Raw genomic sequence first — 72089 nt, 5'->3', positions numbered from 1 at the left:
TTCCACAGCCATATCGCAACAACCAGCACCATCAATACACATACAATAGCATGAGCAGGCAAAGGTGAGCCAGACATCACATGAGGCACAGGGAGTGCAATAGACATGCACACACCCCACCACACTTACATGCATGTGTACACCTCCACCAAGTGTCGCAGTGATGAGATCGGCATCCATGTCACATCTGGCAATCAGTCTTCTACATATCAGTCTCACATGCATCCATGTTGCATGACAGTTGCACACTTGTCAGATACACATACATGCACATGTGCACAGTGCAGATACATGCAGCTGGAACCAACATCCATGTGTGACACCACAACCTTGACAACTGACGTATACAGTCATTGAAACATGTGTGCTCACACATCTGCATTTGGCCTGCATGCTTACCCACAAATACACCATCCAAGTGTCTCACACATGAAAGGACTCGCATGTGTCAGCCTCACGGCCCTGTACATATACATCCATACATGGCCCCTCAAAACCACATGTGTAACCTGCACACTACTGGCACACCACCACACGCACAGCTTCCAATCAGTATGCATGTACACTTACTGCTCGACTACAGATGGGTGTGCCTCTTAAGGACCTGGATGTGGAGCGCTGGGCATACGCGTTCCAGGACCCTCATTTGGTCTTCCAACAGGTGGCCCCGGCGCCCCTTAGCATCCGCTGCCTTCAAGAGGCGCCGGGCCTTGTTGAGGGTCCTGGACCTGAAGTCCTCCCAGCGCTTCTTGACATGATGGAATTCGCGGACTGCCACCCCCTCCGCGTTGATGGCAGTCACGATGTCTGTCCAGATCCTGGTCCGTCCTTCCTTGTCGGCGTGCGATCTTCTGAAGAGGGCATCATACTGCCCCAGGACTTGCTCCACCAGGACACCTACTTCAGTGGCAGTGAAGCTGGTGGCCCTCTGCCTCTCTGGCTGGGGGTTGCCAGTGCCGCCAGATGGTGTAGTGCTGGACATGGCAACCCCAGAGGCAGGAGTGGGTGGGCAACTGGGTCCTGGGGCTGGGCTATGGAGCAATGGAATCCCAGTCGGGAGTCTTCGGTTCCAGCAGGGGTGGTCGCAGCAACAGCACCCCTGGCTGACATGCAGGCAGCAAATGGCACGGCATGTGGGCAGCAGGGAATCAGGCAGCAGCAGATGGCAGGTGGGAGCGTGCTCGGGGATCTGGGGGGCAGTAATTCGGCCTTCTGGGCAGGAGCGTGCTCTTCCGTGTGTGAACGCGTGGCCAGCTTGATACGGAGTGATTTGGCATGTGAAAATCTTGCACATCAGCGTGTAATTCGAGGAAAGGCCCTTAGCGCGTAAGCGCGTCAGCGCACATACGCGATTTCATTGAACCAAAGGCCCTTAGCGCTTAAGCGCGTCTGTGACGTAGCGCGCGCGGATGTTTCCCTCATAGCACGTGATGACAGAGCACACGTGGAAAAGCTGCACGTCTGAGTGTCAGCGCATGTAATTGGAGGAAAGCACGCGTACACGCGTAAGTGACGTGTACGTGTGGGCCGGTTTAAAAGGTACGTGTAGGATGCCATTTCCTTGTACGTGCTTTTTGTGGAGAGCGAGTGGGTGGATTCTGTACTTCTTGTCGGTTCACACGCGATTACTTCACAGCGTTTCAAGTTCGTACTCCCTGTTACCTCTGACAGCTTTCATTTTTCTACTTTTTTTGGGCCTGTTTCCTCAAACAGTGTTCACTTCTCCTTTTGTCCTGTCTCCTCAGACAGCGTACAATTCTTCTTTTGGCGGGGGTGTTGCCAACGCGCACACGCGCATATTTTTCACGTTCTTTTTCCAGGCAGACGGTGAGTTCCACACGTACTTAGCAACTGTGCTTGCCCCGTGTGTTGCGTACCCCTTCAGAGGTCATTGTAGGCTGCGTGTATCAAGCGTACGCTTATTTTTGTGTTTCTGGGTGTCACAGCGTAGTGCGGGTTCATTTTTCCACACACGTGGTCTACGAGGGGTTGCGTGCATGTTTATTTTTGTTTTTGGGCTGCCAGTGCGTTGTGTGACCCGTCATCTTCCCCCAGGGGTCACAGACAGCCTCGTTAGAGCCTAGGGTACGAATTCCATCTAGTACCCTACCCCTTTCACCTGCAATTGTCCAGGACAATAGTTTACTGCTCCTCCCATACGCGCAACAACATCAGTGCCATGGTTGGGAGGCGACCAAGCGGTAAGGGAGGCAAAGGTGGCCGACCTTCAAAAGGTGGACGTGGTGGGCGCGGTAGGGGACGTGGCCGGGATTTGCAGGGTGCCCGTATACCCCCATGTGTGGAGGACCAATCAGGGACACCCATGACCCCCCCCATGTTTGAGGGAAACGTGGCTGAGACCATCCCAGCTCAGCCCTTGTTGGACCAGCCCATTGTGGCACCTGACCTGGTGCAGGATGACTCCCTGGCTGACTTCCAGGTCAGCAAGTCTAAGCCACGTGTGGTGGTGCAAGTTGTCACCAAGCCACATGGATCTGGGGCAGCTATGTCATCTGCTGCCCCAAGTATGCAGGGTGCTGAGGCTGCAGGGGCAGCTGCAGCTCCATCCGCCCCAGCTCTGACTCTCCCAGCCAGGACAGTGTCAGTCCTGGTCCATCATACTGATGTTCCCCCTGCCAACATCACACTTCAGACAATGCCTGCACCAAGTCCCATGGTCAATGTGCATTCACACACTCCACCAAACCAGTCCACCAGTGATTCTGCCCCTACTGACCAGAGTGGCACTAGCCACTCTGGCTCCGCTCCACCTTCTAAAAAGAGGAAGAAGGGTGCTCTGGCACGACAGGCTGAGACCCCAGGCTCGGCTACACACTCCGGTATCTCAAGGAAGCCTTGCTTCAATGATTCAGAACTTGATGCACTTGTGAGCTATGTGTTGCAAAATAGCCACGAAATGGTGGTGACTGCAGGGTCCAAGACCACACTTGGTCAACGTAAGGCACAATGGCAGACCATCGCCAACCACATAAGTGCCCTTGGATTTGTGAGGCGCTCAGCTGATGATTGCTACAAGCGGTGGAACGACCTGAAACGCAGAGCAAAGAACAAGCTGGCTTCAACTCGTGCCGCTACTCTGGTGACTGGCGGTGGGTCTCCACAAGAGGACAACGAACTCACTGAACATGAGTCTGTTGCTGGGACCTTCGTCACAGAGGAACAGATCCGAGGTGTGGGAGAACTACCCTATTATGACACATTGTCCGGTGAGTGCCCATGCGTGTGTGTGTAATGCATGTGTATGTTGTTTGGGTGACGGGTTCTGATTGAGTGGTAGGTGAGGGTGTGTGTGACTGAGTAGTATGGGTCACCCATGTGCTTCATCCAAAACATTCTGCGGCCATGAATTTGGGTGTGACACTATCCCTTCTGCCCACAGTAATAATTTAGCGCAACATTACGGCAGTTGCCCTTGAGGTGGCATCATGCAACAACATTGTTTGTATTTTTCAGTGTTCTTTCAGGCTGATTGTTTCAATTCTCCCACTTTTGCAACACATTCCTCAGCCCTATTGTGACATATGTGACATGCTTCTGTCATTGAAGAACCCCACATTGGCCTACATGTGTCACCTTGGTAGTTGAATGATTTGACCATTCAGGCTGAATTAGTATTGTCCTGATCACATGATGTTTTTGGGCCTGTTTGAATGTGGAACATGCTAGTTGTTTCCTGTCATGTTGAAGTGCACAACCATTGATGTGTACATGGCCCTGCAATCACTGTATTTTTGTACACTGGATGTGTTGCAGTGTGTGGCACATGGTGTATCTTTTCACACTATGTGGCATTTTTCATCTCTTCATGTCCATCTCACATGGATGGATGACAGTACTCATTCACTGACATATGGAGGTACTTGTGGAATGTACCATGGCTATGGTACATGCCATCTGTGTGATGGCGTGTGTCATTTATGTGTATAGGACATGCCACTCATAGGCCAATGTGTGATGGCAGTGCTACCCAGCATGCTGCAAATGTATTGCTCTTCCATCTTGGTGTCATCAGTGTCTGACTTTTGCCTCCCCTTCCAACTCTATGACAGTGCATGCATGGGAGGGTTATAGTCATGTGGGACATGTGTAAATCATGTACTGGTTCTGTAGCTTGTCAGGCCTATTTGTGTGCTATGGTGCTAATGCCTGTTTCCATTTTTTGTCTTTCATGTTTTTGCAGGTGATGACGCACTTGATGCTGTTGAGGTTGAGGAGATGGTGCAGACCCAGGAGGAACCTGAGGCACAACCGACCACCAGTGGGGGACGTGGTGTGGTGGTGGGTAAGAACCCACTCTTGCTGTAGACGATTCTGTCCAGGGGTGTCTCTGGGTGCACCTCCCCATACCTCTATCTAGATGTTGATTCGGATGATGAGACCTATGTGGCATCGCAGGTAAGTGTTTCTGGAAGGGGTTCTGTTCTGTCCAACCCATCTGCACCAGGGGTAGAACCCTCTATGGGGATGTCAGTGTTGGTTAGTCAGTCTTTGGCAGTTACGGGTTCAGGGTCACATTCCACAACATCTGATCCTGTTCCTGGGCCAGCAGATCAGAGGGGGAATGCAGTCCTGCAGCCTCAGGCAGTGCCGGCACAGCAAGGCGCAGATTGCCTTGCCCCAAACAGGTGTGGTGCCCGCCGACGTGGTGGCCGTACGCCACCAGGCAATACCGCATGGGAACAATCCATGTATGGTATGGCAACCCAACAGGCAGCATCAGTTGAGATGATGGCTCAAGCAATGGAGAGGGTGGCCACTTCCATTGTCCCCCTGAAAGGCAGATGGAGCAACTACAGCAGGCAATAGACTCCATTCGCCAATCACACAGGGAGGACATGTTGGCGTCCAACAGGGACAGACGGGCGGCACTGGAGACTCTACGCCAATCGATATCAATAGAGTCCCACGGCCACAGGGAAGCCCTGAGGGTAGAACTCCATCACCTCAGGGAGACTCTTGTTGACCTTGAGTCTTCCACTAACTTGAGGGCAGAACAGCAGCTGGAGCGGCTCACACATTCACTCTCAGCTGAGATGCAGGCAACTCGGGAGGAGATCCGGGCATCATGTCAGGTGCTGCATGGGGATCTCCGCACTATAATCCTCCAGAACGAGACCTTCCACACCCGCATGCTTGCTGCCATGGAGGACCATACCAGGGCTTTGCGTTGGCTGCCTCCCATAGCACCACCACCTCCTGTGGCAGCAGCAGAGGGTAATGAGAGAGACAGCAGCAGTTCTCCCACATTGCATAGCCGTGCAGGCCATGATCCCATGATCCCATGGAGGTGTTTTTTTTCCCCAACATCTACACAGGCGGCTGTTGGTGCGCACTCTGTCCTCGGACCTCCTGGGTGGCCTCCCCCCTGGCCCCCACATGGCCATTTTTGATTTTTGATTTTTTTATTTTTTTATTTTTTATTTTTTATTTTTTATTTTTTATTATTTTTTGACAGTGTGTTGCCTTGTGTGGCTCCCGTGGGCATCCACTGTATTCCGGCTGGGCACATGCAGGCTTGTCCTGAGTTTGGGTTCGATGCTTGGGTTCGTGAGATACACACCCCTTGCTTCCCGTTTCCATGGGCTTGCAAAAGGTGTGACCAAGTGACAGTGATGTACACAGTGATGTTCGGCTCCCATGAGCTGTGTGGGCAGTCTGTAGTCAATACTGTGTAGACATTCCTTGTGTATATTGTTGTTGTTTTGTACAATGCATGTTGGAATTATGTATGCTTCTGCTTCCATGTCTCCCTCTGAATTTGCAGGTTCATTGCTCATGTCTTCACAAGGCTGTCTACTTTGGAGATGGAGTTCATGTTGTATGCAGTACACAGACAAGTTTTGAAGCCTGCAAGACAACAGTTGGAAGGGGGAGATGTGGTGGCATATTCAGGTTGTAAGACTACGACTACTTTAACTTAGTACTGTCATGTTTTAGTTATGTTTGAGCTTGTGTAGCTGCATTGTATTGTTGGTAAGTGTTTGGTCATGTGTGTTGTTAGTTCAACATTACTGGGAGCATATTATGTGTGACCAGTTTCCATTAGGGACACTGTACTTTGTGACACTTGTGTCAGGTTTTCGGGATTGCTTTGTTTGCTCTCACATAGCATGACATGCCATGGTGTGTTGGGTGGTGGTGCTGGGGAGGGGTTGGGTGACATGGCACTGTTCTTTTGCAAGGGGGTAATGCATTTGGCAGCATATGTGTCTTTTGATGACACAGCATTGGTGGTGTTTCTGTAGGTAGGGATGCACACATTGTGACACTTCCAGGTGACCAATCTCAGGCTGGTATGGTTGTGACAGTTGACTGTACCTTATGTCATCATCATTGATTGTCAACTGGTATGTGGCAGGGCTGTGTGCACTCCACAGGGGTGTGATTCTAAGTGAGGTAATTAGCCACCAGCTGCTTTCGGGCTGCCTCACCCTGTGCCCTTTCCCCTCCCATGTGCAGCGGGCGTGCATGTGGTTGGGGATGTGGGGGCACCACCATGTCCACCGGCAGGCCCCGCCGTGTTTCAACGTTGTGCAGGACACATGCTGCCACAATGATCCTGCTCACTTCTGGGGGAGCGTATAACAGTTGCCCGCCAGAATGGTCAAGGGAGTGAAAGCGTGACTTTAGCACTCCGAATGTGCACTCCACTATGCCCCGGGTTGCAATATGGGCTGTGTTGTATATTACCTCGGGTGGCGTGGTGGGGTTCCGAATTGGCGTCATCATGTGGGTGCTCAGAGGGTAGGCACTGTCCCCTGGGGAGGTGGTGATGGGTATTATTAGTAGGTTTGTGACATTATTCAGTATCTGGCATCCATGCATGTGCTGTGGCATTTATACTCACCAAGCAGCCATGCCGCCCAGCTTCTAGGTCCCGGTTTAGGGTTGACATTCTGTAAATGAAACTGTCGTGGGTGGATCCTGGATAGTTGGCATATACTGGGGTGATGATTACCTTGGCATCACATACTACCTGCACGTTGATGGAATGCCAGTGCTTGCGGTTTCTATAGATGTGCTCTGATGCCCTGGGGGGACGTAAAGCCACATGGGTGCAATCAATGGCACCTAGGACTTTGGGGAATTGTGCCACCCGTAGAAATCCTGGACGGCGGCCTGCCTTTCTGCAGGTGTTCTGGGCAGGTATATGTGCCTGGGGACTGATGGGCGTGCAGTCATGATGGCCAAGACCTGGTGTAGGCAGCGTGACTGCGTGGCCTGTGACACCCCCTCCCCACTATGGCACTTGTCCGCTGAAATGATCCGGTGGCCAAAAAGTGCAGTACATTGAGGAACTTCTCCAGGGGGCTGAGTGCTTGGGAGCAGAGGGTGGGTGATGTGAGGTCATCCTCCCACTCACTGACCAGGTCGAGTATTATGTGAGGTGGAAACCTGTATTTCACATACACCTGGTCATCAGGCATGCCAAAAAGGCTGGTTCTGGGTGTGAAAATTCTGGGCCTGACTATCCTCCTCCTCCTCCTGCGGTATCCCATGACCACTGCTGCTAGGAACGGTATGTTCATCCTGGCGTCTGAGCTTGCTTGTTGTTTGCGCGCACTTTTATACTGCGCGGGTCCACATACGCCTGCTTCCTGCTGGCGTACGTGTTTCCGGATTAGCGCGTCTTTTTTGGCGCGTGCGTGTGGGCGTTCTGCGCATTTGCCTCCTGTACTTCCCCGCCCACCCCAGTAATACACGTACCCCGCTCGCCCAGGCCCAATCGCGTGTAAAACTTCCCGCGAGCCCCTGAAGTACACGTACCCCGCTCGCCCAGGCACAATCGCGTGTAAAACTTCCCGCGAGCCCCTGACGTACACGTACCCCGCTCGCCCAGGCACAATCATGTGTGAAACTTCCTGCGCACCCCCGAAATACACGCTATTTTTGACACAGCGGGTGTCTGTGTTTGTCGCGTACCCCTTTGCACGTCATTTGTCCTAGAGGGCCACAGTATGGGACATTCATCAGAGCTGTATATACAGGCTTTTTGTTAGCGCACATTTTTATAATGCACAGGGATGCTACCGCCTGCCTTCGTGTGGCGGACATGTGTTGATGTACATAGTTGACTTTTGGTTTGTGTCATGAGATCGCCATTTCACTGTTGGGGGGTGGGGGTGCAAGGGGACATGAGTGGGGGCCTGCTGGCAAGTGCCCATTAGTGCTGGGGGGTGGGTGTGCAAGGGGACATGAGTGGGGGCCTGCTGGCAGGTGCCCTGCACTGCTGGGGGGTGGGGGTGCAAGGGGACATGAGTGGGACATGAGTGGGGGCCTGCTGGCAGGTGCCCTGCACTGCTGGGGGGTGGGGGTGCAAGGGGACATGAGTGGGACATGAGTGGGGGCCTGCTGGCAGGTGCCCCTCAGTGCTGGGGGTGGGGGTGCAAGGGGACATGAGTGGGGGCCTGCTGGCAGGTGCCCTGCACAGCTGGGGGCTGGGGGTGCAAGGGGACATGAGTGGGACATGAGTGGGGGTCTGCTGGCAGGTGTCCTGCACTGCTGGGGGGTGGGGGTGCAAGGGGACATGAGTGGGGGCCTGCTGGCAGGTGCCCTGCACTGCTGGGGGGGTGGGGGTGCAAGAGGACATGAGTGGGACATGAGTGGGGGCCTGCTGGGGGGTGGGGGTGGTGGGGGTCATGCGTTGGTGATCAGTAGTGCAAGCTGACATGTGGCTTGCCTGGGGGGCATGCCCATGGTGGATGGGCTGCCTGCGGGACATGACCAGGGGTGCAGGGTAGTCCCCTGTGGTGTGGGCTGCCTGCAGGGGCCGTGGAGGGTGTAAAGGGAACACCTGGGAGGACCCACACTGCCAATTCACATGTAGGACTCCCCTGCACCCCAGATATACACGTACCCCACTCGCACAGGGCCTGTCACGTGTGAAACTTCCTGCGCACCCCCGAAATACACGTACCCCACTCGCACAGGGCCTTTCGCGTATGAAACTTCCTGCGAACCCCAGAAATACATGTACCCTGCTGGAATCGTATGTGAAACTTCCCGCGCACCCCAGATTTACACGTACCCAGGCCAATCGCGTGTGAAACTTCACGCGAACCCCAGGAATACATGCATCCCACTCGCACAGGGCTATCGCGTGTGAGACTTCCCGCGAACCCCAGATTTACACGTACCCAGGCCAATCGCATGTGCAACTTCACGCGAACCCCAGGAATACACGCACCCCACTCGCACAGGGCCTATCGCGTGTGAAACTTCCCGCGAACCCCAGATTTACACTCACCCCACTCGCCCAAGGCCAATCACGTGTGAAACTTCCCGCGCACCCCCGAAATACACGCACACGCTATTTTTGACACAGCAGGTGTTTGTCGCATACCCCTTTGCATGTCATTTGTCCTAGATGGCCACAGTATGGGCCACAGCTGTATATACGTGCTTTTTGTTAGCGCCCATTTTGGCGCACATTTTTTTCATGCGCAGGGACGCTACCGCCTGCCTTCGTGTGGCGGACGTGTTTAGGCCTGTGCGCGTCTTCGCCTGTGCGCTGGTTTGCCCTATTCGATTCCATGAATACGTGTTGTAGGCGAGCGTTTAGGCGTTCTGTGCACTTGCCTCCTGTACTTCCCCCGTGACGCCCACATTTTCACGAGTTGTTCCCCATTCCGTGTGTCACGCCCCGTGTTACACCTACTTTTGTTATGTGCGCCGCGCTATGTGCGCTTTCGCTGTGGCCATAGCGCACGCCATTAGATGACCTGTGCGCCAGCGTATGCCACGCAGATTTTCAGCGCACATCCCAGATTTTACTCACGCACAGACTTCCATGAATCGATGTGCACGGGTTTTGCTGTGATTTTTGCACTTGCACTGCGATACGCACGGTTTCGCATGCTTGCGCTGGAATTTTCAGCGGACATTAATTCCATGAATCGGCATCATAATTTGTAAAATCTATGTGTTTTGAAATGCTATTGTCCAGAAATAGTAATGGGAGAGCAGTTTATAAAGTGTATGGTCTACCCAACACGAATAATAGTGCTGCAGTGATCTGGTCATATAAGTGATAATGGCGCGTAAATTAATTATATAACTTTGTTACATCTTAAAGTAACATTGGTTAGGGGCATATTTTAATTTCCAGGGAAGTGCGAACCAGTACACAAGCATCCAAACAATAGTAGTAGTGTTGTGCCAAAATAAAATGAGTGTCCAAAAAGGGTATTACATAATATAAATATGTTACTGAAGCAAAGACAAGTGGTGAAAAACTATAAATAATACCACCCAGTAAAGCAAATGCACACAAAATAAGGCAAACTTGAAAAGATTTGGATGACATTCTCAAAAAATAAGCGATGTATCAGGCCCCTCCAAAATGGACATGTTGGAGAAAATGTGTTAAAAGGTGGAAAAGTTATTAAGCATACAAAAACAATGTTGTTTTCAACCTAGACCAATTTATTTTCCAATAGAGAAAAAGGGCGTTGATGGAATAATACCCATAGTGCGAAAACCACTGGACATATTTGCACCAAATATGAAAGAAATTAGGCACAAAGCATTGCCTTCAAAGCACGCATTGGTGTCCCCACTTTTGAAGAAGGCCCATCTTTACCCTTCCCTGGCAGAGAATTATTAGCCAATCTCTCTCCTACCAGTTCTCATGAAGTTGATGGAAGCCATTGTCACCCCCCAATTTTCAAAAATTACTTGAATCTCATTGCCTCCTGCACCTGTTTCAATCTGGATTTAGGCCTCTTATGGGCACGCAATCTGAGTTAATTTCCATTCTTGATGATTTTGCCCTGCTTCAGAACTGCAGTAAGGTCAGTGTTTTGATTCTCCTTGATCTCTCTATGGCCTTGATACCGTTGACCATGGGATCTTGCTGCAGAGACTGTAAGGTACAGGAGTTGCAGCCTATCTTCTTCTTTGGTTTTCATCGTTTTTGTCTGATTGTTTTCAGAGAGTGTTTCGTTCCCCTTTTAAATCTTCCCCGGTGGCGATTACATGTGGTGTTACCCAAGGCTCTAACCTCTCTCCCCTTCTGTTTAATTTATACCTGCATCCGTTAGCTGATCTCATTGCAGAATACAGGGAACATTTTTACACATATGCAGATGATACACAGGTGCTTTTTTGTCTTAAATCCCCAGTGTCAGGCTCCCCTTCTAAACTGCAGAATAGTTTGCCTTACAATGGGGACTGGATGTCTTTGAATTTGTTAACATTAAATGCAGAGAAAACAGAGGTCCTGCTTGTTGGTTCTCGTATCTCCAGCTCCTCTTGGGCTGCTGACTACTGGGGAGGGGGAGGGAGTAAACCTCTGGAATCAAGGGGTGTCACTTTTAGAGGATGTTGTAATAAGAACAAACCTTTTAAAGAAGGAAATTACAAGGCTAAACAGCTTTGTACCTAACAGGATTGTACTGATCCAAGGAAAACCTCAAAGAAATGTTAGATCACGAGACATTGCCATCCCATTAAGAAATCCCTGAGAAGAAAGCCACCCTCTGGAACCAAGGTTCTGTTACCTTGGTAAATCTTGGTGTTGGAGCGGTTATATTTTCCTTTATGAACACTTTTTGCAAATACCGGGTTAAAGACATTTCCCTTCTCACTGTATTATTTAGTTTGTAGTGTGAGGGGCAGGAGAGAATGTTTTGGACACACAGGCAGTTTTGAATTCTGGAATCCTGACAAAGAAAGCTCCTTAGTTTTTGGTTTTAGGTAGGGAAACTCCTCTTAGAGCAGGCTCAAAAAGGCATGGTGGGTAGGTATTGTAGTTCCCAAAGTACCACCATATCACGAGATAGAGAGGTGAAACAAATGTGAACATAAAGGCTGAACGGCCACATTTACATTCAGGAAAGCTCGGGGCAATTAATTAAAATAAACTAAAAGCCCTAATTAAACGAAATAATTAATTAGTCATTCCATTATCCAATTTAAAAACCCTGAAATGTTGTAGTGAGACCTACGGCGCAATCGAAGAAACAAAATTCAATCATTAATTAGTAATGAGACAAAAACCTGATACAATGTAGTGAAATGTAATGAGCAATCAGGTATGAGCATGTGAGAGGGATAGAAACACGTTCAGCAAACTGGGTTACACGTTTGTATTTATTTTGGATGCTTCTGCTCCAGCAATATATTCTAGTTATAATGACAACTAATGTTCAGGAATGAAAATGCAGATCGAAAATTCAGATTGAAAATTCCAACACCTTAAAATGTGAACAAATAATTCATAATAATTACATTTTTCAAAATCAGTCATAATAAATACATTCACAAAATAAAATGTAAACTAACACACAGGGCAAATTATGAATTCAATCATGACATTTTTGCACACTCGTTTGTGACCTTGGTCCAACCCTGATAAATCACAGCAGTCGCCCCTGAATTACTAAATTCTCCACATTACCCTTTAGTCTGAGTATCTTTCTCAGTGCAATGATCAATAGAAATGCCTCCTCTTTTCTCTCTTCAACTTCATACCCAAAATATACTTCTTATAGATAACATTAGTTTCCTGGTCTAATGGGCCGGGGTACATATGGCAATAAACCCCTTGATAGCGCGCCATTACTGCCTACGGTAAGTCCCCCACTGCCTTTGTTAAGGCCCTCGCGTGTAACTGTGGGCCCTGGGAGCATTACCTTAGACGGTAATGGCCCCGTCTCAGGGCTTATTGCCTCATTAGTACCCGGAGCTGGGTTTTTCGCTCAAAGCAAATGTACGGATTGGTACATTTGTTAGCCTTACCAGTCGGTAATCCTGCACACATCCTTGCACGTCGTTCGCGCCGGTAGTCATCTTATTATTATTTTTTTTTACAGGCAGGCATCCATGGAAAAGGAGAAGGGACCGCATGTAGTCCCTTCTCCCTTTTCCTTGGTGGCCATTTCTTCTGTCTACTTTTTTCATTTATTAATTTATTTATTTATTTATTTGGATTAATAAAGCGCCCAGCGGCCCGGAGGCATCGTGGCGCTATTCCCTTCTCCCCTTCCATGGCTGCCATTTTCATTTTTTACTATGGCTGCCACAGAAAGATAAAACAGACTACGTTTTCTGTCTGTGTCAGCCATTTTTTTAAACTTTTTTTTCCGGTTGCGAAAACATTAGTACCCTGGTCTGCTGGGTTGGGGTACTAATGGCTTTAAGACCCTCAATGGAGGGCCATTACCACCTACGGTAATGCCCCCGTGGCCTTCATTACGCTACGCTCTGGCCTGTAACTATGAGCCCCGGCGGCATTACCTTAGGTGGTAATGTGACGTCGTCTCTGGGCTTATTAACTCATTAAAATTTAAATACAGGATCCTGTTCACTTTCAGCATGTATGTATTTATTTAGCAATGAAGGCTCTTTCACCAGTTCTGGACATATTGTGTGTAGGGGTTGCGAGCAGCAATCTTGATTATCAGTGGAGCTCTCTAAAGATCGTGTACTGATTACAGTTCAAGGACCCAGAGCAGGGAAAAATCTCTTTTAAGGCATGCTGAGTTATGCTGAGTGATTTAAAGGATAGTATGAAAAAGTCAGCAACAGACAGAGGAGGACAAGGTCACCTCTTCTGCCATCATCAGCAACTGTGTGCAGGTCACCCTGGACTGATGTGCCGTGGAGGGGTAAGGAGCAAGCTTGATAGTCATCCATAGAGGTATGATATTCCAGGTACAAGTAGAGTTGGTGGATCACAATCGATTCTAGGATCTTGGAAGGGAATGGGATGATAGAGCTATGCTGGTAGCTTTTGGGTACAGAGCAGTCCAAGTGTGTTTGGCAGAGTGTGATGATAAATCTTCTGAACTTCAAAGGCAAAATTCCAGAGGTGAGGAAGACCTTAATGAGATGTAGAAGACAATTGAAGAAAAGGGGAGGAGAGTTGTGTTTTCCTTAATGAGGACCACGGCCCAGCAAGGATCTAGAATTCAGATTTTAAAGAAGAGAGAAAGAAAAGGATGTGGAAAGAAATAGAAGGTTGTGTGAATTATGGGCAGCAGTTGGGGTTGCGGGATCAGTGAATTCTCAGAGGAGATAGTGAGGCAAAAGGAGTCAACTTGTAAATAAAAATATCAGAGAGCATTTTTCATTTAGCGCATGAGTGTCTTTGGGGGCTGAGGAGTTCAAAGGATTAGCACATTTTTGCAGAGCTTTGAAGAGTTCCTTGAAGGTGTTCAGGGTATTGCATATCCTAACTGTGAAGTGAGCTTTTTTTGCACTCCTAATTAGGGTTGTGTGTTCTCGCTAGTGGGTGAGGTAAGTGGTGTTGACTGCAGGGGTATAAGATTGGCACCATTTGGCATCAAGTGTGATGAAGCTGGTGTTTACAGAATTTGTCTTTTTAACCATTTTGCTTGCTGGGGGAGAATCCGATTTTGTAAGCACTATTTATTCAGGGCAGATGAGAAAGAGTTGTGGAGGTGGTTCCAATGACCAAAGGGATTGAGGACCAGGGATGAGTGTGATTCTGAGTCAGATATTAAGCAGAATGTTGATTCATTGGTTCCATTTTGGTTGGAGAAGGTTGGGAGGACATAGATGGGCCTATTGGCAGAGGTGACATTAATGATGATTGGAGTTTCAAAGTGTCCAGACCGTGGGATGGGATAGGAGTGAGAACAGTAGATGACTAGGGAGTAAGAAACAATTATCAAGCAAAGTGTTTAACTTTTGATGAAATTGGCCGTGGAGATCAGTTGTGTGAAACAGAGAGGCTCCATGTTTTTGAGGAAGGAATTGGAACCTGGGAGGTTGGGTTGTCTATCAAGAGGTCCTATAATCAGGAGGTTAGAATATGAAACCAGGAGTTGAGTGATGGTATCAGGGATGCTGGGTAATGGACAATCAAGGAGTAGAGTATGTTAGTTGGTGAGGAGGACCATTTGATTAGGAGGAATTCTGGTAGGTTGATGAGGGAAAGGTCAACAGCTATGATGAGAATACAATTCTTTTGTGGTTAGAGGTACCACTAACTACTCTGCCTGAGGATCATTTTTGAAGATGGTATTGGAATTGGACAGGACTATACAACTGAAAATGGGGTTTTAGTTATCTGTGCAGACAAAGAGCACAATGTTGTACTTGGTAGCCTGTTTAGCTGCCAACGTGGCGTTGAACAGTGTGCAGTTCATCAGGTTGACAATTGGAGGATTATGCATGGAGGAATTTGGCCATTGAAGATTGAGGTCAGTGAGTGTGCTGGGAACATCGGTCTCTGATGAAGAGGGATGCTTGCTGAAAGTTGTAAGGGCTTTGGGGGAGTGTTTCTACTTGTGGGGGAGTATCTGTGAGGGGCAGGATGGATGCTGCATTTGTGATCAGTTGAGGCCCTTTGGAGTGAAGAATGGAAATGTGGAAGACGCCGCCCACATGAGTGCAGGGAAGGTGGAACGTTGTCTAAGAATTTGATGCTTGATACTGGTGAGTCATGTGAAGGAACTAGAATTCCTGGAGGTATTAGGACAACGGCTGGAGTACAATGCGAGAATTAATTCAGATTAGATGGACCAGATAGTCTGTTATATGTAAATATATTGTCCAGAGGATGCAGACATTTTCCAGAGGACTGTTCTGTGGTACTGTGTTCAAACTATCCCAGGGGACTCCTTTGATGGCTTTGGGAAGTAGGTTGTGACCAGTGGACAGACCTGGACATCTTGGAGAGATTGCACTGATGGTCAAAAGCGGATGGAGACGGAAACAGGCTGTGCTGGACCAAACAACTTGTGTTCAGTGATGTGGTAGTCCAGAGGATTGTTCTGAGTACTGTGAGCAATCTATCTGATAAAACTGCTTTCATTGCTTGGGGACATAGGTGGTGGTTGGTGGATAGACAGATCATTCAGCTGTTTTCATTTTAATCTTGGAGCGCTGTTTATTCCCATAACAGTTTACTCCAGAGAGTGAGCAGATTGGGATTATCCAGTGCTTGTAAAAGACTGTATTCTGCTTACTAATGGAGATCGCTTTGAGAGGGAGAGAAGGAAGAAGGGGGAGAAGTGTCCTGGTGGCAGTACCTTAGTATGCAAAAGCAATGGAAGGATGGGAGAGATTGTACACGTTTTAAATGTTTAGCACATATACACATATTCAGGAAGGGACAGGTAGAAAAGCAGTGAAGGCTGAAGCACAGTTCTTGTAATGACTAGGATGTTACTAGGTTAAGATGGCACCTGGATTCAGACACAATTCAGCAAAAATGCCGTTGGTAACCACACAAGTCTTTTTGTTAACTACAAAGGATAGTGTTAACAATGTCATATTTTACGTGTAATCCCTAACAAATCGTGTTATGTATTACGATAAATTACACAATTACAATTGCATTTACGTACAGTCTAAGGGCAAACACCAATACCAATACATGCACTACACTTGTGTTTTTGCTAGTGTCATTAGCGATTGAGCAACACACACTTGTGCATGAGAAACATGTGTTTTCTGTTGCCCAATTGATCGTAAAACTGCCCAGGATTGGTTAGGGTTTAGAACCAAATAGCACACATGTAGCAATTACAAAGTTTAGGGTAGGTAGGATTATCTCCTTGATGAAATGTTTGGGAGTAGGGACAATGATAACTTTTTTGTGGAGGGGCTAGAAGAAATGAAAAAATGATGTTGGCATGTTTATTTTGACTCTCTGAGGGCAGATGTCTTTGTGGAATATCTCAGCTTGGTAATGGATAAAGGAGGAAGTTGTCCTGGACCTAATGTAGATAACCGGAACTTAAAGGGAATGGAGTATTATGCGAGTTCTGCAAGAATATGATAGGTCTGTAGAGATTAAGGGATCCAATGACTGATATGGAAGGACGTTTCTAGCCTCAATTTGGACATGACTCGCAGGATTGAGTGGGGATGGGTTATAAACTCAGAAAGGGTCAGCTCACGCAGTAAATTTCGGACAGCAAACATGTTCCGGTAAGGGGCAACTCAAATGATGAGCAGCGAAGCACTCAATAATGAACTCATTGGATACAACCATGAAGGTATGAGAGGGCCCAGGTGGAGGACCAGAGAGCACGGCATAGATTCTCCAATTTTCGATTGTGCAACACTTGCATCTCTGATCCCACTAGCTTCTATTCACTGGCATCTCGTGTGCATGGAAGCACCATTTTACTTCTGTACATCGTGTGTCTTGAGCATCATTAGATACTTAATTGGAGGCCATCATGGGTGACTGGATCCATTTCTAATTCCTGCTTCTGCCTATCACTCCATGGTGTGAATATAGGGACTCTAATGTAGATCTTTCATAGAGTTAAATACATCATGCTTGTAGAAGACAGGGATAACCAAAACCTAAAAACACAACAATATCTAGGAGAATGTAGTGTGAGGATGTAAAATCGAAGTGAACCTGAATTTACTCTTTCATTTTCCTCTGAGTGTCATGAAAAATTACACTTTGCAAGTGGCAGTTACTGATGGATTGTTATGGAAACCAGTTGGTTTTGACTAGGAGCAAAACTCAGGCAGATTTCCATAGGAACCTATTCATTTTAATACGTGCTCACAGAAGATGAAGGAGGGGTTGGCAGAGATTTGATTTCTGCTGCATGCCCCTCCTTCATCTTGTATCTTCCTGAAAATGGGCAAAAGTGGGAAATGGAGCTATAGAAGCATTACACCTTGCTTTTACGCCTCTGTGTCCGGATGTACATGCCGAGGCTTTGACAGTTTAGGGATAGACTGTGCAACTTCTAAGAAGTTTAAATTTCAACACACCCTTTTCTTAAATAAATACTGGTTTTACACCTTCCTTAACACCACAATACAAGCTAAATAACTTCTGCTGACTATTGGTTTTACTGCAATAGGGTCATTTAAAAAGAATGCAAGATACATACAGAGGACCGCCACGATTAGCATCTACACGCTGTGGGGTCCCTTGCATGCAATTTTAAACCTTACTGAGATGGAGAGCAGGCAGAAATAGCACAAGCAAGGCAAACTCGTGTTAACTCTCCGCCTCATGAAGAAGTAAATGCTGCCTGCAAATATGCTTGACAGGCGACATTTACTAACATATTCCTATAAGATCTGTCTGGCATATTCCAAATGAATCCATTTGTTTTATGCCTGCATGAATGCCTAATGCTGGCATAAGACACGTGCTCAAACAAGACGGAGGAGGAGAGCATGGCGGACATCTTATCTCCACTTCTGCCCTTCGTCCACCTTCTGATTGTGCAAAAATAGCCTGGCGCGAGAAGGGGTAAGAGCATAATGCCTCGATTTAAGCCTCTATTTCCAGCCATTACCATTATAAAATAAGTCTGTGATTGTGTTCCATTCATCTTTGCCTTATTTCTTGCACCCTTTAGTGCCACTCCCGAAAGGGAATGTGGAAAAGCGTAAAAAGCCAACATTTGCTTTAAGCGATCTTAGCAATATAATGGCCCTCATTACGACCCTGGCGGAGGTCCATGGTGCAATTTGCACCATGGACCATGGCGCAGAGCTGCCAACTCCGCCATGGGGGTTGGCGGACTTACCGCCCCATTCCGACCTTGGCGGGGCGGTAAGTCCCCAATCCCCATTTACCCTTCCCCATTCCCATTTTTGCCCCATAGGGTATAATGCGAGTGGGGAAGGAGTTAATTACGCCACCGTAGAATACGGTGGCGTAATTAACGAGGGGACCCGTAGCGCCATGGATTTTTCCGCCCGGAAAATCTGGGCGTAAAAATCGCCATGGCGCTACGGAAAGTCCTAATCTGGCGGAGAGGTACGCCATGCATTACGCTGGCGTAAACCCCTCTCCGCCAGGGTCGTAATGAGGGCCAATCTATTATTCAAAGACATACATTAAATCTTTAATATTTATTTTTCTTTCCCTGCCATTCCTTTGGATTTCAAGCCCGTTAATACATGTTGAGAAACATGCACATCATTACAAAGAAATCTCAGTCCATTATCGCTTCAATGACGCAATCAAATAACCTTGCAATGTGAAAAGAGAGCAGACTAAATAGAGAAAAACATCTAAATGGAAGTCCCAGGGCCTGCTTCCAAAAACATTTGTCATCGCAAGTGTTGTCATGCGCTAATGCATACCCTTCACCCTTCATTTGCTCCAGGAAAACACACACACACAATTCACATAGTCCCTATGGAATGCCTGTTGGTAGGCGAGCACACATTCTCACAAACTGCCATCCAAACAAAAGAATCAAACACAACAAAAGAATCAACAAGTACCACTAACTCAATGACATTGCAATGACGAGATTACAAACGTGCTTCTGATGGAAACATCCTAAACTGGAAACCCATTTACGTGACGCATACTATGTTACCCTTGGGCACTCTGCATATATTCTCAATGTTGGCATCAAAGTAATTTAGCAGTTCAAATGAACAAGGTTTTATAGCCATGCGCTTCAGTGTGCATTGCTTATTCGGAAAAAAAAACCTTAATGAAAAACAGTGGTTGCATTGTTTTACAGAGCAATATTATTGTGTGCTGGGGATATCACCTACTCATTGTTCATATACACAGGACAGTGAAATGCACATTTATTCTTGCATAACTGACTTAAAAAAATAATTACATGGCCTGCGGTAGCGGCCATGTAGTTATGGTTAAGTTGCTAAACCCATAGGAAGAGCACTTTTTGGGTGGCTTATAACTTCGCTCTCCCAGGACGAATCAACACCAAAGTATGCAGAAAAAGTATATGTCCGCGGACAGTACACCGGCTTATTCGGTTAATCGGCTTGTGTCATATCCGCGGATATGCAACGTGTTTGCTGATTGGATGGCGAAGAGCGTGAAGTGCGTCAGAATTTTGGAAACGGCCGCCATCTTGGATACGCGGACAGCAGCCGGTGTCCGCAGACATCGCAGTAAAAACATATTAAAAAACACAACATTGCACTTGTCAAACTTATCAAATAATCTCTGGGGAGGTGAGGGGGGATGAGGATGGAATGGGATATGGCTGCAAGAAGCAAAAAAACTGGTGTTTTTGGTGCGAAAGTTTGGATGTTCGGGAACAGTAGCTGTAAAGTTCGCAAACACTTCAGCATTACAGGGTTGGTGAAATGCAGTTCTTGAATGGCTTATAACTTTGAAGCCACTTAATGGAACTGCATGACATGTATATTTCTGACCTGATTCTGAGTGAGTATACAAAGTTTGGTGGGATTCTGTCATGAGGGGGCAAAATTAGAGGGGGGTTCCTTAATAATGTAAAGGCTTATAAATGAGGTGCCATTTGACCAATCTACACTTCAGTTGGCAAACTGATAATAGATCTAGATATACATGTTTTTGTGAAGTTTGGTGGGATTCTGTCAAGAGGGAGCAGAATTAGATGGGGGTCCCAAAATATTGTAAAGGCTTATAAAAGTGGTGCCATTTGACAAATCTACACAAAGGTTTACAAAAAGATTATAGATCTAGATATAGATGTTTTTGTAAAGTCTGAATGGATTTTGTCACGTGGGGGCTAGGTTATATGATGATTGTATGTGCATACATTTGACACTTTTGAAAAAATAAAACGTGGGTGGATTTCCAGCAAACATGCGTAAGGAGCATTGGCAATGACCTACAAGCATGGTTTTGGAAATGTGCCAGTGTTTTATTATTTGACAAGTGTCATAATGTAGCTACAAAAAATAGCGGTATACCTTTAGTGACTGAGGGGTAGCCTGTGGCCATGGGCAGTGGCCAGATTGTCCGGGTCATGGAATAAGGTCATGATCCGGACAATCTGGTTACTGGCCATGACCACAAGGGACAAAACATAGGATTAAAGTGGCCATGTCCACCTGGGACTGGCTTTGTGGCAAGGTTATTCGAAATTAGGATAGATCTGAAAGGGAAGAAAAATGTGCTCATGGCAATATGGTCATAGGGTTCTCTTTTTGCCTTCTGCAGGTGCCATGGAAAGTAAAGAGGGGCCCTGTATGGAACCCTCACCTTCCCTTTCCATGGTGGCCATCTTGGAAAAGGATTTTCCTTCTTGCAGCGTCCCGGTGTAGGAAGAAAAATCCTCTTTTTTAGCACCCCGGGTTCCCGCTTTGGGAACCAAGGGTGCTAATGGCCTTTATCCCCCATTTCAGGGGTTGGAATGGGGGGCTAATGGTCCAGAGACCTCTGTATCCACCCTTGCTTCGCTTGGACTGATAACTTGGGCTGCTGGGCCAGTATCCACCATTCCAGTCCCTGGAACGGAGCATTAACGGCACAATATTCCTCTTAGTGTAACACAAAATGCAAATTTAAATGTTGGAAAATCTTATTGAGTCTATGTACTTTATTGAGAAATATAAAGTAGATGGAGCCTATACATGTTTTTTTTAGTTCTATTTTTCACTGTGAAAGGTGGTTCCTAAAGGAATATGGGCCTCATTCCGAGTACGGCGCTAACCAATGGCGCTATTAACGCCTTGGTTGACGCCGTACCCGGACCGGCAGCGCCTTGGTGGATGGCGGAATTACCGCCCCATTCCAAGGTTGGCGGGGCGGTAATTCCCCATTCACCAAGGCTCTTCCCCATTCCCAAATGAGCCCTCATAGGGCTCAATGGGAATGGGGAAGATGCAAATAACGGTGACCGTTCATTACGGTCACCGTTATTGGCTTGGAGGCCCCTTTGCGCCCTCGGCTTTAACACCTGCTCAAAGCAGGCGTTAAGGGCGAGGGCGCAAAGGGAACTCGGAGTATGGCAGTAAGGAATCACCGCCACCGGTCTCGTTACCGGTGGCCGCTATCCCTTACCGCCATACTCAGAATGAGGCCCTATGTCTTTTGTTGTTTTTGGATGTATATTTTTTGGCAGGAGAGATGAGAACGAAAGGTGGGGAATGAAATGAGGGAAGAGGAACCAAACACTAATATGAGGGGTAGGTGGACAAGGGGAAAGGGTGTACGTGTTATTTCTAAGGTAGGGGGCAGTGTTTCTCATGCTCCTTGATTACAGCAGTGGTGGTGGCTCTTTGGGAGGAGGGATGGCATTAGCTGATGCCATATTAATATAACTAGCAGTTTTGCTAAAAGTGTGTACTGTGTACTAGATTGTTAATGGATAATGAGTAGGAATAGGTGTTGGAGATGTGCAAGGGAAATTTGGAAGTTGAAAGTTCCTAGATCAGTAGAAAATGCAGTTCTGAACTCTCCGCGAAGCAGAGATCTTGTCATGAAGTGGGGAGGGTTTATCAGACACGTCATCATGCCGCGTGCCAGCGTATGGTCATGTGGCACTGTCCGGAAGGTCTGCTATGAAGTCAGATGTTCGTAGACGTATACGGATGCAAAACTAGTTGAAATAGTTGCAAAAAGTGTATGGAAGTGCTAAAATGATTCCAGAAGGTGGGAAATGGCAGAGTTTTAAGGTGACACACACATTGCTATATTGGCTAAGTATGATATTAGTATGTTGTAGGAAAATAGCATGATCTGGTAAACCTATGAAATTCACTGAAAAAACGTTGTTAAAGGGGCGTTATGGTTAAGTTGGACTAATGAAAACCTATGAAATTCAATGAAAAATGTTGTTAAAGGGACTTTATGGTTAAGTTGCACTAATGAAAACCTATGAAATTCAATGAAAAAACTTTATTAAGGGGACGTTATGGTTAAGTCGCACTAATAAAAGCCTTTGAAATTCACATAAATAAACTTTGTTAAAGAGACATTATGGTTATGTTGGACTAATAAAAACCTATGAAATTCAAAGAAAAAACTTTGTTAAAGGGACGTTATGGTTTCCAGTAAAATCGAAAAACCCCAGAAATATGCCAGTTATGGTAAGCTAAATAACTATAACTCGCGCCACCACCGTGCACTGCTAAGACTAACACCCAGGATATCAAAGATGACATCACAAATGTCACTGATGACATCATTGATAACATCACATGTGAAATAAATTTTGATGAAAAGTCCCTACAAGGAATTGTGTTTATATTGTTGGTAACAAGATGTCAGGGGTGATCGGGAGACCTATCATGAACTACTTAATCTATTAAAGAATGTAATCATCTAATATCATTGTATTGGAGTGTTGTCGTTAATACAGAAACAACGTTTTTCTTTGAATTTCATAGGTTTTTATTAGTCTAACATAACCATAACGTCTCTTTAACAAAGTTTTTTTCAGTGAATTTCAACGGTTTTTATTAGTGCAACTTACCCATAATGTCCCCTTAACAAAGTGGTTTCATTGAATATATATATATACATATATATATTACACAGCCACGCTAGTGGGTGTGTAGTTATGGTTAAGTTGCTAATCCCATAGGAAGAGCACTTTTTGGGTGGCTTATTACTTCACTCCCCCTGAACGAATCCTCACTATACTTTGCAAAAAAGTATATGGCCAAGTATATGCAAAGTTTGGTGAGGCTTGGTCCAGGGGGGGTAAAGTTATAGGAGGGGTCCCAATTTTTTTTGTTTTTACCATAGAGTGAATGGGGAAAAAACTTTACGCACGCCTACAGCCCAAACCGCTGGATGGATTTTCACCAAATTTGCGGCAGGAGCAGCGGCTTGGTCCCGAAAGCGTGCTTTTGTAAAAATATGTCCAGTAGGGTTTTTTTAAACGATCAAAAAGTAGGTATAAAAAAAATAGTGATATTTATGTCCGCTCCGCGGACACACTTCCCTGTTCGCTCCGTGGGCAGGACACCGATTGGCCAATTGGCTCGTGTCATGTCTGCAGACACACAACGTGTCCGCTGATTGGCTGGAGTGAGGCATGATGTGCGTCAGATTGTTCTGATGCACCGGCCATCTTGGATCCGCCGAAAGCGCGGCAGCGAACAGAGGCGAAATGCAGTTTTGAGGAGTGTTTTAAGTGCAAGAGTGCTTGTGGAGGTTTGGGGGAGTAAGAGATGGGTCAAATGCTTTATTTGTTTGGGTGGCAGCTGCTACTGATGTATTTGCCATGCCCGCGCTGTCCGGGATGTTCGTAATTAGTGAGAATGACAGGTGTCCTAATGATAGTATTCCCGTCCGTGCTGTCCGCAGGCAAGTTGAAACTGTTCTAAGGACACACGCGGTGTCCGCGGTCATACAAAATGACCATATGTCGCAGTTAAAGTGTTTGATTCTATGGGTGTGATATGCTGCAGTGGTTGTGGCCAGGGCCTACAGTCTTGGGTGCATGGCCGAAGGCCATGCACCGAAGACCGAAGTTATAAGTACTGAAGTTATAAGCCACCATTTGTGTGATATGCTACGGTGGTTGTGGCCAGGACCTAGAGTCTTGGGTGCATGGCCTTTGTCCATGCACCCAAGACCGAAGTTATAAGCACTGAAGTTATAAGCCAGCATGGGTGTGATATGCTGCGGTGGTTGTGGGTGTGATATGCTGCAGTGGTTGTGGCCAGGGTCTAGAGTCTTGGATGCATGGCCAAAGGCAATGCACTCAAGACTGAAGTTATATGCAATGAAGTTATAAGCCACCATTGGTGGCTTATAACTTCGCTCTCCCTGAATGAATTATCACCAAACATTGCAGAAAGTGTGATATGGGTGGGCCCATATAGACAGTTAAAATGTTTGATTCTATGGGTCTGATATGCTGTAGTGGTTGTGGCCAGGGCCTAGAGTCTTGGGTCCATGTCGGATAAAAAAAACATTTTTTGTTATGCTGCAGTCTATTTGTTTGTTTGTTTTCAGTGTTCACTTGTTGTTTCTGGCTAATGTTCTATCTGTTGTCTTGTTACAGATTTATGGAGCAGTTAGATACCTGTTGGCGTATTCTAACTGTCTATTTCCTGTTATAATTTAGTGGTATTCATTTATCTGTTTGGTTGTTATAGAATCTTGGGGCAGTTAGATACCTTTTGGCATATTGTAACAGTTTATAGTTTTTTAATTGAAGTTTTGTTAATGTTTAAGTACAGATTAGTTATTAAATTTTGGTTTTAAGAAGATTAAATAAGTGTTTGTAAGATTTGCTGATAGTCTCTGCTTTAGAGTAATTTTACTATCATTACATTCAAACCATCCACATTTCTTTTTCATATATGCAGTGTAGTGACTTGCATTGGTTGTGGCTCCTGCGTGGTAGATTATACCTATTGTTGTGAAGGTTTTCTTATCAAGTGATACTTGTCCATGAGTGAATCCAGTCAGCTTGCAGTTGTTGTTGGTACCATATGCATTGTAATGTAGAAGCATTAGTATTACGTATTTACTATGTGTTTGTATTAGTAAGGTGGAGCGATGAATTGCAGGTAGTACATAATCTACCATGGTTTGCATTTTGTACAATTTGCTGAAATGGAACGGATTCACAATTAGGTATGGATACATACACAAAGCGCTCATTAGGGATTTGTTCCTGTGTCACATTGTTGCAGAGAGTGCATGTATGTTTCCACATGTATGAAATCTGGAAGATTTCATTTATAGGTATGTTTTTGTTTTCCAGTACTTGTAGTAAGTACATTAAAAATTCTTGTAGATCTTTTTGTGTGTTTATAGTGAATTTCACCATTCCAGCACAGTAGTCCATTTCTTGTCTTATTCCATGAACACTGTATATGTTGTCAGGATTGTTGCTTGCATTTCTATGAAGGACTAACATTTGCAAATACAATTGGTCTGTATTGTGTAAATAAATGTTGTCAACAATTTTTGGCAATTGGAATAGAATATTTATTGGTACATTTGAGAGGCAATTTACACCAGTCATATTTGAAAATTTGAATGGACCAGATAGTTCTGTGTCCAAGTCATTTTTTCAGAGTGTGTGTTGCTTCTTTGAAGATGTACCTGAGTAACTTTGAGTAGTAGATTCTTCTTTGGTTGTAGTAATTGATGAAGTATTAGCTTCTTTTACTCTCTTTGGAAGATTTGCAGTGAGATCCTGTTGCATTTCTGTTTGAAGTAGTTTTCTCTTACAACGTTTTGCTTTTTGTGGAACAGGATAGTTTTTTAGATGGGGTGTACAGTGTACGTAGTCTATTTTATTCTAAAATGCAAGGAATATCAGCGTTTCCTTTACTTGCATCAAAGTTGATTAGAAATAGACCATCAAGTGTACATAAGCGTGATAGTGCAACATAGCTCATGTCTTCTTTAAAGACTGTGTTACCAATATCTATCAATGCTTTGTCTAGAGTAAGACCTTGTGATTTATGAATGGTGACTGCATATGCTAGAGTTAGAGGAAATTGTTCTCTGCGTACATACATGTCTTTGAAGAGAAGGAATCGAGCTGTGGCGCGCCCTATCTTTTTTACTTCTGAAAGTTTGTCGAAGAGAATATTGACAAACTGAATGTTGTTGTCACATGGATATGTTTGAAAGCCAACAACCGTACATAGTGCTCCATTAACTCGTCCTTGCTCCACGTCAAAGTTACGTTTAAGCATTACTCTACAGTTTAAGAATAATTTTAATATTTGTTCCAAACCAGCTGTGTTGGTGATAGAATTTTATAAGGTATTTAGTCTTGTTGTGGCTTGTTGACACATGGGTAGTGTCATACCATGTACGTCCAGTTTGTCTGTGGAGCAAATTTCAATCATTGGTTGCATTTCTTTTTTCAACATTGTTTCATTGAATTTGGAACAGCTTGCAAGAGTTGGCATTAAGGACATACAATTGACATTTGTGTGTGCTAATTGTTCCATAACATCAGTAGCACATGCGTTATGGCCATAAAGTGCATGGATGTGCCTGGTTTTTAATATTGCTTGTGCAACTTGAAATAGTACACCAACTCTAATCCTTTTTAAGATGTTGGCTTAAGTAAGGTCTGCAGATTGGCACATGTTTTCTGTTCATTCTCTGTATTGGAAATGTTGCCAAAGGTTGACATTTCCTATGCTGCCAACAGTTTTACTGCAGAGTTTGTGTCCTAAGGTTTTAAAAATAGGTTTTCCTTTCACTGGTGTCAATTGAAGAAGATCTCCGAAAACAATAATGTGTTTTCCTCCATAGAGTTCTTCCTAGTTTGTTTTAAGTACTTCTTGCAATCTGAGGTGAATCAAAGCCAACATTAGGTTGGAGACCATGCTCACTTCATCTATTAGTAGCATTTTCATTTGTTTTATCACTCTGCGTAGTTCCATTGCTGATTGTGTAGAAAGTTTGTAATAGTCTAATTTGTTTTGGTGTTCTACTGGAAGGAGTAGTAATCAATGTAAAGTGACACCGCCTGTATTGTAGGCAGCTAAACCTGTGGGGGCAGTTACAACAGCTGACAGTTTGTTGTTTGTCAAATGTTGAAGGAAGTCTTCTGTAGCTTGTTCATACTGACACATGGTGTTTTCTACTTCTATCATGGCTAGTTCTGCCTCATTTGCTATTAGTGGCAGTCCAAGTGGTTCTTTGCTTCCTGTTACAGAAGGTTGACTACTGTCGGGAGTATCCACTTGTAGTTGGACCTATAGTACTTCTTCGTGTTGTTGTTCATTGTGTAACATTGTTTGGTACTGTGTAAAGTTTACGCCTGTTATAGTGCTTTCATTTGCTTTGAAAGCATCTTCATAGGAGTCAAATCTATCCAGTAACTCTTCTTCTTTTCTCCATGGTTTAATAAGTTGTAGCAGGGACATGTAATACAGTTCATTATGTTGAGGAGTATTTAATGACAATTTGATATGATAAATTAAGCTGAGTTTGGTAAGTTTCACTAAGCTGCCTTAACAATTTACAACTCTGTATCTACCTTTCTTTTCATCTGGTTGAATATTATTTTTGTATGTGAAGTTTTGGGCTACGTGGTAGAGACAGATGATTTCCAAAGTGGTGCTCCTGTTTGGGAAGTATGTGTCCAGTAAATTGTTTTTCAAAATTGTTTGGCTGTTGGGATCATTTTAGGCTATTTTTTCTATGTCCTCATATGATTTGAGAACTATTTTTCTAGATTTAGCAGGACCAAGACTTATCCATACTATATTGTCAGATTTTCCATACAAGGCACTACCGGTTAAACTGTCTGCATCTTTATAGAAGCCACATTCTCTATGAGAGAGCATTGTTATGCCTAAGCTGTACAATTTCTGTGAAAGTGTTTTGTCAGATGATATGTCATCCCAGAGGTTCTGAAGCTCTGTTTTCTCTGCTTTGGTTAAGTAGTCTGTGACATATTGTACAACTGCAGTGGAATTGTCTGCAATGTACTGCAGATCTATGTTTGCATTCCATAGGAGGGCAACAATTGCATTGTAATCATTGATGTATTTTGATTCTTCTGTTCTTTTTATGTAATATGTGTTCTTAGGTGATTTACCTTTGACACTATGGGGGTCATTACAAGGTTGGCGGTAGGGGTTTAATGGGGCCGGTAGAGCTGCCAGCCCTGTTAAATCCCTACCGCCGCATTACAAAGTTTTCTCGCGGGACCCGGTAAGTGCGCCTGGTTTTACCAGACACCCTTAGCGGGTCCCGTAGGACTTTTAGCATAGTAGAGTTTTTGAACCAGATTTCTTATAGTTGAACGATGTGTTGATATCATTTTGATATGATGGAAGTTGCTTTTTCAAATAGGTCCTGAAATGCAGGCTAATGAATGTTCTTGTAGTCCTGTCTATTTGTGCACTGGATAGGCATCCATATTTTGTAGTAGTTTCATTTTGAATTTGTCATTGCTTTTTACATACTGATTGAGGAACTGACGTAAAAATTTGAAAGATTTTTTGCAATGTTACACATTGATGTGCACAGCCATTTGTATACTGGACATTTTGGTTCAGTACAAATTGGAGGTGATACTGAGTTTTCTGGGGATATTTTTGTGAGCAGAGTTTCTTGTTCCATAATGGTGTTGTTAAGTTTTTCATACCCTCGTCTACTGCTTTGTATGGCAATTGGGTTTGTTTGCTTTTGTTTATATGCTTCATCATTAAAATATGGTCTGTGGTCGTGGTGTGACTTCATTCACCTCCACAGATGTTTAAGAAGCTATTTTCGTTGATATTCTGTTTATTGAGAAGTCTTTTTTATAGTTTAGTAGTTAGTTTTGTTAGTGGTTTCATTCTGTTTAAAACTAAAATAAATAACTTCCTTTTGAGAAGGATTGCACTGTCTATGAGAGCTTCTAGGATTAATTTTCTACAGTAGGTTTTAAGGGTTGTGCATGATTTATCTCCTGTTTTTATAAGGTTCTGAAGTACTGTGTGGCAGAACATTATTTGTAAAATATTTTTTTTGGTATGGTTACTTGTCACTACATCAAGATTTATAGGTGCAGCGTTAGCAGTAGTGGTAGCTGAAGTCTTGTTAATCACTTTCTGTTTCACTTTACATTTTGATAGAGGAGGGAAAGTTTCTCTACTGGAAGCTTGTTTTGTTTCACTTAATGACTGCATTTACTTTTTTGTTTGAACATTTTGAACACAATCTGCTAGAGGTGGATGCTTATTTTGGACACTTTTATTTTGATTTGCTCTGCTTTAGCGTTGCTTTCTACGGAGTTGCTTTTTGGAAAGAATTCTTTGGGGTCTGTTGGAGAAAAAAAGAAAAGTGTGGGTTGGGCTGTTGTGCAGTGTGTGCAGAGTGTTTGAGTATTTGAGTATGATGAGTGTTTGAGTATGATGGTAAGGATGATTGTGGAGGTGTGTGATTGTGCAATGGGCAGCTACTTCAAGTTGGGAAGGCTATTCTTGTATTTGTGTGTTACTATACTGGGCTTCAGATGACAATATAAAGTATGCAACTGGTAAGGGGAAGCACTAATACTACATCTAATGGTAAAGGGTTAGTACACTTGTTTCTTCTACAATACTAAAATGCTAGTGTGTTTGAGTAAAAGTTAGAACATTATGTTAGTAATGTACATACATTTTTGTATGGAAAGAGTAGGTTTCTTCTAAGTCCTTGTTCATACTTGAGACGCTGCTGCTTTTCAGGAGAGTGCTCTTCACTGCAATTGTAAAAGAAAGAAGTTAGTGAATATGTGTGTTTATAGCACTTTTGTTAATGTAGACTTTTTTCTTTTTTTGTAGTAGTAGTGTTTTCATACAACTGAGCATAGTATGCACATGCACTTTCCTTTGCCTATGTGCACCAGGTATATTTTATTTAGAATATGTTAGTTTAATATGTTTTACAAATGAGTATAATAGTAAACGTATAGAGGGAAATTGTTTTTTTAATGTTATGTTAATGGATGTTAAGAGATAGAAGAAATAATCATATGCATTTTTTGCTATTTTTACATGGTAAATGGCAGATGTTGTACAGAAAAGCATGCAATGTATGTATTTGTGAAGGTGTGGGAAATAAAGCAGAAGGATTTCATATAGAGGCAGTGGTGTTGTTTGATCTGGGAGCCTTTCTAATTATATTGTCTGTGTGTGTGCTTGAATGAAGATGCATGTACTCATCCTGGCTCCGTGTAATTTTATAACACACTGGACAGTTTTTTTTCATAATTAACCTGTTATTTCTCCCATCTTATAATATGAAACAATATTTTTTTTAGGTAGGTGTGTGTCTAAACAAACATTTGGAGAGCTGAAATGTTTGCAATTGACACTTCATCATAGCAGATGGACGACATGACAGTAAGGTCATTGTACAGTTTATACAGGGTAAGTGGCAGTTACTCTGTTCATATTTTTATTTTACATTTTTAAAGCACTTACGCAGCCAGCGGGCATCGAGGCGCTGATACAGGAATTGTTTGTTTTTTAGTTGCGTAATTATTTCGTCTTAGTTGCGTATTTATAACGCGCTTAAACATCCAGAGGTTTCCAAGCACGGACCCGGGGATCGAATTTGTGTTACTTCGTGACGTTTTGATTTCAAGGCGTGCATGTTGCCACTGAGCTATGCTCTTGGGATGTATTGTATTACTAGAAGAGGTGTACATCTACTGTGTAGGAAATATTCATACCTGTAGCCTGTGTTCATGCATGTGGATGTGCATGAATCTGCAAGTAGAAATCTTAGGGAGTTTATAGTAGTTGTTGCTGTAGGTCCTTTGCAGTCACAACCAAATTGTACTGAGAGTGATTAATTGTACATCTAAAGTGCTGATTTGTGATGATGTGATGAAAGAGTTAGATGTAGAGTTCTTGGATGTGTTTGGTGGATGGCTGTGTGACTGCTTAACAGTAGCCAATGAGGAACTTGTGCAGAGAGTGTAGTGAAAAGGGTAGAAGGGCTGCCCCAGTGTTACTTTTGCACCCTGCGGACAGGGTGGTTGTTTGCAGACAGGACATGCCACATCGGGGGTTTCTGAGCATGAACTGGGAGTGTATTTTGAGGATTAGCCAATCTGGTGTTGAGGTTCTGCTTCACATTGAGAGGGACTGTGTGTAGTGAAGATGGCGGTCGTGCAGAAAGTCAGGGTGTTGGTGGTTGGAGATATGTTTGTGAATGGTTTGGAGCAGTTTGCTAACCATTTTGATACAAAAGGAGTGGATGTGGTATGCAACACTGTGCCTGATTTGAATTTGCAGGCAATTCTAGTAGTTTGTCAGGATATGGCTAGGTTTCATAGACCGCATGTAGTTGTCCTACACTGTGGTTCTGTGCTTTTGGGCTGTGTCAGTGCCCCTACTTTGTTGCAAGATCTGCAAAACTTGGTTACGGCAATCATGAAAGTCCTTCCAAATGCCAAGGTTATTTTTTCTGCTTTGTTACCTAGAGCAGCATGGGACAATAGTTGTGTTTTTTGTCCTCAGCAAAATATTGCTAGCTGTGCAATCAACCGAGGCATGTTTGCTTTCATGGTTAGAGTGGGTATGTTCTTTTGTAATAATGAGAACATTGATTCTGGCAATGTTGTTTATTTTAAAGAAGATGGCAATGCTTTTATGGAAAATGCCATGCTGTTTGGGAACATAAGGGTTGCTTTGGAGAAGCTAATGTGAAGATTTCTGTAGGAAAATAAGAAAAAACTAACAAAAAAATACAAAAAAGGCGTTTCTGAAGCATCTGCAAACATTTTTAAAAAACCCAATGATACAAAGTCTCCAATGTAACAAACGTCAACTGGTTACTCATTTGAGTGTAAATCTCCTACCATTGAGACAGATCTCCATATGTAGAACATTGTATGTAATAACATAGGTACCTTTATATATTGTACATATATACATAGGATTCAATAAAAAAACAAGTGCAATGTAGAATGTAAGCCTTATAAGAGAGGCGAGTTGATTCATGATGTGTTAGCCCGAATGGACTTGTAAAGGAGTACACCTACATTAATTAGTACCTTTGTATAGGACTACAAGTATGTTCTTTCAAAAAAAAAATGTTTTACTGGTTCCTATATTTATCCACTCAACCATATTCAAGCATATCTCAGAACCACTAGTATGTTTTTCTAACTTGTGTCTAACTTCATTACTGTTTTCAATATTTACTCTTATGCCATTTAGACCTAAACTTAGGATCTCTCATAAACTCCATCACCACTTGTGAATAACATCCATTCTGTTTTTTTGTTTCGAGTGGATAATGTATCCTAAAATGTCTGTCCTCCTTGACGTCATACCTACCTTGCAGAACTTGATCACTTCTATACACTATTAACAATGGTACGTTTCGCTACACCCGCGACAAACGTACACAAAATTTCCCTATTTGTTTACAATAGTGACGTCACCTGACGCCACTGCGCAGTGATGTCATCGTCAAGCGCCATTATTTTAGTGTGCTGACCGTTACTCTTACAACGAGCACGGGTGCGGACACGCCATTTCCTTTTTTGCCGAATTGTGAAGGTAAGCAGATTCTACTCTGCTCTATATTGCTTCCTTACTCTACTCGATCTTACTCTAATGCCTCCTTCACACATTTTCTTAACACTAGAGTACGACCCAGACTACTGAGAAGTTACTACATCTCGTGTTCTGCCAGATCCACCGGGTTGAGATATTGCCATTCTATCTTCATGGTGACTACTTTCCTTACCATAAGGGTAAGCCCAAAAAAACCCATTGGCCCTCATTACGACCCTGGCGGAGAGGGGTTTACGCCAGCGTAATGCATGGCGTACCTCTCCGCCAGATTAGGACTTTCCGTAGCGCCATGGTGATTTTTACGCCCGGATTTTCCGGGCGGAAAAATCCATGGCGCTACGGGTCCCCTCGTTAATTACGCCACCGTATTCTACGGTGGCGTAATTAACGCCTTCCCCACTCCCATTATACCCTATGGGGCAAAAATGGGAATGGGGAAGGGTAAATGGGGATTGGGGACTTACCGCCCCGCCAAGGTCGGAATGGGGCGGTAAGTCCGCCAACCCCCATGGCGGAGTTGGCAGCTCTGCGCCATGGTCCATGGTGCAAATTGCACCATGGACCTCCGCCAGGGTCGTAATGAGGGCCATTGAGATTTATATTCTTACATAAGGATACAGCCCGCCCCCCCTTTTCTCAACAATTATTTCATTTATTAACAGCCCTCGTTTTATTGATGAACCACTATGGCCCTCATTACGACCCTGGAGTTGGACCATGGTGCTAGCAGCACCATGGTCCATGCCGGTAACTTACTGACTCCGCCATGGCGGAATGGGGAATTACCGCCCCATTCCGAGGTTGGCGGGGCGGTAATTCCCCATGCCGCCATGGCCCTTCCATATTCCCATTTTTGCCCCATAGGGCTCAACGGGAATGGGGAAGGCGCTAAGTACGGTGCCGCAAATTGCGGCACCGTACTTAGCACCAAGGTCCCTTTGCGGGTTGGTTTTTAACGCCTGCAAAAAGCAGGCGTTAAAATCTCCAACCCGCAAAGGGACCTAATAATCAGGCGTTAAGGGGTTAATGGCGCCGCCACCTTTTACGGCGCCGTTAACCCCTTAACGCCAGGGTTGTAATGAGGGCCTATGTCTTTTGCTAATTAATGACAACAATAAAGATATCCCCTCCTTGAATGCCTTTACTACGCCTCCATTAGGCTGACAGACCTTCAAATGCTTTAAATATTCATATAGCAATATATATATTTACCACAGAAATTCTGAATTTGTTACATTTATTGTTGGACACACCTGATTGTCTAGGGTAGAACAGACCAAACAACTTTATAGTTGAAGAATTGAGTGAATGTGTTTACCTCAATGACACTTACCTAAGCTATCTGAACATTGGGTACTCTCCTGATAAGAATCCATATGAATATAATATATTGAATCATGATTGACTTGGAAAATAAATTATCATATAGATAATTAAATGTTTTGTTGAAATTTCCCCTTAGATGTGATAAAAATTGTGTTGAATTTGCCCCTGAAGAAGAGATGAACTTCTTGAAACGCGTTGGGCCAGCTATGAATTATTGAAAATTAAAGAAACCGAAAATACCTGCAATTTATGTGTGGATGTTCTTCATTGAATACTAAAACAATGTTTTTTGTGCTTTAAACAAATTAACAAGTAATGTCAAGTATGTACACACATGTATGGTGTATCTAAGTCATATTAATAATTGGGCTCTATCTGAGCTTGTGAAAGTGTGCAGGGGACAGGAGTTCCTCTATTAGGAACTTACTTTGTTTTCGTATATTTTACAACCCATATGCCAGGGTTGACTGTTATCTCCCCTGCACCTTAAATTGTTCAAAAAGCATTTGTGTGCTAGTTAAGATTTATCCAAATTCACTAATATCACTAATAGGAGTGCATGGTGAACACATTTGTGGGAAAGAGAATGGAAGCAGGAGGGGAGGGTGGATGAAGAGAATTGGCAGAGAAGAAGAGGAGTTCCATTTTTTCAGTATTAAGAGTGAGAGGACATCCAGGATTTGATAGCAGAAAGGCAAGAAGATAGTTTATCATGAATATCGGGAGAGAAAGAGGAGAAGGAGAGGAAAAGCTGGGTATCATCTGCATAGAAATGGTGCGAGATGCCAAAGTTGGAGATGATAGGAGCTAAGAAGGAAGTGTAGAGAGAGAAGAGAAAGGGGCCCAGGACAGGACCTTGGGGAACTCTGTGGTTAGGAGGATAGGAGGGGGAGGAAGAGCCACCCAGGAGACTGAAAAAGAGCAGTTGGAGAGATAAGAGGAGAGCCAGTTAAGAACAGAGTCCTTGAAGCCAAATAAGGAGATGGAGTTGAGAAGAAGAGGATGGTCAACAGTATCAAAAGGAGCGGAATGATCAAGGAGAATAAGAACGGAGGAGTGTTTTGAGTAACGTGCAGAGAGGAGAGAGTTAAGAACAGAGGTGAGAGCAGTTTCAGTGGAGTGTAGTGGGCGGAAGCCAGATTGGGTAGCGGGAAGGAGGCAGTGGTTAGAGATGAAGGAAGAGAGTTGAGAATAGAGAATGCGTTCAAGATGTTTGGAGAGGAAGGGTAGGAGAGAGATGGGGTGATAGTTGGAAGCAAGATTGGGATTAGCAGAAGGTTTTTTGAGAAAAGGGATGATGGCCGCATGTTTAAAAGGGGTAGGAAAAGTAGAGGTTGAGAGGCAGATGTTGAAGAAGGAGGTAAGGTAAGGTATCAGGAGGGGGTACATTTTTAGGGATGAGGGGGTATGTATGGGGTCAGCAGGGGAAGCAGTGGGATGAGTGTTGGTGAGGAGGAGGGTAACATCAGAATGAGTGACGGGAGAAAAGGAGGACATAGAAAAGGTAGGGGGAGGAGAAGGAGGAGGAGAATTGGAGGGTGAAGAGGGAATAGTTTGATGAAGGTTGAGGACTTTTTTTGGAAAAGAAGGAGGCAAGATCAGTAGCAGAGAGAGAAGAGGTGGTGGAGGGATCAGGAGTAGATAGAGATAGAAGACGGGATAAGGTTTGAAAAATGTGACAAGGGTGGGACGATTGAGACTGGAGAAGGTCAGAGAAGTAGATGCGTTAAGCGCAATTGAGGCATGAGTCGTAGAGGAAATGATAGGAGAAGTGGGCAGATTGGTTAGCAAGGGTTGGGTGTTTGAGCCATTGACGTTTCAGGCGCCTAAGGAGGCAGCGCCTGGAGGTGAGATGAGAAGAAAGACAAGGTTGAGCAGGACGGTGAGAGGGGGAAAATGAGGAGAGGGGGTAGAGAAGATAGAGAGAAGAAGAGAGAGACGAAGTTAAGATGGAGGAGGCCTCAGAGGCGGAGAGAGAGGAGAAATGGGAAATGGGGGGAAGGAAAGAGGAGAGGGATGTAAGAAATAGAGAGGGGTTAAAGCCACGTAGGTCACGCCGGGAGAACGAAGTGGAGGAAGGAGGGGGAGGAGGAGAAGGGGAGGGTGGGGAGAGGGAAAAATAAAGTAGAGCGTGATCAGACAAGTAGGTGGGAAGGGAGGATACGGTGGAGGCAATGAGAGAGGAAGTAAAGATGAGGTCAATGGTAGAGCCATATTGGTGAGTTTGAGGGGAGGGGAGAGAGGAGGTAGGAGTCAAGAATGGATAAGAGAGGAGAGGAGGGAGGATTCGAAGAGAGGTGGAGATTAAAGTCACCAAGTATGAGTAAAGGAGTGGGACTGGGAGAAATGAGGCTGAGGAGATGGTCAATGTCCTCATAAAAGGAGCAGAGTGGCCCAGGGGGGCGGTAGATGATAAGGAATGAGATAGCATGAGGGGATTTAAAGATGTTGAACATGTATTCAAAGGAAGGGAAGGAAGGTAGAGAAGTAGGGGAGGGAGAGAAAGTGAAGTGTGGTTGAAAGAGAAGGCCAAGACCGCCTCCGGAGCCACATGAACGGGGACATGTTCGAAGGAGGAAGAGGAGGAGGTGAGGGAGGCAGGTACAGAGGTGTTATGAGGAGGGATCCAGGTTTCATTAATGCAGAGAAATTGGAGGTTAAGGCGTAGGAAGAGGTCAAGGACAGCTGTGGTTTTATTACAGATCGATCTGGTGTTCCAGAGCGTGATGTCAAAGGCATTGCTGGTTTTAGTAAGAGGAGGATAGATAAGGTTATGGCGTTGGGGAGAGGCATTGGGGGAGAGACTGGGAAGGTGTGGGTAGAGAGGCGAGGATTGAGAGAGGAGATCGCCATTAGGAGGATGAAGAGTAGTTTGAATGGGAAAGAGGTAAGGGAGAGTGGGAAGGGAAGGGGAATGAGACGGAATTGAGAAAGGGAAGGAAGCATAACAGGGAGAGTGAAAAGAATTGGACAATGGGTCAAGAAACAGCAAAGGGAGAATGCAAGAATGCAGGAGAAGGAGGGAGGTGGGTGGGGGAGGAGATGGGGACAGGGAGGAGGAGTAGGTAGGGGAGCACTGCAAGCAGTAAAACTATGGGTTGGTGGTAGGGACACTCTGATGTGGTCCAATAGAGGGAGAGCTTAGGCTGAGGCAGGAGGGATCAGGGAAGGGAACTGGAAGGGTCAGAAATGTAGCAAATGGCAGTAATCAGAAGGAGCTGGTGAGTCAGATCAGTGGGATGGGGTGAGACACAGGAGCTGTATTAGAGCAGGTCTGTTGGAGATGGCAGCGGAGGGGGGCAAAGTAGCCCGCAGTTGATAGTAGTGCCAGAAAATTGCTGCCGTTTGTGACATATGGGGTGGACCAGTAGGTTGGAAGAACCACAGGGATAGAGGGGGAAGTGACGGAGGGTGCAGGAGGCAATTACAGAATAAGAGGGCAGGGGAGCAGCAGGGGTCAGGGCAATCAAGGAAAGGGGTCGAGGCGGCCGTCAGGAGGATAAGTGGGCCAGGAGTAAAAGGGTGTGGGGCAGCAGCAGATCAGTAGGACCTGGGGGTGTAGAAGTCAGAGAGGAGGAGAGGGCATAGGAGAGGTCAGGACCACCCTTTGTAGCAGCGGGGGATGAGTAACCTGTAGATTGTGAGTGGAGGTAAAGCAGTCAGCAGATTATGAGGGTAGTGGGGGTTGCTGTAGGCTGGAGTAGATGGAGAAGGCCTGAAGGCAGTGGTCCTCAGCAGCCAGGGATAGGATTGCAGTCGTCAGGGGGAGAAGTGGGTCCAGGAGTATATGACTGGAGGAGCTGCACTAGTCCAGTGGGATCTGAGATGAAGTAGTCTGAGAAGAGGAGCAGGCAGAGGAGCAGTAGGGTCAACACTTGGCAGAGGCGGGGGGCAAAGCAGTCCGATGAAGGCAGAAGAGCAGCAGGAGAGGGCAAGGAGGCGAAGGTGCCGCAGACCTCTAAACAGGCAAGGCTGGCCAGATCGAAGGAGGAGAGCACCGTAGTCTGCAGCAGTTGGAGCAGGTCAGGAAGCTGAGGGGCCATGGACCGTGGAAGGAGGAGCAGGCCGCCCAGAGCAATTGCCTGCAGCGGTGGAGGCACCGCAGCCTGCTGCAGCAGAGGAGACCAAAGTAGCTCAGAGAAGACCAAGCAGGCAAGAGAGGCGCGGGGCAAGGCATTCAGAAGAAGACCAAAGAGCAGGAGGAGAGGGCACAGAAGCAGAGGCACTGTAGACCTCAAACAGGTGAAGCTGGTCAAATGGAAGGAGGAGAGCACCACAGTCCATAGCAGATGGAGCAGTTCAGGAAGTTGAGGGGCCACGGACTGAAGAAGGAGGAGCAGGCTGCCCGGAGCCGTTGCTTGCAGTGGTGGGGGCACGGCAGCCCAGAGTAAGCAGAGGAGACCACAGTAGCCTGGAGCAGACCAAGCAGAGCTGAAGGAGCTGCGGGCTAGAGATGGAGGCGCCGCGGCCTGCAGTAGGTGGAGCTGGCCGCCGGGAGCTGCAGACCGCCAGAGATACAGATGGAACAGAAGAAGCAGGTTGCAGAAGGCTGCACTGGGAGCAGCGGGGGGCACAGCAGCCCGCAGAAAGGGTGAATAACGGTGCTGCCCAAAATGGAGCTGGCAGCCGAGGGCGCATATCAGCTGGAGATGTGAGGGCCACTGGAGGTGCAGGCCTCGGTAGACAGAGGCAAAAGGCACTGTGTCCCGCAGGAAGTCTCAAAGGCACAACAGTCCGCAGACAATGGTGGAGTTAGCTGCAGTCTATGAAGGAGCTGGTCACCAGGAGCTGCCATTGAGGAGGAAAGAGGCAGGAGGCACCGTGGTCCGCCAGACAGTGCAGGGCTGAACAGGTGACAGCAGCCCATGAAGAACTGGAGCCTGTGGAGAACAGCAGCCTGTGGTGGAGCTGGCTGCCGGGAGCTACCTTAGAGGCAGAGGAGGAGGCACCATGGTCCACTGGACGGTGCAGGGCTCAAAAGACGACAGCAGCCAGTGAAGAACTGGAGCCCGTGGAGAACTGCCGCCCATGGTGGAGCTGGCCACCGGGAGCCACCGTCAGAGATGGAGGAGGAGGCACTGTGGTCCGCAGGACGGTGCAGGGCTCAGCAGATGACAGCAGCCGGTGAAGAACTGGAGCCTGTGGACAACTGTAGCCCATGGAGGAGCTGGCCTCGGAGGGTCTCGGAGGGCAACGACAGAAGGCACTGAGGCTCACCGAAGATGCAGCAGTCTGCCAGCGATGGAACAAACACAGGAGCAGCTGGTCGCAGACAACAGAGGCACGATGCAGTGGTCCTCCGCCGACAGAGGAGGCAACAGAAGGCGAGCAGGTGTCGGAAGCTCGCTGAGTACATAGGGAGCCGACAGGACGATACTAGGTCACCATTTTGGACGTCTGCGAGGCAGGAGGAGAGCCTGGAGGTAAGAGAGCCAGAAGAAGAGTAATCCAAGGAGAACAGCAACCAGATGAGGCGCAAGATGTTAAAAGGGTGAGAGGATATAATTTGATGTTGAGATTGTTGATAAAACTGCTCTCAGAATGAAGGATTAATGTCCAGCGCACAGAATTAATTAAGGAAGGACAATGTCCAGCGCACACACCTAAAAAGGGGACGGAACATGCAGAATGGGGAACAACAGGCAAAAATGTGGGCATAACGGGGCAAGTTTAGCAGCAAAATCCCTGTAAAGCCCACACGCGTGATAACAATGCGTATTCATGGAATTGAACAGGGCAAACCGGTGCACGTCAAAAGACGTGCAAAGCCAGAAACACGTCTGCCATGCGAAAGCAGGCGGAAGCGCCCCCGCACAGCATAAAAATGTGTGCAAACAACAAACAAGCATATACAGCTATGATGAATGTCCCATTTCTCACAGCAGTGATCGCAGGACACCAGAGGAGGATGAGGATAGCCAGGCCTTGCATTTTCTTACCCAGGCCAGCCTTTTTGGGATGCCTGATGACCAGGACTATGGCAGGTATAGGTTTACACCTAATATCATCATAGACCTGGTCACTGAGTGGGAGGATGACCTCACATCACCCACATTGTGCTCCCAAGCACTGAGACCCTTGGAAAAGGTACTCAATGTCCTGCATTGTTTGGACACTGGGTCATTTCAGCAGACACTGCCATAGTTGGGGGCATCTCACAGGCCACACAATCACGCTGCCTACACCAGGTGTTGGCAATCATGACTGCACACCCCTCAACCCCTCAATACATGCCCAGAACACCTGCAGAAAGGCAGGCGGTTGTCCCAGACTTTTACGGGGTGGCACACTTCCCCAAAGTGCTTGGCAACCTGAGCCACCAGCATATCGTGCCGACACATAGTCCACAATATATGTTTGTTGTTTGAGTTCAATGGTCTCTATATTTATAACTTAAAAAGTGCCATTAAAGGCCTGCTTTGTGGGATGGAAAGAGGAGGATGGAATAGGGGAGGAAAACACATAAGGAAGAAACATATAACAAAGGGAATTAAAATAAGATGCAACATATAATTGTTTTTTTTTATTTTAAAAAAAACAGTTTAGAAAAAAGGGTGAAAAAAGCATGATGTTACTCAATTGTGGCATCACCCTCGACTACCCATTTGAGGTATTCTTTACACATGATAGGCATCATGGAATGATCGGGAGCTCTTAAAACAAGAGGTTGTGCAGTTAACACGTCTTTTGAAGTTGAGGCTTAATTTCCAGTTGGTGATGTTGTTGCACTGGTGGATGAAGGTCTGCAGGTGGTGCTGATGTTCGTCGATGCACGGAATACAACCCACGCATTTTTCCTTTATGATGCTTGTGTGCCACTCGATACTCATCATCAACATTAATCCACTGGACTCGACTAGATGATTAATTATAATAGAGTTTCCAAGGCTTTGAGAAGGAACGTTGGAAGATCAAAGCCACAGAGTTTTGTTGCAAATTGTGCAAAGGACCTCCCTTGCAACAGTGTTTTTTTACTTGACAGAAGCATCAACTGTCTGCAGTGGTTTTCATTCAAGTTGCCTTCTTCCTCAGTGGAGATGGATTCAGAACCTAAATGATAACATCATCATCACCGCTGATACTCTCGTGGTTGGACATGTTGGAATGATTAACCCGGGGAAAAATATGCAAAATAATATAAATGACACCACCAAAAAGACAATGGGGCTCATTCTGAGCCTGCCGGTCTGGAAAACAATGGTGCTGTTAAGCTTACAAACACTGTTGTTTCCGGACCGGGATATTACAGGTCTGTCTGCTAGAGCCGCTGTGCATGACAGGTCTGCCCTGCTCGGCACAGCGGCCATGGTACGCAGACCCGTCATGGAAGCACCAGCACCGTTAACAACAGTGCCAGTGATTCCATGTCGCCATTCCCATAGACCCCTATGGAATGGGGAACAACATTTTACCAGCGCCTAACTTACTGTCTGGTGGGGTTGTAATCTCCCGGTGGCACCCGGAAGTCAGGCACCAGTAAATATTTACGGGTCCTGCGGCAACCTGCCGGTAGCACTGGCATGGTTACCGTTGGACCCGTTATGAGCCACAATGCCACTAAAAATTAAAAAGTAAAAAAAAAAGTAAAACAAAAAATAGACAAACTGAACAAATCACAAGACAAAGGTGAATAAGATTAGGGTAAAATGTAAGGGGTAAAGTGCCAAAAGTGCTTACAGTTACTCATATACCCTTTCACTAGAAAGTACAGAAATCAATGGGTGTGGTGATTATTCGCTGATTGGATGGTATTGTACACACAGATGTCATGATATGGTGTGGGTGTAGCCGTGTCAATGAATCTGAGCATTTGATTGGATGATTTTTGCATGTAGCTAACAAATACGAGTGCGCGTGAAGCCGCAGCAGGTAATATATTGTCTGTAGGGTGACTCACGTGGATGCGTAACCGCGTTGATGTAATGGTTGATTTTGCACACGTGGATGTTTTGCAACGGCATGGGTATAGTCGTGTCAATGCATTTTGCTGTGCCATTGGCTCATATGTTGACCTGAGACCACAACGTAGGATGTTGCACACGCGGATGATGCGGGATGGCATGGGCGTAGTCGCATCAATGCATCTGTGTGCCATTGGCTCGAATGTTTACGCAACGTAGGAGCTCGAAATACGATTGGCCGGTAGAAAAAGGTGCAAAGCCGTGTCCAAGGAACTTTGGGCTTTCTCGTGATGCAGCTGCAGCCATTTTACAGATAAATCACTTCTGTAGATGCGGCTATATAACTATTTTTAAGAAATATGTCCATATGTATGTGGACAGTTGTGTTGTAAACATTTGCTTTAAGATATATTGAGTGTACTCTTTGAACACAGTTACTGTAATATTTTAATAAGTTTCGATTCGTAAACAGTACATATGATTGCAAAAATTTTGGAAAGTTAAATTAATATGGAAAGAAACATGTTTAAGAATAGGGTTATTTATGCAGAATATGGGTACACAATTGTTTTTTATTTTACTTTATAAACATGATACATCGTTTTTATTAACCAATTTTCTGTATTATGAATGTCAATTATGTATGGAATAACGAAACCCTTGAAATTCAAGGAAACAACTTTAGTTGCAGGGACATTAAGGCGAGCAAGGCATTGTAAAAAAAGAACGTTGAAATTCAAGGAAATAACTTTAGTTGTGAGGATGTTGAGGTGAGAACTTAATGCAACAAAACCCCCGGAAATTCAGCTAAAGCCACCTTAACTTTACACCCCTGTTGCACAGCCTATGACCACAAAGATGATATCACAGATCACATCACTGATGACATCACTAATGACAGTTTGTATGAGAAAAATTATGCCATCACTGGTGACAACACTTATAGCATTCTATATAACTGATTACATCGATAATAACTGAATACATCATTTATATGTTAGCTCATGAAAACATTGATTACATTAATAACAATTTAGGTCCATGGACTTGGCCATGACAAAGACTGGAGTCACTGGCCAGCACCAAAGACCATAGCTAGTGGTTGATTAGTGTTAAACAATTCCAATGTGCATGGTTAAAAGCCATGCCTAGGGCCCATTACTAATGTAAAATGTACAGTGGGCAACGTTGAAAGCTGTAGTTAGTGGCCATGGTTAAAGGCCATAGCTAGTGCTCATTAATATGTCAGGATATACAGTCGGCACAGCCAAAGCCTGTGATCACTGGCTAGTATTGTGTTGAAGACCATGGCTATTGGCTGGTTAGTGTATATAATATATAGTGGGCATTGCTGAAAGCCATAGCTAGTGGCTGATTAGTGTTGTGTAATACACAGTGGGCATGGCCAAAGGTCATCACTTATTGCATTTTATAATATACAGTGGACATGGCCAAAAGATGTACAAACTGCTCACGGTCAAAGGCCATGGCTAGTGGCCCATTTATATGTTAGAATATATAGTGGTCACAGCCCAAGATTGTGGCCAGCGGCCAGTATTTTGTTAAAATCAATGGCTAGTGCCCAATCCGGTTGAAAGCTGTATCGACTGGTAAAGGCCAAAATCTGTGGTTGGTAGCCTGTTAGTGTACATGCATGAAGGTTGTGACCAATGTCTACAGCTGAAGGCCATGACTAGTACCCATTCATAAGTTAAAATATATTTGGGTGTGCTCAAGTGCTCTGTGAGCGTGAAACGTGCAACTCTTTTTCCTGTGTACCCTGTGCATGCTGTTTTTTTTTTTTTTTTTTATAAATAAATATTCCAAATCATTAATTCCTGGTTGTTCGTTTATTGGGTTCTGCAAAGAGCACTTTTTGGGAGGCTTATAACTTTGCTCACTCTGGACGAAGCCTTACCAAAATTTGCAGAAAAAGTATATGGCCCACTCTGAAGGTTTTGTCCAGGGGGGGGGAAAGGTATAGGGGGGTCCCAAAATTATTTTTTTTCCCATAGACTGAATGGGGGAAAAACTTTGCGCACACCTACAGCCCAAACCGCTGGATGGATTTTCACCAAATTTGCAGCAGGAGCAGGGGCTTGCTCCCGAAAGCGTGCTTTTGTAAATTTGGTGAAAATCCATCAGTAGTTTTCTTTAAAACGATCAAAGAGTAGGTCTCAAAAAATTTTGATATCTATGTCCGCTCCGCGGAGACACTTCCCTGTTCGCTCCATGGGCAGGACACCGATTGGCTAATTGGCTCACGTCATGTCCCCGGACATGCAACGTGTCCACCGATTGGCTGGAGTGAGGCGTGATGTGCGTCATATTTTTTCCGATGCGCCCGCCATCTTGGATCCGTCGAGAGCGCGGCGACGAACAGAGGCAAAATGCAGTTTTGGGGTGTGTTTTGGTGTGCAAGAGTGCTTGGGGAGGTTTGGGGAGTAAGAGATGGGTGAAATACTGTATTTGTTTAGGTGGCAGGTGCTACAGATGTATTTGCCATGCCCGCGCATGTTGAAATTGTTCTAAGGACACATGCGGTGTCAGCGGACATTAAAATTGAGTATATGCCGCAGTTAAAATGTTTGAATCTATGGGTGTTATACTGAGTTATAAGCCACCTGCGGCCATGCACCCAAGACTATAGGCCCTGGCCACAACCACCGCAGAATCGAACATCTATCAGGTGGTTGTCGGCAGGGCCTAGAGTCTTGGATGCAAATTGAGTATATGCCGCAGTTAAAATGTTTGATTCTATTTGTATTTTGTTTATAATTTGTATCGCACGCCGAATCCTGAGGTAACTGGGCGCTGGAAAATACTTGTGGTTTACATACAAGAAAAACAAAAAGACATATCATTTACATACATGAGCATCAATGTCAGTACAAGTGAAGTTTTCAAGACCAGTGGTTACAGACGGTCTGAGGCTTACAACAACAATTAGGTAGAGTCTGTGCACCTGTGCAATCAGAAGAAGAAAGATTTGACATCCGCAGGGGTAGTTATTGGAGGGGCTTGTTGTTCAGCCAAGCCTTCATTCCGGATTTGAATGCCAGGAGGGAGGGCACTTTTCTAAGTGCAGTGAGTAGGGAGTTCCAGCGTTTGGCTGCTTGGACTGGGAAACTTGCTCCTCCAGCCATTTTAAGGCTGAACCTGGGTACAGTAAGGAGGTGAGATAGAGCAGCACGGGGGGTGCGGGCTGATTGGTGTAGGCAGATTTTATCAGATAGATATTTGGGCGTTGTATTCACGAGGCACTTGTGTGTGAGTACTGGTGTGCGAAGGGTGATCCTATCGCGAACTTTTAGCCAGTTGGCATTATGCCTGGGGGTAGATATGTGACTGGATCTAGGACGATTAAGTGCTGCTCTTAATGAGTTGTTTTGCAGGACCTATTACGACCCTGGCGTTAAGGGTTTAACGGCGCTGTAAAAGGTGTCGGCGCCGTTAAACCCTTAACGCCTGATTACGAGGTCCCTTTGCGGGACCTGACCTTAACGGCTGGTTTTACCAGTCGTTAAAGTAGGATGCCGCAAAGGGACCTTGGTGCTAAGTACGGTGCCGCAATTTGCAGCACCGTACTTAGCGCCTTCCCCATTCCCATTGAGCCCTGTGGGGCAAAAATGGGAATGGGGAAGGGCCCATGGTGAATGGGGAATTACAGCCCCACCAACCTTGGAATGGGGCGGTAATTCCGCCATTCACCATGGCGGACCCCGGCATGGACCATGGTGCTAATAGCACCATGGTTCAGCGCCGGGGTCGTAAAGAGGCCCCTGGAGTCTATTTAAATTGAGTTCGGAGGAGCCTAACAAGAGTGTGTTGGAGTAATCAGTTTTGGACAATGCTAGTGCTCTGGCTAGGGTTAGACAACTGGTGGTGGATAGATAAGCTTTACAGCTATAGATTAGTGTATTAGCATAGGCTGCAGAGGAAGCTATTGAACTGACTTGTTTCTTGAGGGACACTGTGGCATCGAAGTAGACCCCCAATGTTTTTATTTCCTTTGAGACCTTTATTGGGTTGCCATCAATGTTAAAGGTGGTATACCTATGGTCAAGCTTATTTAGCCGAGCCTGTGTGCCAACAATCAGGAGCTCGGTCTTTTCATCATTAAGACATAGGCTGTTGTTAGCCATCCATGCATGTATTTCTAGATAAATGTTGTTTATTAGTTTAGTGTCTTGCTCATAGCAGCCTGTGAGGGGGGTGAGGACTTGGGTGTCATCTGCATAGTTAGTGTAGATGACATCAAAGTTGTCCAGGCGGTCAAAGAGGAGCTTTGTGAAAATATTGTAGAGCATGGGTGACACACATGAACCTTGGGGAACTCCACAAAGAGTAGGGCATGGGTCAGCAGAGGCTGAGGGGGAGAAAACCCTAGTGGTTCTATTAGATAACAAGGAGTTGATCCAGGCTGAGACATTGGCAGAGAAGGCTGCCGCTGTATTGAGGTGCCTGGTTAGAGTTTGGTGATCGACAAGGTCGAATGCCGCAGACAAGTCTAGCAGCAAAAGGATCGCTAGTTTTCCTTTGTCCTTCGCCTTATCCATTTGGATCTTCACATCAAGGAGGGCTGTCTCAGTTCCGTGTCTTGTTCTGAAGCCGGATTGTCTGAGACCCAGGAGGTTGTTATCCTCAAGATGTTTCTGTATTTGCAGATAGGCTACTCGGTCTAGAATTTTTAGCAGGAAGGGGACGGTGGTGATGGACCTATAGTTTGTTGGGATGCTTGGGTCAAGGTTTGGTTTTTTCAATAGGGGCATAACCCATGCTTCCTTGAGATTGTTGGGGACTTGATTGGAGCTGAAGGAGGAGTTTATCAGTGTGGTGATGAACGGTGCTAGCACTTTGGCTCCGTCCTTAACAATGGAGGCTGCGCATATGTCACCTTGACAGTGAGATTGTTTCTGACCTTTTATGATATCTTCCACTTCTTTAATGGAAACTTGGGAGAACTCAAAAGGTGTACAGTGTGGCTGACATTTCACTGATGAGGATTTAGGATGGTGGTAATTTCAAAGGCTAGATTTTTTGTAGGCAATTTTACTTTGTAGTAAGGATATTCTATGGGTGTGATACTGAGTTATAAGCCACCATGGGTGTGATATGCTACGGTGGTTGTGGCCAGGGCCTAGAGTCTTGGGTGCATGGCCGCAGGCTGTACGCTTTAGGCCATACACCCAAGAATCTAGGCCCTGGCCACAACCACTGCAATATATCACACCCATAGATCACACCCATAGAATTGAATATCTGTCAGTGGTTGTGGGCAGGGCCTAGAGTCTTGGGTGCATAGCCGAAGGCCGAAGTTATAAGTACTGAAGTTATAAGCCATCATGGATGTGATATGCTGCAGTGGTTGTGGCCAGGACCGAGTCTTGGGTGCATGGGCAAAGGCCATGCACCCAAGACCGAAGTTATAAGCACTGAAGTTATAAGATAGCATGGGTGTGATATGATGCGGTGGTTGTGGTTGGGATATGCTGCAGTGGTTGTGGCAGGGTCTAGAGTCTTGGGTGCATGAGCAAAGGCCGTAGGCCGTAGGCTATACACCCAAGACTGTAGGCCCTGGCCACGACCACCACAGTATATCACACCCATAGAATTGAATATCTATCAGGTGGTTGTGTGCAGGGCCTAGACTCTTGGGTGCATGGCCAAAGGCTATGCACTCAAGACTGAAGTTAGATGCACTGAAGTTATATGTCACCATGGGTGGCTTAGAACTTCGCTCTCCCTGAAAGAATTCTCACTAAACTTTGCAGAAAGTGTGATATGGGTGGGCCCATACAGACAGTTAAAATGTTTGATTCTATGGGTGTGAGCTATGGGTGTGATATGCTGCGGTGGTTGTTGGTGTGATATGCTGTGGTGGTTGTGGCCAGGGCCTAGAGTCTTGGGTGCATGGCCGCAGGCCGTAGGCCGTAGGCCATACACCCAAGACTCTAGTCCCTGGCCACAACCACCGCAGCATATCACACCCATAGATCACACCCAAAGAATCGAGTATCTATCAAATGTTTGAAATCTGAAGTTTCTGTACTGTTTGATTTGTATAGTTTGTATGTGATGTTTTGGGTACATCATGTTATTAAGATTGTAGAGTTTGGTAACAAGCACTGTAGTATAACATATCCATGGAAGTGAACATTTTGTATTGTGGTGTATGGTTAGATGTTTGCTTCAATGGTTCTGTTATGCAGCAGTATTTATGTATTCTATTAGAATATACTTACTGTTTGATTTGTTGAGATTGGATATATTTATTTCATGAGTTTGGTAACTGGAGTACATATTCTTTTTCAAATTCTGTGATAAAAGAAAAGAGCATGTTAGTGTATGTATTTAATAAAGACATATTGCATTGCATAATAGAAATTTCAGCTTTTTTTACCCTCATATTTAGTTTACAAACCAGTGCACTGTGCAATTTGCTCAGTTTATGTGTTTGTTTTTCAAATCATTGGGTCTGTGGAAAAAAAAATCCATGTTGGATTAAAAAAAAAACCTTTTATTGTTATGCTACAGTCTATTTGTTTGTTTGTTTTCAGTGTTCAATTGTTGTTTCTGGCTAATGTTCTATCTGTTGGCTTGTTGCAGATTTTTGGAGCAGTTGGATACCTATTGGTGTATTCTAACAGTTTATAGTTTTTTAATTTGATTTTTCTTAATTTTTAAGTACAGATTACTTATTCAATTTTGGTTTTAAGAAGATTAATTAAGCGTTTGTAAGATTTGCTGGTAATCTCTGCTTTAGAGTAATGGCAATATCATTACATTCGAACCATCCAAATTTCTTTTTTATATATGTAGTATAGTGACCTGCATTGGTTGTGGCTCCTGCGTGGTACATTATACCTATTGTTGCAAAGGTTTTTTTACGAAGTGATACTTGACCGTGTGTGAATCCAGTCAGCTTGCAGATGTTTTTGGTTCCATCTGCATTGTAACGTAGAAGCATTAGTATTATGTAGTTACTATGTGTTTGTATTAGTAAGGTGGAGCGATTTTCTGAATTGCAGGTAGTACATAATCTACCATGGTTTGCATTTTGTACAAGTTGCTGAAATGGAACGGATCACAATTAGGAATGGATACATACACAAAGCGTTCATTAGGGATGTGTTCCTGTGTCACATTGTTGCAGAGAATGCATGTATGTTTCCACATGTATGAAATCTAGAAGATTTCATTTATAGGTATGTTTTTGTTTTCCAGTACTTGTGGTAAGTACATTAGAAATTCTTGTGGATCTTCTTGTGAGTTTATAGTGAATTTCACAATTCCAGCACAGTAGTACAATTCTTGTCTTATTCCATGAACACTATAGGTGTTGTCAGGATTATGTGTTGCGTTTCTTTGAAGGACTAACATTTGCAAACACAATTGGTCTGTACTGTGTAAGTAAATGTTAACAATTGGTGGCAATTGAAATAGAATATGAATTGCTACATTTGTGTAGCAACTTACACCAGTTATATTTGAAAATTTTAATGGACCAGATAGTTCTGTGTCCAAGTCATTTTTTCGGAGCGTTTGTTGCTTTTTTGAAGAAGTACCTGAGTTACTTTGAGTAAAAGGTTCTTCTTTGGTTGTGGTAACTGATGAAGTATTAGCTTCTTTTACTCTCTTTGGAGGATTTGTAGTCAGATCCTGTTGCATTTCTTTTTGAATTAGTTTACTTTTACAACGTTTGCCCTTTTGTGGAACAGGATATGTTTTTAGATGGGGGGTGTATATTGAACGTAGTCTATTGTATTCTAATTTGCAAGGAATATCAGCATTTACTTTACTTGCATCAAAGTTGATTAGAAATAGACCGAAAAGTGTACATAAGCGTGATACTGCTACGTAGCTCATGCCTCCTTTAAAGACTGTGTTACCAATATCTATCAATGCTTTGTCTAGGGTAAGACCTTGTGATTTATGAATGGTGACTGCTTATGCTAGAGTTAGAGAAAATTGTTCTCTGGGTACATACATGTCTTTGAAGAGAAGGAATCGAGCTGTTCAGCGCTCTATCATTTTTACTTCTGAAAGTTTGTCAAAGAGAATACTGACAAACTGAATGTTGTTGTCACGTGGGTATGTTGGAAAGCCAACAACTGTACACAGTGCTCCATTAACTAGTCCTTGCTCCACATCAAGGTTACGTTTAAGCATGACTCTACAGTTTGAGGATAATTTTAATATTTTGTCCAAACCAGCTGTGTTGGAGATAGAATTTTCTAATGTATTTAGTCTTGTTGTGGCTTGTTGACACATTGGTAGTGTCATACCATGTACATCCAGTTTGTCTGTGGAGAACATTTCAATTATTGGGTGTATTTCTTTTTTCAGCATTGCTTCATTGAATTTGGAACAGCTTGCAAGAGTTGGCATTAAGGACATACATTTGACATTTTTGTGTGCTAATTGTTCCATAACATCAGTAGCACATGAGTTATTGCCATAATGTGCATGGATGCGCCACGTTTTTAAAAATTGTTTGTGCTTCTTGAGATAGTACACCAACTCTAATACTTTTTAAAATGTTGGCATAAGTGAGGTCTGCAGATTGGTGCATGTTTTCTGTTAATTCTCTGTATTGGAAATGTTGCCAAAGGTTGACATTTCCTATGCTGCCAACAGTTTTATGGCAGAGTTTGTGTCCTAAGGTTTTAAAAATAGGTTCACCTTTCACTGGTGTCAATTGAAGAAGATCTCCGAAAACAATAATGTGTTTTCCTCCAAAGAGCTCTTTGTAGTTTGTTTTAAGTACTTCTTGCAATCTGAGGTGAATCAAAGCCAACATTAGGTTGGAGACCATACTCACTTCATCTATTAGTAGCATTTTCATTTGTTTTAACACTCTGCGTAGTTCCATTGAAGCTTCTGTAGAAAGTTTGCAATAGTCTAATTTGTTTTGGTGTTCTACTGGAAGGGGTAGTAATCGGTGTAAAGTGACACCGCCTATGTTGTAGGCAGCTAAACATATGGGGCAGTTACAGTTACAACAGCTGACAGTTTGTTGTTTGTCAATTGTTGAAGGAACTTGCTGATGATTTTGATTAAGAATGTTTTGCCTGAACTAGCTTCACCACTGACGTATATTAGTATAGGTTTGTAATTTTGGCAGGTACATTCTTTATTTTCATGTTGTGCACCATGTGCAATTTCTTTTGTTAATTCTTCAAAAATGGTGCACTGCTCTTTGTTTAGTTTTGATTGTAGTACAGTTAAGTCTTCTGTATCTTCTTCATAGTGACACAAGGTGTTTTCTACTTCTGTCATAGCTCATTCTGCCTCATTTGTTATTAGTGGCTGTCCCAGTGGTTCTTGGCTTCCTGTAACAGAAGGTTGACTACTGTCGGAAGTGTCCTTATCTTGTTGGGCCTGGAGTTCTTCTTCGTGTTGCTATTCATTGTGCAACATTGTTTTATACTGCGTAAAGTTTACATCGGTGATAGTGCTTTCATTTGCTTTGAAAGTGTCTTCATAGGAGTCATAGTTATCTATATCAGTGAATCAAAGCCAACATTAGGTTGGAGACCATGCTCACTTCATCTATTAGTAGCATTTTCATTTGTTTTATCACTTTGCGTAGTTCCATTGCTGATTCTGTAGAAAGTTTGTAATAGTCCAATTTGTTTTGGTGTTCTACTGGAAGGAGTAGTAATCAATGTAAAGTGACACCGCCTGTATTGTAGGCAGCTAAACCTGTGGGGGCAGTTACAACAGCTGACAGTTTGTTGTTTGTCAAATGTTGAAGGAAGTCTTCTGTAGCTTGTTCATACTGACACATGGTGTTTTCTACTTCTATCGTGGCTAGTTCTGCCTCATTTCCTATTAGTGGCAGTCCAAGTGGTTCTTTGCTTCCTGTTACAGAAGGTTGCCTACTGTCGGGAGTATCCACTTGTAGTTGGACCTAGGGTTCTTCTTCGTGTTGTTGTTCATTGTGTAACATTGTTTGGTACTTTGTAAAGTTTACGCCTGTTATAGTGCTTTCATTTGCTTTGAAAGCATCTTCATAGGAGTCATATATATCCAGTAACTCTTCTTCTTTTCTCCATGGTTTAAAAAGTTGTAGCAGGAACATGTAATATAGTTCTTTTGGTTGAGGAGTTTTTAATGACAATTTGGTATGATTAATTAAGCTTTGTTTGGTAAGTTTCACTAAGCTGCCTTCATAATCTGTCACTGTACATCTACCTTTTTGTTTGTCGGGTTTTATATTATTTTTGTATACAAATTTTGTATACAACGTTTTGGGCTATGTGGTATAGACACATGGTTTCCAAAGTGGTACTCCTGTTCTAGTATGTGTTTAGTAAATTGTTTTCCAAAATGTCTTGGCTGTTGGGATCATGTTTGGCTATTGTTTCTATGTCCTCATATGTTTTGAGAACCCTTTTTCTAGATTTAGCAGGACCAAGACTTAGCCATACTGTATTTTCAGATTTTCCATACAACGCAGTACCGGTTAAATAATCTGCAGCTTCATAAAAGCCACATTTTCTATGAGAGAGCATTTTTATGCTTAAACTGTACAATTTCTGAGATAGTGTTTTGTCTGATGATAGGTCATTTCAGAGATCTTGAAGCACTGTTTTGTCTGCTTTTGTTAAGTAGGCTGTAACATATCATCCAACTGCAGTGGAATTGTCTGCAATGTACTGCACATCTATGTTTGCATTCCATAAGAGGGCAATGATTGCATTGTAATCATTGATATATTTTGATTTTTCTGTTCTTTGTATGTAATACGTGTTCTTAGGTGATTTACCTTTAATACTAGGCCTAACTGAAGACATGAAGTTGTTCACTTCACCTGTTTCTGTAACTGGTCTAGGGAAACCAAAGCGGCATTTGGTGTAGTATTTCCCTTTGTTTTTGTATTTGCGACGACAATATTTGCCACATTTGTGTCTTTGAAATAGTACAATTTGTGCATGAAGGTCACAATGTCTCGTTTGTGAAGGGATTTTTCAAAAGTGACATCTTTTTGGATGAACTGCAAAACAGTGGCATCACTGTCCTGACCAAATTTAGGAGCATCTTTAAACCATAAAAGCATGTGGATATGTGGTGCTCCTCTGCCTTGGTATTCATTTCTCCAAATGAAGTGTTGCACTTCTCAGAGGGGAGGAACAGTCTTATTACAAATAAAGTGTAGCATAGCAATGAAATGATGGTGAAAATATCTTGAAACATTAACAGGATCTAGAGAGCAAAGATCTCCAGGTGTTAGTATATCTATGTTTGTTTTGTTTTTATTTGATATGCGTAGGAAATCATGTAAATCTTCCCATGCATTTCTGCACAACTTAAAGTAACAAACCAAGTGGGTGGGCCACGGTTTCTTATCATACAACGTACAACTCTGTGACATCGGAACCAGTACTCTTTTGTACCACGCATGTTTGCAAACAGATTTGGAATGCTTGATTGTAAAACCTCATCTTTTTCTTGCACTTTTTGTAGTAATTGCATAGCTGACATATTTTGAAAGTGGGTTCCTGATTTCAATATGTGTGCAACTCCGTAACATAGAGTTGCTAGTTCACTTTCAAAGAGTAGGTGAAATTTGTATTCCACATTTTGTCTAAATCTGGGATATTCAGAATACATTCGTAATGAGCGGTATTCTGATGCTGTTATCTGAGGGGATCTATCATCGTACCTTCTTCCTTTGCCAGTAGGAAATAGTAAAGGAAAAGTATGTGCTTCTATACTTTTTTCCCATATGCTTATTGGTGATCCCTTGGTTTGTTGCGTTTGGTACATTTCTAATGCATCATTTATGGTGTCATTAGAGTGTAATGGATGAATTGTATAATGGTCTAAAATATTGGATACTGTAGCAGGATCTAGAAGTTCAAATTGAGGAGTTTCTGGTGACTCTTGAATTATTTCAGTTGTTTCCCTTAAGTTTTCTTCAGTATTTATTTCTGTGTAGTATTCATTATTTTCTTTTAGATATTGCAAGGCTTGTCTAACTTTATGTAAGTACACGAGTTGTTGCTAATTTTTTTTGTCTTTTGTTGGTACACCATTTACTAAGACAATCAAAGATTGCTCTATTGGACGTTGCACTCCTAGAGTGTGCACATTTTCTTTCAGATCTAATGGTAAATAAACTACTTTGCCATGAATGCCTTTCACTAATTCAGAGGGAGGTAGTATTTGCTGTTTTTGGTTGAAGGCATATTATTGCTTGAAATGTGTGCACTGTTTGAATTATGATGCTCTCATATAAATTGAGTTGTTGGAGGGGTTTTGGTCGTGGGAATAGTTCCAAGTTATTTGTGATAGCACGTGAAGGAGTTTGGTTGATGTCAAGTTTTGTAGTGCAGTAACTGCAAAGTATTAAGGGGTCAGTTATTTTTATTTGGTTTCTGCTACAAGGTAGAGAGCTAATTCAATCCATTTGGAATCTTCATTGTCTTCTATTTTGTATGTTACGTCGATAGTGTTTGTGTTACTTTGTAAAAAGTTCTGCAGCAACGCACACACACGGTTTGGTACTTCAGCGGATGTACTTTTAAATTTTAGTTTTTTTGCATGTGTGTAGTAGAAGGTTTCCATGTGCAGAATTGTTGCTAGTCTGTTGTAAAGCTATTGCATTTTGTAAGTGGCTTTCACTTCCAAAATATTTTTTCTGGATACGGTTGATTTCTTCTTGTAGGTCTTTGGGTGTACTATGTAGAAGAGTGTTATTTAAAAAGGCTAGTTCTAAAGAAGGACTTTTAGCATAGTACAGTTTATAAATTAGATCTCTTATAGTTGAATGATGTGTTGATATCATGGAAGGTGCTTTTGCAAATAGGTCCTGAAATGCAGGCTAATGAATGTCTTTGTAGTCATGTGTATTGGACAGGTATCCATATTTTGCAGCACTTTTATTTTGATTTTGTCTTTACCTTTCACATACTGATTCAGGAAATGGCGTAAAGATTTGAAAGATTTTTTGTGAATGCTACACATTGACGTGCATGTCCATTTGTATACTGGACGTTTTGGTTCAGTCGAATGGAGAGGTAACTCTGAGTTTTCTGGGGATATTTTTGTAAGCAGTATTTCTTGTTCCATTATGGTATTATTAATTTTTTCATAACCTCGTCTACTGCTATGGATGGCAATTGTGTTTGTTTGGTTTTGTTTGTATGCTTCTTCATTAAAATATGTTTCTGTGGTCGTGGTGTGACTCCATTCACCTCCACAGATATTTAAGAAGTTATTTTTGTTGATATTCCGTTTATTGAGAAGTTTTTTTTGTAGTTTATAAGTTAGGTTTGTTAGTGGTTTCATCCTGTTTAAAACTAAAACAAATAACTTTCTTTTGAGAAGGATTGCACTGTCTACGAGAGCTTCTAGGATTCATTTTCTACGGTAGGTTTTAAGGGTCGTGCATGATTTCTCTCCTGTTTTTATAAGATTCTGAAGGACTCTGTGGCGGAACATTTTTGCTAAAATACTTTTTTGGTATGGTTACTTGCCAGTATATCAAGATTTATAGGAGCAGTTTTAGCAGTAATGGTAGCCGAATTCTTGTTAAGCATTTTTTGTTTCATTTTACATTTTGATAGAGGAGGCAACGTTTCTGTACTAGAAGCTTGTTTTGTTTCACTAAATGACTGTATTAGCTGTTTTGTTTGAATGTTTTGTACAAAATGTGGTAGAGATGGATGCTTATTTTGGACACTTTTATTTTCATTTGCTCTATTTCTGCATTGCTTTCTACAGACTTGCTTTTTGGTAGGCATTCTTTGGGTTGAAATGTATGTGTGCTGTGTGCATGAGTGTGTCAGTATGATGGGAAAGATGCATGTGGTGGTGTGTGATTGTGCATTGGGCAGTTACAATGAGTTGGGATGGCTATTCTTGTATTTGTGTGCTACTACACTGGGGTTCAGATGACAGTAGAAATTAAGCTAGCGGTGAGGAGAAGCACTAATACTAAATCTAATGGTGTAGAATTAAAACAGTTCTTTGTTCTGCAATAATAACATTCTAGGGGCTGAGTTATATAATTTGTGTGCCGATAAACAGGGATTTGTGCGCCATTCTGCCTGCAAATCCCTGTTTAACAAATGGGGATTTGTGGGCAGAACGGTTCAGAAATCACTGTTTTTTTGGTGCACAAATTACATGAATGAACCACACAGTGGGCCTCATTACGAGTCCGGCGGTAACCACGGCATTAAAACTGCCTGGTTACTGCCAGACTCATATTACCATTCTGCCTCCATGACTCCTGGAATTACCAGGGCATTACAGCCCTGGTGTACCAGGAATTCTGGAGGCGGAATTCGGTAAATCCCCATTCCCATTGAGTCCTATAGGACTCAATGGGAATGGGGAAGTGCAAACACCGGCACCATCTTGTGATGGTGCTGGTGTTTCCACGTCCACCTGCAGGCGGGAGGTGTTCAACCCGCCAGGTCAGACCTGGCAGGAAGATCACTTCCTGCCTGCAGGACTCGGGATCGGGCGGTCCGGAATTAACAGTGGCAGCGGGTTTACCACCACTGTTAATTCCAGACCGCCTGAGCTGTAATGAGGCCCAGTGTCTTTGAGGAACAGTAAGAATATTAAGGTAGTATTGTACTTACTCTTTGTGGAATTAGCAGGTTTCTTCGGATATGCTGTTTGTAGTTTAGATGCTGCTGATTTTCAGGAGGGTGGTCTTCACTGCAATTGTAGAAGAAAGAAGTTAGTTATTTTGTGTGTTTACAGCACTGATGTTAATGTAGACGTTGATTTTTATGTTTTTGTGGTAGTATTCTTGTTTGATATCTGAACATAGTGTATGCATGTGTTTCATTTGACGCTGTGCAGCATTTATATTTTACTTAAAATATGTTAGTTCAACATGCTTTGCAAATGAGTAAAATTTTAAAATTTTAAGTGCATGAAATTCACTTGGTTTTTTAAAGCTGTGTTCTAGATAGCATACAGGTTTGGAAGTGATAGTTGATTATAGTAGATGGGAAACATTTCAATAAGTTAATTTTATAGGTAGACATGCCAACAATTGTGAGCCCCAGAGACGGAGATTTCAGCACAGCAATCAGGAACATTTTTTTTTTCTCATAGGATTGCATTGGGATTAGCATTAGTTTAGGCGGGAGACAGTAGAAAATTATGTGATTTTTCAATGAAAAATCGGGAGTCTCGTGCTTAAATCAGGAGCGTTGGCATCTATGTATAGACTATGCAGGTTTAGTGGCATTACTCTGTTTATATGGATTCACATGTACTCTGAATAAAATATGCATACCTGTAGTTTGTAATCATGCATGTGGATATGCATGGAGCTGTAAGTAGAAATCTTCGAGACTTGTACAGTAGTTTTTGTAGTAGGTGCTTTCCAATGAGACTTGTACTCAGAGTGATCAACAGTACATTTGAAGTGCGTAACTCTAATGATGGAGTTAGATGTAGAGGTCGTGGATGTGATTGGTGGATGGTTGTGTGACTGCTTAGCTGAATCCAATGAGGGAATGGCACCGAGAGTGATGTGGAAAGGGTAGAAGGGCTGGCTAAGAGTCACATGCCACACGGACACCGCCGAGGTCCACGGGTAGGGCGTGCCACATTCGGGGTTTTCAGCAAATCCAGTATGCAAAGGGGACTGTAGGAATCAGCCAATCAGATGTTGACGTTGTGGATTTGTGTAGAAAGAGAGTGTGTGCAGTGAAGATGGCAGAGGTGGAGAAAGTCAGGGCGTTGGTGCTCGGAGATATGTTTGTCCATGGTTTACAGCAGTATTCTCAATGCAGGCATGTGGCAAACAATTTCGATGTTAAAGGAGTGGAGGTGGTGTGGAGCGCTGTGCCTGATTGCAATGTAGAGGCAATTCTACAAGTTTGTGAAGATATCTATAGGATGAACAGTCCTCATCTGGTAGTTTTGCACTATGGTGCTTTCCATTTGGGCTACGTGAGTGCCCCTACTTTGTTGGCAGATTTAGAACAGTTGGTTCAAGGAATAATGAACATCCTTCCAAATGTGAAAGTAATTTTTTCTGGATTACTACCTATGGCAATATGGGACAATAGTTCTGTTTTTTGTACTCAGCAAAACATTGGTAGGTGTACAAACAATCGAGGCATGAGTGCTTTCATGCTTAGAACTGGTATGTTTTTCTGTAACAATGAGAATATTTATTCGAGTAATGCTGTTTATTTTGAAGAAGATGGTGTTTCTTTATCTTTTTTGGGAAATACCATGCTGTTTTGGAATGCAAGGGTTGCTTTGGAGAAGGTTATGTGAAGATTTTAGTTGTGAAGTAAGAAGAAAAAATAAATACAAAATAACAGGTGTTTGTGAGCCATCTGCAAAAAAATAAAAAGAATGGCTCTTTTCAGAGCCCACCTCAAAGGGAAAATGGGGCACACTATTTATATGTACATTCACCACGCTCAGATCTTCGATATGTTCACGGACATGGCGGTAGTCTGCGGACAGCGCGTATTACATACGGGGATTCTGGGGTGGAGAGGCATGCAAATGAGAATGAGAGGAGCTAGGGATTGGTCAGTAAAGTTAAGTGGGTGTTTTGTGTAAGGAGAGATTTTGTGAGAACGTCTTTTTCCTGAGAGAAGAACAGATAGCTATGGCTGTGTGTTTTCGAAAACAGATTATCTGGATTTTGGAAGACTCATGGATACATTGGTTGGAGGTGCATGCAGAATAGTATGGAGTAGCTGCAGATCTTGGATTCCCTCATGTGGAAGTGCACTGGCATGGAGTGCCTGGAATGATGTGGCTGGACTTGGTACCTCTCTGTGATACTTTAGAGACAGAGCATCATCCAGACATAATTATAGATCATTGTGGAGGGAACAGTTTAGGACATGTGTCTGGAATTTCTTTGCAATTTGCAATGAAAGAAGGACTTGATAAGGTCATGGACATGTTTCCAAATTCCCAAGTAATTTTTTCTCGTATTGCGCAAAGAAAAATGTGGCTGCGTTCTTCTTCATTTGGTCCACAAATGGAGAAAGCGAGGCGCAATGTCAATGAGGCTGTTTGTGCCTTTCTAAGAGATGTTGGCATGTCCTTTTTTCACAATGAAAATATTATGTTTCGTAGCACATACATTTTTCGCAGAGATGTAATCCATCTTACATATGCTGGCAATCAGATTTTTCTGGGAAATGTACAAAATGCATTGCGACCTTTTTTGGAATTATAGTCATCTATTTTACAGTAGATGTTGACGATTGTAAGTTTTTCAAACACACAAAAACACCACCAAAAGGCTCTTTTCAGAGCCACCACTCCTCCCAGAGACCCAGAGAAAAGTGCATTGGTTTTGCTAGGGCAGCACCCCAAAATGTAATCTGTCCTAGGACTATCCGCGACTTTCAAAAAATACGCGGGGCCCTGCACTGTTTATTTGACACTTCTATTTTTAAACTGTGAAAGGAGGCTCTGAAAAGAGCCTTTATTTTGGGATTTTTGTTGTTTTATATTTTTTTTGCTTTTTTACATACAACACACTAGGAGAGGAAGGGAAAGGAGGGTAAGGAAGGGACACCAACCACTGGGAAAAGAAAGGGCAGGTGGAGAGAGGAAGATGTAGGGTGGGCCTTATTTAGGTAGGTAGCAGGTCTTCTGGTGGTCCGTGACCGTAGTCTCAAAAGCACTTCGAAGACTCTCCCCCTGCAGAGTACTGCATCGCAGTACATACACAATATTGTGACCATCGAAAGGTAAGGGTCAACAGCATCGCAAATGGCCTGTGAAGCAGCTGGAGGGATGCGCTCTACCACAGGAGTGTCTCTTGTGGTGAGAGGAGCGGAAACGGAGATGCTGTAGAGGAACTCAACCTACTACGTTTATCAAAAGGTACAACCTTGCGAATGTCCTCACTGTGGAAGGAAGTTAGGTGTTGCTTCATGGATGTCGTACCAAAGCTGTGCGAACCACGTCTCCCACGACTCAGCACCAATTTGCACTGCTTACAAGTGACCTTGTTCGCACATGCTTTTGGTATGTTACCATAAATGGTAAATAAGCTCCACACCCAAGACTCCCGGCGAGTGCTGGTAGTAGGGAGTTCTTCGACCTCATTCTCTTCATCCTCTTCATCCTCGTTCTCTACATCCTCACGCGTGTTCCCCTTTCCAGGCCATTGGGGAGGTGGTGGTGGTGGAGGGTTTGGGGGTGGTGCTGAGGCAGATGTAGCAACTGCAGCCACTGATGCCTTTAGGGTTCATGAGATAATCTGCAATAGCCAGAAGTACAATGAAGTTCAGCTCTGAGGTGTGGCCTTTTATAGGAGTGGAGGGGTGTGCCTCGTGACCATATCGAACACTCAAAAGCATTCAAAAGTTACAAAAAGTATGTGGAAAGCCAGGGCCATTGTCTGGGTCATGTGAAATGGTGAATTTGTACTGTTAAATAATTTGGATTGTCTGAATAAGTTCTTTTAAAATGTTGGGGAACACGACAGAGTCCGTAAATTAGGACACACGCTCAGCGTGGGTGCGGTCACATGATGATGTCGGGAACACATCCACGAAGGCAACGGGTGTCCACAGGACACCATATGCACAGAAATGGTCGTGCACAAGAGCGCGGGTGTTCTACGGACAGTGTTCGGGTGTTGAAACTAATAAAAGTGCGACACAAGTTAGACGGACAGTTACGGACAGGCGCGATTTTCGCAGGATTTACGGGTGTGGTGCGCATGTGCGTAGATGTTCTGCAGACTGTACGGCCAGGTAAAGTGTCCTTTGGACACCGCCATTTTGCTCATTTACGGACATACTGGACAACTGGTCTGTTCTAAGAACAGTTCCATCTTGGTTGCGAACGGTACGGACAGGTATAGTGTCCTTAGGACACCGCCATTTTGTTCTTTAATGGACATCCCGGACACCTGGTGTGTTCTAAGAACAGTTCCATCTTGGTTGCAAACGGTAGAGAGAGGTATAGTGTCCTTAGGACACCCCCATTTTGTTCATTTACGGACATACTGGACAACTGGTGTGTTCTAAGAACAGTTCCATCTTGGTTGCGAATGGTACGGACAGGTGTAGTGTCCTTAGGACATCCACATTTTGTTAATTACGGACAGGCCGGACAGGTGCACTGTCCGTGGACATTTTAACTGCTTTAAAAAAAAAAATAAGACACAGAGAATTTCATTAAAAGAAACATAACATTTTTTTTATTATATACATATACACAATTTATGAAAGAGAGGAGGAAGCAGAAACTGATACACATACAGGAGAATTAGGGGTTTAGAGAGGATGGATGGGAGGGGATGAAGGATGGAAGTATCATCAAAACGTTTATCTTGGTGTTGAGGGTTTGGGGATAGTTCACTGGGCATGGAAAGGGGGCACAGGTACAGGTTGCAAAATGGGAGATCTTCCTTTGTTATGAGTAGGAAGTGTCACTTTTTGAGTAAAGCCGAGTTCAGCAAGAATGTCAACGATTAATGCAGGTTGTTGGTCTTTGAACCCCAAGTTGAAGTCCACTAACAAGAGTACTAGTGAGTTTTTTAGGTTATAGGAAAGAATAGTGGTTAAATCCTCTTCAAAGGACCAGATGGGGCCTGGGGGTCTATATATTAGTGTCATGAACCATCGGACTCGTCCCTTCTGGACTTCCTGGTCCCTGACCCATAGAGGCTTACACTCAGCAGTACATCCAACATGGCCACCGAACGTGGAACGCTGCGCACCAGTTTCCGTGTCGCACGCATCACGTTCTATAAAGCGGCCACGCCCCCACGGCTCTGCGCATCTCAACGCTACTGTTTACTGTGGTTGACGTGTGCTGCCGAAGTTCGCTCTTGTTAACTTCTTGTACCTGGTTCCTGGTTCCATTGAACCCTCCACCTACTTCCTTTAACTTGCTCTCCTTTTCATCCCGGATCTCCGCGCACACTCTGCGAGTGTGAGCTTCGCTGTTTCCAGGAATTCCCAACATTCTGAACGATCCAGGACTCGGATCGCGGAACGCACGCTGGAAGCCGAGGACATTCACACGGGCTTATATAAGACCCGTACCGTGCGCAGGAATACTCCATCAAAGAAAGAACACAAAACAGGTGAGAAGGGGGGAAACCTGTGACAATTAGATTGGCGGCTAGTGTTTGTGATCCGGCTATAGGTAGTTTAGCAGTCAGGGATTTGCATGAATTAACATCAGGAGACGGGGCTAGTCTCAAGGCAAGGTTGGACTTAGCTATAAGAGCTATGCCTCCTCCGTGAACCTCAGTTCTATCTGTTCTAAGCATAGTGTAGTCATCATGGTCGGTGAGCATGAGGACGGGGCCAGCTGCAGTATGCAACCAGGATTCATTACTAGCTAGAAAATCAAACTTTTCTGCCTGTATGCGGTCAGTTATCCCTGGGGCATGAGCCACTAATGATCGGGCATTTATTAGAGCCCCCCTGAGGTGGGGAGCATTATTACCTATTGATGGTTTTGGTGGGGTCTGGGTATTTGTTTCATCATTGAGTATCTGTGTGTCGGGTTTATTGTACTGATAATTCTCTGTCAATGGTAACAATGGGGTCAGATGGTTAGTGTTTATATTTCTGTCAGATTGTTTGATTATTAGGCTTTTGTTCCTGGTATTTGTGTTGGTCATCAACCTGGCGGGAGGTTTGAATATTGGGTAGTCTAGAGCAGATTCTGTGGTTTGTACAGGATGTGCTACATGGTCTGTTAGTTTTCGGTAGACCCTGGGTGCAAACATCAAGAGTTAGCATTTGGGCTTGATCCTGGTTGATTGGTGCCAGTGAGGTATGTAGGGCATCCATGAGTACTGATGGATTAACTCTAGGAGTTAAGTTAGGTGTAGGTTGGGTGTATGGGGCTATGAAGCAAGTCACTCAGCTCAGTGCTAATATAGCTCGCAGCAGGATTGTGTATATGCCAGTCACAAACATCATGCACTTAATGTCAGTTGCTATGCGCAAGTATGCTAGTTCTAGTTTGCTAACAGTGGGGTGAAATAGCACAGTCTGCTATGGTATGCTAGTTTGATTTGCTGACAATGGGGTGAAGCAACACAGTTTGCTATGATGGGGTGAAGCAACACAGTTTGCTATGATAGGCTAGTTCGATTTTGTTAACAATGGGGTGAAGCAACACAGTTTGCTATGATAGGGGTGAAGCAACACAGTTTGCTATAATAGGCTAGTTCAATTTTGCTAACAATAAGGTAAAATACATGCAGATGGCTACTCTCTTTTTCTGGCAGGCATTAAGTGTGATAAGGATGAATGGGCACAATTTAAATCAGTTGTGTTACAAGAATCATGATGTACAGACATATATGAGGCTAATTACATGAGGTGGGCTACAACAATATGGGCCTAGGAGTGGGCTAAGCTATAGATAGCATGGCAGCGTGTTAAACAGTTGGATTGTTGATCAGAGGCTACAAAAAATAGGAACAATGCCAGGTGATAATTCCGAGAGCATGCAGTAGTACGTAAGCACATAGGTACTGCAGAACAATAAACAGTGACAGGGACATTAAGCAGTCATGTATGCAATTAGGGTATCATAGGGAGGGAGCGACACAGCGTTCCAGAATTACATAGGCAGGTGTAGAGTTAAGACAAGCACAGCGTGCATGCAGTGGTGAAAAAAATGTAATGAACAGATATTCCACATCCTGGTGTCTGTAAGTTGGGCGGTAGTGATAAGCAGACAGCGTCCTAGTTGTGGGGAAATAACCAGGATATGCAGAGCATTAAAGGAAGGAGGTTGCTGCTCCCGTGTGAGCGTGGCATGCAATATCTTCAGAATGTTCATGAAGGCAAATGGAAAGTACTAGGGAAAGAGTACTCACACATGATGTATGTGTCGAGATGGTGGCAGAGTATCTTGTAGACGGCCAGCCACGGACAGGCCACAAACAGGCATTCAGCCTTTTTGGTCAGGCCTTTGTGTGGATCAGGCCGGCTTCAGCCTTCTGCTTCACCTGGGGTGAAGAAATTAGATGGGCGGCCTAATCGAGTTTCGGCGAACGTTGCTAGGCAACGTGTAAATAAAGCATGGTGACGGCCATCTTGGCGCTCTGCGGCAATTCAAAAAGAATGGAAGTTGATTTCAGCATAGTGGCAGAACGTGTTCATGGATGTTGATCGGGGAGAAAGACAATGAACCAAGTAGTTGATGGTGCTTCTATGGTCATGCACAGGCAGCGTTACCTTGCAACTGAAGTGGTCAGCGATTACTGGGGAAACACCTGGGCAAGCAGGGCCCCAGCCCTTCACCCTCCTCCCTCGTTGGCGAGCGACCTCTGGATGAGGCCACAGACAGGCGCTCAGCCTTTTTAGTCAGGCCTTTGTGTGGATCAGGCTGGCTTCTGCCTTCCGATTCGCCCGGGGCGAAGAAATTAGATGGGCGGCCCAATCGAGCTTCGGCGAACGTTGCTAGCCAACGTGTAAATAAAGCATGGCGGCGGCCATCTTGGTGCTCTGCACCATTCAAAAAGAATGGAAGTTGATTTCAGCACGGTTGCAGAACACTTGCACGGATGTTGATCAAGGAGAAAGACAATGAACAAAGTAGTTGATGCTGCTTCTACGGTCACGCACAGGAAGCGTTACCTCCAGCTGAGGTGGTTGGCGATTACTGGGGAAAGACGTGGGCGAGCAGGGCTCCAGCCCTCCATCCTCTTCCCTCATCGGCAGGCGATCTCTGGAGGAAGGAGCCAGCCGCCTCAGGCCATGTTGCTCTAAGTGGTCTTGTAACTTTGCCTCATTTATTAGGCACCATGGCCTGAGGGGGCTGGCCTTTTTTTTCTCAGTTTGAAACTAAGCAGGATCAGTCCTAGTTATTGCATGGATGAGAGACCAGGGTCACCAGTGATTTTTCACCCTCGATGTCACTGTAGCTGTAAACATATCTATTTATTTTGTATTATGTATAAAACATTGCAGGCTTTGAGAACTCCCAATGTTTTAAGTTAATGTCCTGTGTGGTTAAATTATTTGCTGAGGATCACACACTTTGGTTAAGCATTGTGCTACAAGCCTCTTGTTTTATGGCCAGTCTCTTGGTTACTGTTGTGATACATTACACAACCCCGCATTTAAGCAGCACAGAAAAGGGTAAAAAATGATTGGTTGCAAGAATAACATATGCCCAGGTACTTTTGCCCCATAGCGAAAATGAAAAACTGGCACCCATGAATATACGCACAGTACGTGGCCACATATTTTAAAATGAAATATACAAATGTAGTTCAATTGACCTTCTCCTTATAAGAAAGTGTGCAAGACAAAATAACATTGGACATTAAAAAAAAAGTAATGAACACCAGAAAAATAACATGAGAGAGGAAATATTTTAATAAATATGATGGCAAAGTATAAAAGGTGCTCACCTTTTAAAACCTAGCAATCTGTAGTGAAATATTCCCTGGAAAACAAATTACAATATGAAACAAGTGCTTGTGGTTACTGGTACCCTGAAAAGCAACTAAAATCAGGGGAAAATAACTGCACCAGTTTTGATTTGTGGGCAAATACTCATGACTTACTCGCCCTCTCATCATTTCCCCTCCTCACCCCATGTCTGGCTTTCAACAGTACTCTGCTTTATAAGCTAACTTGAAAAGTACACTTACCATATTAACAGTCAAATATTAAATCCTTATAGAACTATGTTAGGCAAAAAGTGTACAATTGTGGCATTATTCCCCCCAGCTTTACTGTGAGACTACAAGTACCAGAATGCACTTCAGCAAAAGGCAAACAAATTATCTCAGAGTGCAAAACTTTCATGGACTGAAAGTAGCACGGTTTAAAATATAATAATACATAAAACGTGTGTTATGAGATATTTAAAATGTTGAGAACTCACAATGTGTTTTGGCAATGCGCAGTGAGATTACATTATTTGCCGTGGAGCACACACTTTGGTTGAGCAGCGTTCTCCAAGCGGTACACCCTTACGGTGCCATCATTTTGGCGCGTGCCAATTTGGTTTGGGCATTCCACTGCAGTGCCCATTTCACGCACCCTTTTTGGCGTGAAAGCCATTCTGGTGCTGTTATTTTGGCGCAAGGAATGTTTCGAAGTGGCTCACATTGCAACCATGTCTAAATGTCCTCATGCTAAATAAGATCACAGGACTGCACTGCAACAAACCTCGTCAGTTTCCACTTGCATTGCTTTTCTTTCTTAAAATTTAAAACATACAGCCTTGAACCATGGACTGCCAGGGTTCAAGGACCAGCATTTAACCACTAGAAGACAATTGGCCTCATTATAACTCAGGCGGTCTGGAAATAATGGTGGCGGTAAACCCGCCGCCACCGTTGTTTCCGGACCACCTGATCCCGACTGCAGCAGGCGGGAGGTGATGTTCCCGCCAGGTCTGACCTGGCGGGTTTAACACCGCCCGCCTGCAGGCAGACGAGGAAACACCGGCAGCATTACGAGATGCTGCCGGTGTTTCCATGATCCCCATTCCCATCGAGTCCCATAGGACTCAACGGGAATGGGGATTAACACCAATCCGCCTCCGTGATTCCCGGAAAACCGGGGTTGTAATGCCCCGGTAATTCCGGGAATCACGGAAGCGGAATGGTAATACGAGTCCGGCGGTAACCAGGCGGTTTTACTGCCGCGGTTACCGCTGCACTCGTAATGAGGCCCAATATTTTGGTGCTTCATTGGGCTTACATTTCATACTTAGCCTATTATTTAATATGTTCAATGATAAAAGGCTAAGTATGAAACTTGTGAAAATCCAAACAAAAATATAATTGTGGCATTATGATTAAGTGCTCATCTCAAGCTCCTTAAGGCCAAGGTTCTCTGATAGCAGTGTTGAGCATAAATGTGTTTTTATTAAATGTCATGTTTTCTGTTTTATAAAAATGCAGATGACGTGTGTTACGAGACATTTAAAATTAAGAAAACACATGGCATTCAGGACCATGGACTGTCTGCCATCCATGCAGTAACTGGGACCAACCCTGCTTCGTTTCAAAGCGAGAAAGTATCCAGCTCCCTTAGGCCATATTTCTCTAAGTGTTCTTCTAAGGGGGCCCCCATATATTGGGCAACATGGCCTTAGTGGGCTGACCCCTTCCTCACTTTAAGGCTAAGCAGGGTGTGTCCGAGTTACTGCAGTGATCGGAAACCCACTGTTGCTGTAAAAATATTGGCTGGGAGACAATGAGAATGCAATTCAGCAAAAGGCAAAACATGCTCTCTGAGTGCAAAACATTCAAGGATTGACAGTAGCACGGTTTTAAAAAAAGTAAATAATTCAGAGGCCCATTCGGTCGCCCATCCATGCAGTACCCGGGACTGACCCTGCTTAGCTTCAACGCAGGTTTGACCCTGCTTAGCTTCAAAGCAAGAAAAGGGATGGCCCATTCCTCTAAGTGGTCTTGTAAATTTGGTTCATTTATCAGGCATTATGGCCTGAGGAGGCTGACCTCATCCTCACATTGAAGCTAACCAGAGTCTGTTCTGGTTACTGCATGAATGGGAGACCCATATAGCAATTGAATCATTGGCCATGGTTATCTGTAACCTGAGATGTAGCAGCAAATACAGCAGGGAAAGAAATGCTTCCCTGCCACCCTCATCTGGACCAGCTCCTCCAAGATGACATCCTCACTTCGCCTGACCTCTTCCTTTCACCCCAGAGCACACCCTGCTTCTGTGACGCAGTTTGCTTTCATGTCGGCTATAGCCGAGGTTACAGAAATATTTGTGTTGTAAACTCAGTGCCTGGACCCCCTCCAACTCCCACTTTTCACTCAGTGCTTTCTAGCCATCCCCCACCTAAACCCTGATGGCATTTGTTTGTTTTTTGAACTGCAAATAGCTTTTTAGGGTGCTTAATTTTCTGATAACCTAGGCGATAGCCTAGATTATCTCTTGCGTCGAGATAAAAACAAGATGGCAGTTGTTTCATTTCTGAAAACCATGATCCTGCAATGCACCATGGGATATGTAACTAGTTTTTAAGGAAGGGGCACCCCTTTTCCGTAAAATTTTCAAATAACCACAACACGGAATAACCTCAAACCATGCATGGCATGGCAGTCAACATTTTGTACCCAAGTTGTTTTGGACCTGGTCCAAATCCGTCCAGCCGTTGGGCGGTGCAGTGTGGCAAACATTGACCTTTTTTGTCTATGGGAACATGAATGGGAAGTAGGCTGGAATTTTTGGGACGCTTAATAACTTTTTGATTTTTTAAGAATCTTTACGCAACTTTAAAGCACTTTCGTAATTCCGGCCAAATCTGTTACTGGAATCATTTTGAGGGGTTCCTATGTGTCTCCGACTCAACTTTACTATTGGACTATTGGACGGCTATCACATATATATATTTGTTGACAGGGCATGCTGTTCCATTACTCCCAAATATTTTCCTGGTGATTATTTTATATCATAATCCTTTTTAGTTGTAGCGAGTACTATACTACTAGAAGCAGTTACTTGTGTGTCTTTCACTGCATCCAGATAGACTGTGAATGTCAAGATGTACCACACTTGGATAGATGTGTGAATTTTAGCAAGCTCCGCATATAGATAGAATTGTTTACATTAGCGTGTGTCACATCTAGATAGATTTGGTAATGCTAGCAAGTTCCACATTTAGATAGAATTGTGTATATGAAAGTTGCATTGCATCTAGGCAGATTTGTGAATGTTAGCAAGTACCACACTTATATAGATTTGAGAATGTTAACAAGCTCCACATTTAGATAGAATTGTGTACATTAAGGTTGCAGTACATCTAGACAGATTTGTAAATGTTAGTAAGTACCACACTTAGACTTGTGAATGTTAGCGGGCTGCACATTTAGATGGATTTGTGAATATTAGCAGGTTCCACATTTAGATGGACTTGTGAATGTTGGCAGGTTTCCCTTGATCCATCCCCTGACGTGTTGCACTTTGAAGAGCATTGTGTATGGGTGCTGTATGGATAAACTATCATTTCACATCACTATGCTTACTCTCTAGCCTGCCCCATCACACAACGAGGGTGCAGCTATACCCCTCAAATAATTTGGCCTAGCATACGTAGACTATCCCATGAACACCTCATCATTCTAATAATATGCAGCTATACCCCACGACAAACCGGCCGCGTTGCACACATAAGCGGTAACCAGAACCCAGTCTCTATGTCCACCCGCCAGACTGCACACATTGAAATGATATCAATACCACTACATCTAATGCTAGGATGCAGCTACCAATTACATCAGCTGCACACTTAATTGGTGCACCCAAGCACCCTTTGACACCCTACTCTCTCAACTAACCTGGACTCCGATCCCCGAGGGCGTTCAACCTACCAGTGCTTTGAGGTCATAACATTGATATATATGGCCTCATTACGAGTCCGGCGTTAACCGAGGCGGTAAAACCGCCTGGTTAACGCCGGACTCGTATTACCATTCCGCCTCCGTGATTCCCGGAATTACCGGGGCATCACAACCCCGGTTTTCCGGGAATCACGGAGGCGGAATGGTGTAAATCCCCATTCCCATTGAGTCCTATGGGACTCAATGGGAATCGGGATCATGGAAACACCGGCAGCATCTTGTAATGCTGCCGGTGTTTCCTCGTCCGCCTGCAGGCGGGCGGTGTTAAACCCGCCAGGTCAGACCTGGCGGGAACATCACCTCCCGCCTGCAGGGGTCGGGATCAGGCGGTCCGGAAACAACTGTGGCGGCGGGTTTACCGCCACCGTTATTTCCGGACCGCCACGGTCGTAATGAGGCCCATAGAGTGCTATAAAAATGCCAAATAACATATCATAACATACCATGAACATTTCTGTAATGGTGAAGAAGGAGAAGGCCAATATGGCATCCAAGTGAAATAACCAGCAAGTCACAGGTTTTGAAGCTTGTGGCACATTTAGAAACTGAAGAAAAGAAATCTGAACATGCCTGGGGTGAGCAGTGTTTGATTAATAGTCCTATATCATGTAACACTGGCTGTAACAGGCAAATCATATTTTGATTCCGCTCTCTCATGTTCTCTCGTCCATGCTATCTCTCTTTCTGCACTAACGTTCTCTCTCACATAGTCTCTGGCCCTCACTGCCCACTCCATGTTTGTGTTTCCTTTCTCTTTGTGGGTGAGAGTCACATTGTCTGGTGCTCATTTGCTACAGCCACCCCCACTGTTGCTGACTGAGGTGAAGATAGACATCTTGAATGAGAGATTGTTAATTTTGATGGTTAACAAAGTAACATGAGAGCATCATAGAAAGAGGAAACACGATAAGAGGGCCCTGGCCTGCTATTGGATGCATCAATTTGTCATCTTGCGTGACCTGCAGGAATGTGACCACCGCACATCACATTGCTCATACGCATGATTTGAGGAGAATGCAGAAAGGCTCTGAGAAGTATGCTGGGGTTATGTCAGACCTTATGAGAAACAAACATATTAGGCTGTAAGATCTACAATATTTTTTGTTATTTTGTCTTGTTTGTTAAATAAAAGTGTACTTGCATAATGTAACACATACCTGGCTTCATCAGCACTACCAATATATCAGTGGCCATCACTCATAATTAAACTTTGTCTTGGTTGTCACAGATGAATTGTATCATTGGTTTTAAAACAAAATAACATTTTAAGAGACAAAATGTTGTGTAACCTTTGCAAATAGAAGATATTAAACATGCTTATTTCAATTTTACTAACATTGTAAAAAGACTCTTTTCAACATTTTAGAATGTCCACTTCCAAAATATGTTATTGTCATGAACCATGGACATAGCCCCTTCTGATCTTCCTGGTCCTGGTCCAGACAGAGAGTGTGCTCCTTGATACTTCCAACATGGCCGTGCCCAGTGCTGTGTTCCGTACTAGCCTGTATGTCGGACACGGCACGTTCTATAAATGGGCAACGCCCCCGCGCCTCCGCGCGTCTAAACGCTATCTGTAGGTAGTGTCTCGACATGTGTGTGCTGCTCGGCGTTACCCTTCCAAGTTCCTGGCCAACTCCCTTATTCTTTCTTCCCTTTTCCCCTGTTTCCAGTATCTCTTACCTTTCTTCGATCCTCTTCCTGGAGGTCCTGGAACACGCGACTTCCTGGAACTTTGAACGCTTGCGCTGGAGTCAGACTCGACTCGCGCGCACTTATACAAGTCCCGGTCCGGCCGGGAGAAGGAGTCCTCCGCGGAACGCCACAAGAAGAGAACTCAGGTGAGCCAGGGGGAAACCTTTAACAGATTGAGACGCCAAACGATCAACACTGATACCGATATGGAGAAAGCGGTCCAGGACCTCATGCGCGGCATGCAGGAGCTAACAACCGAGGTACAGAACTTAAAGGCAGAGAACGCAGCCTTGAAACAATTAGTGCTGTCACATGACTCTGCCAATAAGGAAAGCGTGATACTGGGTGGAGTGGTAGACAAATACGATGGCTCGCCAAAATCCTTACGTGGATTTCTGGATTCCTGCTTGGTGCATTTTACATTCAAGCCCTATTATTTTTCAACTTCCAGGGCCAAGGTGAGCTTCATAATCTCCCATTTTACAGGGAATGCGTTATCTTGGGCCACTCCCCTAGTGAACTCTGGAGACGTCCTCCTGGACGATTATGATGCATTTATCCAGGCGCTCAAGTCTATGTTTGACCGCCCCGAACAAGTGTTCAGCACCCAGGAACGCCTACTTGATTTTCGGCAAGGATCCCAGGATATGCTAACGTTCGTTACCAGATTCAAACAGCTGGTAAAGGAGGCTGATTGGGGCCCTGAAGCGAGTTTCACCTTATTTCGCAGGGGTCTAAATGACGATATCAAGGATGAATTAGCCAGAGTGGCTCGCCCCAGTTCGTTTAAGGCTTTGGTAGATCTAGCCTTACAAATAGACTTTCGTATCCAGGAAAGAAAGGCTGAAAGGAAAAAGGCTAAGACTGCCTTTCAACGAACCCCTCCGGAGTCGACTGTGAAATCCGATCCTGTCTCAACCCCTGATAACGACTCCGAACCAATGCAAACAGGCGCCTTTCGTGGGCCAATTACTCCACAAGAAAGGATGAGAAGAATTCACACTGGCCTGTGTATGTATTGTGCCTCAGACAAGAATCTCGTTAGAGAATGTCCTTTAGCCCCTCCACGGCGTTCGGGAAACGCCAGCTCCCGGCCCTAGATGGAGCGAGGTTTCGGGAGAAAGATGTCTGCTCCACAT

Source organism: Ambystoma mexicanum, chromosome 8, assembly GCF_040938575.1.
Source record: "Ambystoma mexicanum isolate Mex_15411 chromosome 8, UKY_AmexF1_1, whole genome shotgun sequence".
Lineage (NCBI taxonomy): Eukaryota > Metazoa > Chordata > Amphibia > Caudata > Ambystomatidae > Ambystoma > Ambystoma mexicanum.
The sequence above is the reverse complement of the archived record's forward strand: the minus strand, read 5'-3'. Positions refer to the sequence as shown.